General features: G+C 34.4%; 2 protein-coding genes across 2 annotated transcripts; both read right to left on the reverse strand.

Annotated features, from left to right (window-relative positions):
* Positions 1 to 22,691: 22,691 nt before the first annotated feature.
* LOC144997700 (protein REDUCED CHLOROPLAST COVERAGE 2-like) lies at positions 22,692 to 39,584 on the reverse strand. Its single transcript, XM_078957573.1, has 23 exons — positions 39,104 to 39,584; positions 35,861 to 35,922; positions 34,477 to 34,569; positions 30,444 to 30,516; positions 30,017 to 30,349; positions 29,395 to 29,459; positions 29,135 to 29,266; positions 28,929 to 28,970; positions 28,368 to 28,844; positions 28,114 to 28,271; positions 27,545 to 28,022; positions 26,587 to 26,649; positions 26,366 to 26,467; positions 26,001 to 26,288; positions 25,799 to 25,891; positions 25,610 to 25,711; positions 25,415 to 25,519; positions 25,172 to 25,305; positions 24,890 to 25,073; positions 24,694 to 24,825; positions 24,483 to 24,595; positions 24,314 to 24,389; positions 22,692 to 24,224 (listed from the first exon to the last, which is right to left on the reverse strand). Exons 1-23 carry the CDS (start codon positions 39,171 to 39,173, stop codon positions 22,995 to 22,997), a joined length of 4,605 nt encoding a protein of 1,534 aa, XP_078813699.1. The 5' UTR covers positions 39,174 to 39,584; the 3' UTR covers positions 22,692 to 22,994.
* Positions 39,585 to 56,974: 17,390 nt separating this feature from the next.
* Positions 56,975 to 59,171, reverse strand: LOC144997702 (uncharacterized). The gene is made up of 2 exons (XM_078957577.1): positions 59,031 to 59,171; positions 56,975 to 58,761 (listed from the first exon to the last, which is right to left on the reverse strand). The coding sequence occupies exon 2, from the start codon at positions 58,605 to 58,607 to the stop codon at positions 57,090 to 57,092; it is 1,518 nt and encodes a 505-aa protein (XP_078813703.1). The 5' UTR covers positions 58,608 to 58,761; positions 59,031 to 59,171; the 3' UTR covers positions 56,975 to 57,089.
* Positions 59,172 to 72,089: the final 12,918 nt, after the last annotated feature.

The following is a 72,089-nucleotide window of genomic DNA, read 5'->3' on the forward strand; positions in this document are numbered from 1 at the left end:
TTTTTTTACTTATGTGTCGGGCCTGGACAGGACTCAGATTGATGTGTTCATTTAAGTTCTATGTCGAACAAATCAGAAATTGGGAAACAAACTGTGGACAACGAGTATGACTTTATTCCATGTCTTTATCCACATGATATCTTGTAGAATAGAGGATTATATGATCACTTATATAATGGACGAATCAGTGTTCGACAGCGGTCTTTTGAGAGATACGATTGCTAATCGGATTTTAAGTCACAATTGATAATTATACTTATTAGACTTATCTAAGTGGGAGACTATTGGATTAGGTGTGTAAGTTCATAACTATAATTGCTATGTACTTGACCCGATAGTAGCATGGTCCATTTCGGGTTGCCTTCACCATAAAAATTTGATAGATGGATATTGAGTAATAGGTTATTTATGATTTATTAATATATTATAAGTATAATATATTAATAGAGGAGTCATATTATATAATTAGAATTGATCAAGAATTAATTTCGAATTAATTTAGTGATCAAAAGAAACTAATTAAATTAACATATATGAGTTGGGCTAATGATCCATGGTTTGGTTTGTGATGGGCTTATGGATTAATCCATGGAGCATTTATCCAAATCAAATGGATGGGTCATGGGCTAATGTGTGTGGATTAGGGTTAACCATGACCCTTGATATTCTACACACACACACACACACACACACACACACACACATATATATATATATATATATATATATATATAGAGAGAGAGAGAGAGAGAGGAGTAGGATCAAATGAGAACACCAAAAAGGTTGTGAATGCAAGAACAAAGTATATTCATTTGTGATTCCATGTATTCATTTGTGGAGAAATGATAAAATTTTTCGCCTTTAATTTCAATTTAAGAGAAAATGCATATTCATGTTGATTGTGTGTAAAAATTTATCATTTCTCCACAAATGAATACATGTAATCACAAATGAATATACTTATTCTCACGTTATCAACCTTTTAGGTGTTCTCATTTGATCATTTCCCTATATATATATATATATATATATATATATATATATATATATATATATATATATATTGTGCTAGGCCTAAAAACCACAACTACTTGCATTCCTAGCATGAAATCGGTTTTTAGAAGTCTCGATAGCTTCTCTAATAATCCATCTAGTTGTTACTTGGTGTTTTTGACTTGTTTGAGGCACAACACTTGGGGTGCTAAGTTCTCACAAGGACAAAGTCATTCTAGAAACATCTACAACACCAAAAGGTATGTCTACAACTTGTTTTATGATTCATATGACATTTTTATATGCTAGTTTATGCTTCATGCTTTGGAACCAATGTTGCATGCATAATTAGAGAAAACTTAGATCCAAAGCATTAGGGTTGTATGTGTATCATAGGAATGTTTTAGTACATAAAACCCAACAGTGGTATCAGATCATGGGTGTTTTCTATTCTATTGATGCAACTGTATAATTTTCAAAGCTGAAAAAACTACAAAACTGGAATCTGCTAGGGCCTATGAACTCGACGAGTAGGTGCCTTATGATGATGAACTAGTCGAGTTCATATGTCCACTCGACGAGTTGGTTCGTCAATGGGAAGAGTCTTCGAGTTTTTGGCCAGTTCTAGATTAGGAACATTACCATAAACTATTTTGGTTCATAAAATTTGTTTTTAATGATATGGTAATGTTATTCCCCATCCAATAACATGATATTTATCAAATTCTCAGATATCTACTTGATTATGTTTCATACTAGTTGTTTGTATAATTTGAGGTTATCATGTAATATGAATAAAATTAGGTCAAATTGGTAAAATGATCATCCTATCATAATTGGATTAGTTAATTTGATCTATAAGTGTTTCTTGAAGAGTTCCATAACGTGTCCTCAAGTTATGGAATGTGAAAAGTCACCATTCATGAAACATTAATTTTCATAAGTTATGAAATACCAAAAGTCATGTAAAGTTCATAACTTGTCCTCAAGTTATGGAATCGGAAAGATCTCATTTATGCAACTTTAAAATCCATAAGTTATGAATTTCAAAAGTTTTGACAAGTTACAAATCTTGCCCTCAAGTTTTGGAACTTGAAAAGTTACACTAATGAAACTTTAATTCCAAACCCTAGAATTTTAAAAGTTTAAAATTCAACCATTATGCTATTATAATATTAAAGATTAATACTTATATATATGCATAAGACAGGTCAGTCTTACCGTTAGTAGGCCTCATTCACGAAGCCGATCTATAAGGGGTATAAGGTTACTACCTATAAAATGGTGGTTTAATGGGTGTCCACTCTCACTCACCGCTTCCTTGACAGGTGGAGGGTCGTTAGCCGAACGGGTAGGATAGGACACTAATTCTCGTTAATAAGTATAATGAAAATACTTAAAGTAACTAAACCTTTACAAATTCACAATCTTAGTTACTTTATGAAAATTGTGAAAATGGTGTTATCCCATGAAATTGCACTTTGCACCTTGTTAAGTCGTTAATGGAGTGTGTGTGGTTAACCAGCACACTAATATGGGACTGAAAATGTGTTGCAAAGGGTAGATACATGTTAATCATGGATCAATGGAGTGTGTGTGGTTAACCGGCACATTGATTGGATGATTTGTAACATTAAGTGTACTAAGCTAATTTGCATCCTTATTCACACCTTATTTGTGATCCTCGATATCCCAGGCACAAACTTGAAGGACATAATCGAAATTTAAACATGCCATTGAAAATTTCAATGAATCTTAAAAGAATCTAGGAATTTCAATCCATTTAAAACCTAAATCTTCTTTTTCGATTTTCATGGTGGAAATTGGTAAATCATCATTTACCTACCTTCAAAATATCTTACAATTGGAATACGGCGTCCCTCTCCGAATTGTAAAATGTTTTGTTGGGTCCTAGCCTTAATATTTCATATTGGGTGTTATATTAAGGATCCTTATCTAATCTAAAACTTTGTCTTTCTTTTCAGATGTCTACTTCAAACAATGCTTCAAACCCAATCCCTTCTGGCTCTTTCTCCCTCGTGAACTTATGTGGGAGGGTCATCTTCGATGGAACAAATTTAAATGATTGGATTTGTAACATCCGAATGGCTATTCATTATGAGGACAAAGAATATGTCCTTGATAAAAAGCTAAAGGAGATTGATGAATCCACCGCTACTCCCGAACAAATTACCGAGTACAAGACCCATGAGAGGGACCTGACTAAAGTGATGTGTATTATGATTGCTACCATGACTGCTGAGCTACAGAAGTCATATGAGGACTTCTAGCCCTATGAAATGCATCAGGATTTGATGGAAAGGTTCCATCAAAGTGCAATGTAGAAAAGGTATGAAATCATAGCCTCCATGATTACTACCAAAATTAAGGATGGAGAATCCACCACGGCCCACTTGCAAAAGATGCAAATGTTTGTGGACCGTTTGCTGAAGTTGAGTGTCAATTTTGATGAAGAGTTGGCCATAGATATCATTCTACACTCTTTGCATCCTTGTTATGATCAGTTTCGTATGACCTATCATATGAACAAGGAGGAGGTCACTCTTAGAAAACTTCAAGGTCTTTTAAGGACTACTGAGAGTAATCTTAAAGGTAAATCTTTTGTGTCTACTCCTACTGTAAATTCTTCTATCTGGGCAATTAGACATGGGAAGGGAAAGAAGAGGAAGGCTAAGAGTACCAAGGGAAAATCCTGGGATGAATCCTTTTCTAGTGGGACCAAAGTTAGTTTTGTTGTACCCTCTCTAAATCCAAAGGAAGCAGAGTGCTTCCATTGTCATGAAAAGGGCACTGGAAGCGAAGATGTCCCAAATACTTGCAGGACATAAAGGATGGGAAGATCAAGACCACCTTTGCAGGTATTTATACTATTCTGTCTAATAACTCATCACATGCTAATTCTTGGGTCCTTGATACAGGATGTAGTTTTCACATTTGTTCTGATTTGCAGGGTTTAAAAGAAAGTAGGGATGTGGAGCATAGGAAGATGAACTTGATCATAGGGAATAGGAAAAAATTGTTTGCCACCAAGATTGGAGTTTATTCTTTATTGCTTAGTAATGGTTTAAAATTAGATTTGAAAAATTGTTGCTACTCGTCTGATATGGCGAGGAATATTATTTCCTTTCACAGTTTGTATGAGCAAGGATTTACATTTTCTTTTAATAATGAAACTGGTTATTTTAATGTTTATTTTAATAATGTACTTTATTTTTAAGCGTTGTCTTGTAATGGTCTATATGAAATTGTGATGGTTGTAGATAACTTAGGAAATAATGTGTCGCATATTGATTTGTCCAATGGTTTTGACAAAGCATCCTTATGGCAATATCATCTTAGACATACAAGAAGCGCATAGCCCAACTCCAAAAGGATGGAGTATTGGAGTCATTTGACTTAAAGTCAGATGACACTTGTGAATATTGTTTGCTAGGAAAGATGACTAAGTCACCTTTCACGGGTTTCATGTGATCAAACTCTGAATGGATAATCACACCGTAGCAAGTCAACACAAGAGCTAGGCCTTGGCTTATTGAATGATATAGTCATCTCTCTTTCTTTACTCACCAAATAATGTAGTTGTTTCTAAAATATTATCAATGAAGTGAATGAAGTTTGACTATCAAAAAGAAAACAATTAGAATGTTTTTTAGTATTCAAGCTTGATGACATTTACAAAATAGGTTGTACACATTTACCAAATGGTAACAAGGACTGATCATCCACATCATTTGAGCAAAATCGTTGTGAGAATGCAACCATAGGTGTCAAAGGTTCATAACATTTCCCTAGTCATGTCAATTCAACCCAAAAGGCCACAAATCCCAACCTTGACATGACTAAAGGCTTCAAAGGCTCATAACCTTTCCCTATAAATAAATAATTCCTAACTCCCAAATGCCTTGAGGTGGTGATCTCGGCTTGATTTAGATGATTAGGGCCGGAGTGCAATTCTCCGAGGACCGGCACTTAGAACAAAGTCCTAAAAGGGTAACTAACAAACCTTAGCTAAAAAGGACACCCTAACAAGGCAAACTGGACAACAAAAGTTAGTTTAGAAACAATGGTCTTTGACCCAAAGAAAAGTCCAATTCCAAGCTCCCAGCGCGATCTCCCAAGATAAACCCAAAGGACCCTAAGTAATTATGAGTCCTAGAGTCATAAGTTGGGAAAATCAAGTAACATGGCTAAATCACTTATCTAAACATCTTTTTATTAGGCAAAAGGATCTAACTATCTTGAGTCGACCCCCCCCCCCTCCAAGTTCGACATCAAACTAGGGGAAGAATCGCCTCAGTAAGGAAAAATAAGGGCACATGTTCACTAGAGGCCAACATGAACCACCTAGGATAGAAACAAAAGCATGGCATAAACAGAAATGACCATACTATCAGAAGACAAAAAAATGATGTTCTGACGGATAGCTCCCGGACTTAAAAGGGCCACATAGGGCCAAACAACACTTAACAATATTTTCTTTGAGACATCTTCTCTGAAAACCAAAAATTCAAACATTGTTTCACATTAACAAGAAAGGAAGAAGGGAGGATCACTTACCGAGAGTAGCGGAGGAAGACCCAACTTTGAAAGGGTCACCGTCAGGTGGGTTCTCCTCGGCATCAGGGTCACAGCACAACTTGCGAAGGCTCTCCAAGTCAAGCTTACCCAAAAAAGGAGGGAGGCAAAATCCTTTTCCATGAACGTCTTCACAGAAGCATGAATGTCCTGAGTCAATTCCACCACAACTCTTGAATCTTGCGGATCAATTTCCCAGAGGCCACATGTTCCTTCATTGCTTGCCTTCCACCCTCCAAACCAGCTGCGACACACACTTCCTTTATATGTCGAACCCTAATTGAGAACTTTATACTCTCAATGAACCAATCAACCACTCGAACAATACCCTCCTAAAGCAACCACGCCATATCACCCTCAACAATCTGCCTCCTCGATTCCTCGACAACCAGTTGTCTAGCATGTTGCTTCACCTGCTCTTCCAATAACCATTTCTCCTCTACCAGAGTCTCCACTCTCTTTTCCAAACGCTCCACTAACCCATCTAAGCACGTAACCTATTCCTCCACAGACTTTTTCTCCCCAGCCAAAAGATCATAATGCTCTTGAAATTTGCGCTTCTCCTCCTTCAACCCCAAAAAAATTGAACTTAACTCGTCCCGCTTGGCCCTACCAGAGGCAAGGTCTTCAGAATCTAAACTAACTAGACGAAGGAACCAATCGGTAGCCACCAAGTAAAGAGCAACCTGAGTTGCAACATAATGGAGACTATTGGACATATGAGAGTTGGAAAGTAGCTCCAAGGATTCAATGGTAGTAGGAGGGAATGTGTGATGTCCCCATTCATAAGCAATAGGATGTTACGTTAATAGGGACTCACAAGTGAACCCCAACTCAGGAACATTGATGACTGGGCCCGCTACAAGCAAAGAATAGGAACTTGAAACAGTTTCATCCTTCGCTAAAGTTGAAGTAAAAGCAGGACTAGTTTGGATTTTACCGTCAGAATCTTGCCCACAGACACCTTCCCCGGGACAGTAGTATCCTCCGACTCCTTCTTGGGTTTACGAGGTTACTGATGGGTTTTTAGCCATAAGAACATCCTATGTGCTCATACAAACCCTGATGCTTGGATCTAGGTTTCTCTATTGTACATGCAATTCATCCAAGACTACAAACCCTAGATCTAGTATATGATAATCAATATAACATATGAATTAGGGTTTAGATCATACCTTGATTGTTATGTAGCAATAACAATCTCAAATCCTCCTTGTAAAGACTTTAGAAAGCTTAGAGTCACAAATGTCACTCCTCTAATGGCTCACAAACACCAAGAGCAAGAGTGATATGTGCATATTTAGTGTGTATTAAGTATAGTTTTTTATTCATATATTAGCTAAATTATCGCATATTATGGACAAAAGGTACTTAAAAGTGTTAAATTATGTTTTTCAGTCCAAAGATGAAGCTCGGAAGCAAAAGGAAGCAGGAGAAGCGGTTAGGAGCTCGAGAATGGAATGAAGAAGAAAAACACTAAAAAAGGCACCTACTCGTCGAGTCAGATAGCCTACTCGATGAGTCCAGTCGAGGAATCAGAAGGATAATGACTCGGAATTCCAGATAGTTATCGCAATACGGGGAATATGAGAGGGACTCGACGAGTCACCACTTGACTCGATGAGTCGGATCGCTTATTTAAAGATAACTCCACAGATCGATTAGGGAGAGTTCTGGGACGATTCAGAAGTGTTTTGCTGCGATTAAGAAGCCAGAAGAACCCTAGAAGTCGACAAAGAAAGCTAGAATTCAATTCCGGAAGTAATTAAGGCACAATTTCATCATTCTACTTATTCTTTTGTTTTATCAATATGATTAAGCAACTTGACTTTGTTTGTTTGCTGTTATTTACTTTAATTATGAACTAAAACCTTTAGACTTCTGTTTGGGGATACAAAGTTGACAATATGGTTTGATTGATTGGTAGGATTAATTCCAAGTTGGTGAATTTTTTGTTATTTTAGCTTGCTAAAGAACCTTGTGTGTGAATAATAATTAATTTTCTGTTAATAGGAAGATAATTGATTAGCATAAACATCTATTGATTATCAACCTCATATGATATGTGACCACTATACTATATGTCTAGGATTAATGAATATGAAACTAGAATTAATAAGAAAATTGAGTAAATTCATGTGCAAGCTTGTAAGATGACCATCAAAGAGGATGAAGAATAAGGAGAGAGTAGGTTGCCCAAAACGTGTGGAAACCCTAGAGAATAATTTCACCACGTTTTTGGAGCTTAAGGGTCCTTTAAATAGTGAGGCTATTAGGGTTATCTAACACGGAAACCCTAATTTGGATGCTTAGGCCCTAAGCAACCCATTAACCCTTCTTTAACAAGCCTTGGATGATTTCTAATGGGTTTCCCATAGAATTCGTCCAACCTTATATTATAAGGTAATCCATAGCCTAAGTGCAATTATCTTATAATTACAATTCCAGTCCCTTAAGTTCAATTAATCTCTTTTAGCCACAAACTTAATTCTTATTAATTCTTGACTAATATTAATTAAACAATATGATTTCTCCTTTAATATATTATTCTCATAATATATTAATAAATCATATTTAATCCTTTTTCTCCATAATTCATCATACCAAGTTGCTTTGGTGAAGGCAACCCAAAAGGACCATGCACCATCGGGTCAAGTACATACCAAAATAGTTATGGACTTAAACACTAATGCAACAGTCTTCCACTTGGATAAGTCTAATAACTATTCTGCGTATGACTTCAGATCCTGATCTGCAATCATAACTTTCCAAAGCCGCTGTCAACTCTAATCTTATCAGAAGCATGTCCTTTAGATAAGGGATCATATATTCCTCCATTCTATATATCGTATAGATATAAGACATGAATTCTAATCATTCTTTCTATACTATTTCCCGACTTCCGATTTATGATGACTGACAATAGACTACAATTGAACACATCAATTTAGTCCCGGCTTGGCCAAGCGCTTAGGTGCCATCACTAAATCATTGAGGGCCCCAAAGATATCGTTTTTATCCTACTTTGGATAAAAGGAACGGATAAACTTTGACTCAATGCTTTCTTGCACTCACTTACCGAATTACACACAACAATATGTTTTATGACACCAAGTTACTGGTGCGTTTACATATTATCAATGTGCAACCGATTTGCAAGATACAACTCACACATCTCGGTTTCAAGAATATAAGATGTTATCGTCTCACCAATCACTCGTGATACAATTCATGAAGTGATCCAAGTGAGTGTGGGTTTAATCCATTGCTCAAATCGTATTCATAAGCACTCATAAACGTTGCAGCAAACATTTGCTTATGTCTAATACACTTTAGATAATCCACACACCAATTCATGAAAGTCTTTATTCATATCTACTTCCAACATATGAACGACTGTGCTCCGTTCGAATAATTTAACTGTTCTGAACCAATTAAATTATTCAGGAAGTCAAAACATGCAAAGTGAAACACAAGAATAATACTAATCCCATATGGCCTCAAACCTTTGAGTATAAATAAAAAACCTTTTATTTATCACCATCTCGATTACTCATTATTTGTTGTTTCGGTTAATCAACTTCTTACTTGAATTATAACTACACGTGCCCCATGCTCTTAACATGCACACAATGCTAACCTATGGTCCTTACTTTGTGAAATAGATCAAATGAACACATTTCCTATCATACTCATTTCACAACTCCTAATCCTTTTTCACAAGTGAAAGAATGTCAAATTCTTGTCACTTATAGTATATGTTAGATTCTAACATTTTATGCAATGATCCTTTTGTAATGTCACTGCACTAAAGTCAATGAAATTACAAAGTCCTCTATCGGAGATTGTTACAATACAATTCCTTAGATGTGATGTCTCTCACTCAAAGTACATTCCTTTGAACATCCTTTTGCATAAAATTTTCTAATCTAGACATTGATTCTCAATATCCAACTACCAATATGGAAACCTTTCCATACTTACCATATGACAACTCATTCTCAAAAGAATCTTATCTATTTATACTAATGTCGATATGCTCCATCCAATATCATACTTCCAACTACTCACAAGCGACCAATCCTTACCGAACTTTGGATTGTCCTTTGATAGTTGTTTAATTATCTTAGTCAAAACCGATCTTGTCCTTTTTCCTTCTAAATGCGCTAGACATTTGGAAAATTTTAGAATGGTCAAATATTATATCATTTGTAATCGATCCTTTACCCGAAGCGTATGGGATACGATGCATAATGTCTTACATAAAGATACAATACTTTATCAATCTTTTTGCCATAATATTTTATGTGTCACATTCTCACAAATCGAACTATGAAGAGGGATACCGTAATCATAATCAAAATTTAAGAACACACTATGTATCCTTGACTAAATTTATTAACATTCCACAACCTAAGCCTTTAGATTTGAAATGAAGCATAATGTTCTCTCCCTTAATTTTAGCAAAACAACTATTCAACTCTTACGACTTTGCAAAGGATAACTCTTGTTTTCTATAATTAATATTGCTAACTTGTTATACTTGTTTTAATAATCATACAGGCACAACATTTATGCTCCCACTATCATGATGATTATTATCAAATAAGCATAACTCTTATGCTCCCACTAGCTTTGACATGTATTCAGAAACAGCTTAACTTCCAGAAAAACAATATCTATTGAATTTCTTAAGTTCATATTTCTAATACTTAATGCTTTGATAATCTTTTATCTAGGTTTCTTAATCTCATACACCTTTATCCAAGATATCTCATATGTGTGTCTTAAACAATTCAGACTAATTGCCAAATCTCACAATTCGAATTATGGAAAGGGATACCGTAACCATAATCAAATTTGAGAATACAATTTTACAATCGCTATCTTCTTAAAATCTCTCTTAGTGAAAGCATTTCCTCACATCCATCTTCATGAAGGAGGAAATCTTATGACACTTAGATTTTAACGGTGTATGTGTTCCTATCCATGCGAATTGTCAAAACCAAAGTTTGCGACAAATCCAAACTCTTATGGACCAAACTTTCTTAATCTTGATCTCTTGCCTTATGGTAACATGGCTGCCCACCATGTCTTCCAAGTAGTTAAGCAGCTCACCCTTTCTTATCAATGTACTTTTCATTGATCAAGGTCCTTGACTTTTATGAATTCAAATGAGAACTCATAGGACTCACATGCATAATTAACTCAATTGGAACGGTACAGAAAACAAGATGATGTCAACACGATAGGTTGTAAACCTCAACTCGTGTGCTAGTGATGATCGATAAGGTTTATTTTGATTTATTCTTGAAACCTTTCAAGACCATTAAGACTCCCACTGACTCCTTGACATATACGATTCTCTTGTCAATAAGCATTTCTTGACAAACACATATTCAAGAGTTAGTGTAGCTTTTATCAAGACAAAACACTTCATAAAATTGGTCCTAGTTGTTCTTTGTCTTAACCAAGACATCACAACTTTCCAATTTCAAATGTGCAAGAATAAGAAAACCTTTTTTTTCAAATTCTACATTTGATGAATGTTATAAACCTTCTTAAGAATTGTCACTCAATGTCACAATCTTAACTTTAAGACTTGTTTTGGAACGAAGTATGATTGACTTCTTGATTTAACCATTTCTTCAATTCTTGATTTCTCTTCTCAGACATACAATTGTACTAAGACTCACTTAGAGGATCAATTGAGATATGGTTCTTAATCATTAAGACCTATCATAAAACATAACAAAAGGTACTCTCCCTTCTTCTTAGAATAGAGAAACTTTTATATTTCTGCCTACTTGATTTTTCTTATTCGTTTTGCTATTGATTCATACTTTTTCAATCAATTCAGAATTACACTTACTCTTATAAGTATAATCAAATTTACTAAACCTTTACTAAATCATGACGAATATCTTTGTTACTCTTGTGGTAGACTTGATCAACACACAACTTTGTGTACTCGATCTCCTAGTCCTTCACTTGACACTTTGTCAACAAATTAGTCTAATTTCCAAAATATGGAATTTCTCATTCATCATGCAACCAAGTTGCATGATTCCAAGTTTCTGTCCAATTGAAACTTGGGCGATGAGAAACTTTCCCTATTTGGTAAAATCTTGACCTTTCCACAAATAAGATAATTAAGAATCACATCCATTCGTTGTACAAATATGCAAACATCAATTTTTTCATAGAGATTTCATTGCAAGGAAATAAATAAATAAATAAATACGTCAAACAAAATTTATTTTATTCATAAAAGCAGCGGAAAACATTTGTCCTTACAATGCAAAATCAATTGATAGACTATGTAATCAAATATTCCTAACAACACTATCATAACTTTCTAAGCTCAAAATCTAATCTTCGAATCCATGTGATCAAGATCCATCTCTTCGTGATCAGACTCATCTTGCTTTTCCATCAGGCTTCCTCTCTTTTCAATGATCCTGCAAAACATTTAAATGCAATCTTATAACATTATGTATTCAGAATCAATGAATAGGAACTTGATGGAGTTAGATACTGGATTTTAACTGAAGCACAGCCATACTCTTTGACTGTCCCATCTTTTGGACTCTTCAGGATCTTAGGGCAGACTTGTATCCAACTCCCTTTCTCTTGGCAGAAAACGCGGGTTGGTTCTCCTAGAACATCCTCGGAAGCATGGTTGGTTGATTTTCCCAACAAATATGCTCCATTGCCTTGCCAAATCATTTCTGATTCAGCAGCAATGAGCATGTAAGTTAAGTCAATGAGGCTTGCGTCATGATCCATCATATTATACTTCCTTTTGAACTCATTATATGATTCAGGGAGTGACTGCAGAACCCAGTCCACAGCCAATTTATCAGGGAATGACGCACCCAACATTATCAACCTATCGATGTGTGATTTCATTCCTAGAACGTGGGCACACATGGGTTTACCATCTTCATGTTTCATTTCCAATAGGGCTTTAGTGACATTGAACCTTTCAATTCTTCGATCTTGTGGGTTAGGGAGAATAATTGGAGGAGGTGGAGGAAGTGAAATCAAACTAGTCCACTTTAATTCTTTACTCGAATAGCGGAATAGCTTATTTTCAGCAGGAACACCTTTTCCTTGAAATTTGGGAAGACCATGAATGTCATACTTTGACATCTACAAAACGGGAGAAAATAAATTCAAGTTAGTTGATTGATTGAGTCCTTAGTAAATCACCCAAATGATATACTAGGGCTAGGACCCAACACAATATTCCACAACTCGGGAGAGGGATGTCGTAACCCAAATTGCAGAACATTTGAAGGTAAGTGAATGACGATTCACTACTTTTCCACATTGAAAAATGAAAAACAGATTAAGTTTTAAATGTATTGAAAACTCCTAGATCCTTTGAGATTCATTGAACTTTTCAATGGCATGTTTAAATCTCGATATGTCCCTCTAGATTGTGACTGGGATACCGAGGATCACAAAGCGGGTGTGAATAACCATGCAAACTTACATGGTGCCCCCCCCCCCCCCACATGTTACAGTCACCTATTCGATGTGTCGGTTAACCACACACGCTCCACCGAACTATGACAAACATTGAGTGACCCTTTGCTACCTTTTCTTAGACCCATTTAGTGTGCCGGTTACCACACACGCTCCACTAACGTCTTCGCAAGGGCACAAAGTGTAATTTCATGGAATTACATCAATTCACTTTTGCCTAAAGTAACTAAGATTGGGAATTTTATGAAAGCATTTAGTTACTTTTATACTTCATTATACTTATAATGGAAGGTTTCTGTCCTATCTTACCCGTTCGGCTAACGACCCTCCACTAGTAAAGAGTGCGGTGGGTAAGAGTGGATACCCATTCAATCGCCATTATAAAGGCAATTTCCTTAAACACCCCTTATAGACCAGCTTCGTGAATGAGGCCTACTAACGGTAAGACTGACTTTTACTCATACATATATATAATGTTAGACTTTTAATGATATATATAGTATAGGGTGTATTTTACACTTTTAAAATACTAAGTGGTCTAATTTAAAAATTATACCTTTAAATTAATTAAATTGTCAACCAAAATTTTATGGATTTACTAAATCTCTTTTAATTATACACTTTAATTAATTAATAAAACCATAAGGGTGTGATTTGAACTTTTTCAAAACTATACTAGGGTTTTACAATTTAACATTTCTAAATTAAACTTTTAATCAACTTTTAAATTCCAAAACTTGAGGGAAAGTTTTGAAACATTTCAAAAATATTAGGGTTAAGAATTTAAATATTTCAATATCAAAACTTTTCAATCAAAAATTTAAATTCCAAGACTTTGAGGGCAAGTTTGAAACTTTTCAAAACACAAAGGATCAAATAGCAAATGATTTAAATTAAACAATTAATTTAATGATTATCTAAATTTGACCTAATTTCAATTTCTTGCAAAGTAAGTTACCCAATTAATACAAATAATCAAACTTTAATCAGATAAGGAAGTTACTATCTAATCAATTGGTAATTATCTTTTGTTTAATCAAGGCTATACTCAAAAATATGTTTAAAATCGGATTTTAATGACCCACAACAGTTAAGGCAAGTATCCATGACCAAAACAGCAAGAAATCCTTAAATCCCCTCTTTCTAACGCTCGAACTCGTCGAGTTCCTCTATGGACTCGCCGAGTTGAGGCCTACTCGCCGAGTCCACATTGGAACTCGCCGAGTTCATCAGGCAGGGGGGGCCAAAAATCGATTTTACAGCTTGAACAAACAAACAAGGCATCAATACAATAGAAACCAATCAAGGCTCTGATACCACTGATGGGCTTTTAGCTATAAGAACATCCTATGTGCTCATACAAACCCTAATGCTTGGATCCAGGTTTCTCTATTGCACATGCAATTCATCCAAGACTACAAACCCTAGATCTAGTATATGATAATCAATAAAACATATGATTTAGGTTTTAGATCATACCTTGATTGTTATGTAGCAATAACAATCTCAAATCCTCCTTGTAAAGACTTTAGAAAGCTTAGAGTCACAAATGTCACTCCTCTAATGGCTCACAAACACCAAGAGCAAGAGGATGAAGAATAAGGAGAGAGGAGGTTGCCCAAAACGTGTGGAAACCCTAGAGAATAAGTTCACCATGTTTTTGGAGCTTAAGGGTCCTTTAAATAGTGAGGCTATTAGGGTTATCTAACAAGGAAACCCTAATTTGGATGTTTAGGCCCTAAGAAACCCATGAACCCTTCTTTAACAAGCCTTGGACGATTTCTAATGGGTTTCCCATAGAATTCGTCCAACCTTATATTATAAGGTAATCCATAGCCTAATTGCAATTATCTTATAATTACAATTCCAGTCCCTTAAGTTCAATAAATCTCTTTTAGCCACAAACTTAATTCTTATTAATTATTGACTAATATTAATTAAACAATATGATTTCTCCTTTAATATATTGTTCTCATAATATATTAATAAATCATATTTAATCCTTTCTCTCCATAATTCATCCTATCAAGTTGCTTTGGTGAAGGCAACCCAAAAGGACCATGCACCATCGGGTCAAGTACATACCAAAATAGTTATGGACTTAGACACTAATCCAACAGTTACTCTTCATCTCTTTATCCATTCCCTTTGATTGTTTTGAATTGTCATCATCAAGAATGTCCATCGCCACGTCCGAATCCCCCAACAGGAAGTACATGTTTTGCTTCTTACGAAGACGCCTGCCAACAGTGCTGGTACGGGCACCTTCAATAAGTGGAGAGTTTAAGAAAGCCAATCGTCACTTGATAGTGGAACGTGTAACGTCCAAAATTTTCAACCAATTTAAACTTTTTCAAAAACAACCCATATCATTAATTCATTACAAAAAGGTTTTCAATTCAATTATTATCAGAGTATTTCCCAGAACCACATCATAAATACATAAAACACGAGGAGTGGTACGATCACGCCTTCGACTTGCCACAATCTTCTGAAGTACCTGAAACAATACGCTGAAAACTGTAAGCCCGAAAGCTTAGTGAGTTACCCCCAAAATACCAACCATGTATACCATACATATAACATATCATATCATAAACTGAACAACCATGCACTCCGGGTCTACTGTGTGACTGGTCCGCCGCACAGGGCCTTCAGTCCACCTGGTCCACCCGAGTCTAGCAACATACATCGAGTCTGCAGTGTGGTTGGTCTGCCCGCACCGGGCCTTCAACCCACCTGGTCCACTCTCTGAGTCTATAGTATGACTGGTCCGCCCGTTCAGGGCCTTCAGTCGGCCTGGTCTACTATCCGAGCCTCGACACGTCTGGTCCGCCCTCGTGGGGTCTACAGCCTATCCAGACCTCTCGCTGGGACTTCGGGATATCCGGTCCGCCCTGGGTATGTTGTCCTACAGCACAAAGCATGACTCGCCTCAACCCAACCCCAGTCAAACAACCATGTGCATATAAACATATAATCACATAGCAATTCATCACTAATCAACCGATCTAGCAGATCACATATATAGCACACTCTAAGCAGGATACCGACCTAACCGGTCACTAACATAGCATCATCCTATTTACCAGGATTCCGACCTTAACTAGGTCTCTAACATATACCATCCTAACTACTAGGATGCAAACATATACCAAAACAATAACATAACAACTACCCGGATTTTCATCCGATAAAGGGTCGGCCTTGGTGCCTTAGACCCTGTCGATATAGTGAGGATAACTCACCTCGCAACTGCTGACTTAAGAGATAAGATCACGCTGCTCCAACCTCTGACACGAACTTCACCACTGATCAATACCAAAAGACTGAACTCAATAAATACCAATAATTACCAAAATACCCTTGGAAGTCAACCGATCAACTCTTGGTTAAAGTCAAAGTCCTCAATCAAAGTCAACCTTCCTGCGTGACTCTACTCGCCGAGTCAAGCCGCTGACTCGTCGAGTCCCTATGCTCTGAAAACTCCCATATTGTGACTCAACTCGCCGAGTCACCCCAAGACTCACTGAGTCCAACAACTCTGAATCCCTTCACGCTCAACTCACCGAGTCATCCCTCAACTCGCCGATTCACCATTCAACCAGAAAAGGTTGCCGAGTCCAAGAACAGACTCGTCGAGTCCAAGGTAATATTCAACAGACTTGCCGATTTGTTCTTCTAACTCGTCGAGTTCCTGCCCATCTTCATACAACTCGTCGAGTCATCTCCCAAACTCATTGAGTCCATACGTAATATCTTCATTCAGATGATTTCATGCCATTTCATTGCTTCCATTATATAGATCTGGACTCCTAGGGCCAGATTCACACATAAAGTTTCCAACTTAACGTGCATCCAAGGCTCAACAAGCTCCAATCAAGCTATAAGGAGGTTTTGGGACAAAGATACTCTAAATCAAACCCCATGGCTGATGCTTTAAGCTTTCATAGCTCACTATTAACCTAGATCTGAAGTGGCAACTTCATATCTAATCTCTAAACCCGAAATGGGTTCCAATCAACCTAATACTTCCAAAACAACAACCAAGAATGGATCTAGAAGGAGAAAACTCAAGGTAACGACTTGTTACCTCATAAATGTGCCCAAGAAGGAGTAGATTTCGGATCTACAATGATCTCCCGACGCTAGCCTCTTGATCTTCTAACTTCCTCCTCTTAAATTCTTCTTCCAAGCTCAATCTTCAACAGTCGAGGCTCACACACACTAACTAGGGTTATTGGAACTCAAATGGGCAGTAAAGAGGCTGAGGGTGGCTATAATGTGCTTTATATATAGCACCAACCCCGGATTAGGGTTTTTCTCCTTTAGCACCAACTCGCCGAGTCCAGCTACCGACTCGCCGAGTCGACCTTCCATACTTACACTTAAAGCCCTGAACTTGTACTTCTGAACTTAGGGTGTTACAAAACGGATCCCCCATTCGCCGCCTCCCTTGACACCTTGTCTTCCAGATTAGGAGGTGAAGGATTGTCGTGAGAAACCCCCTCAATAGTTGTGTCGACCAACTTTGGGTCAACCAATGCATCGGGTCCTTGCGTTACAACATTGCAAGGACTAGCAAGTACAAGAGCACAATCAGTGCAACCTGAAAACAAAAAACAAATCACATACATCAGGGGATTGGTAGAACCTCCGACTTCACCCCATCAAGATACGTATACAAAAACATAAATGGGGTGCAACTGGTTGAGGCGTCATGTCGGTGAAAGTGGGGCAGGCGTTGAACCCCCGACTTCAGCACCTGCACCACGGTCATACTAGCACCGAGAGTTAAGGCGTCCAGTCAGTGAAAGTGGTTCTACGAGGATAGCCAAAACTGACAAATTTGTGTTTCACCCATAACCATTTGTCCTACCAATTCTTCTTATGGGCCTTCTGGTTTATGATAAACGCATGGATGCTCCGCCGCTGAGAGAACATATGCACACTATACTGAGTAGTGGAGTTGAAGAAGTACTTGAAAGCAAGAATTGAGGGAGCACATCCAATGTTTGATAAGACATCTCGAAACCAACTATCTTGTTGATAGAATTAGGAGTTAGATCGTCAACAGCGAAGCCATATTGGCGCATGATCTCATTGAAAAAATCGGTTGTCAGCAGCTAGAGAACCACCTCGAAGATTGCGACTAGGACTCCGACCTTCCATTTCGGCAGCCGAGAAATATGTGACCCCTTCGAGGATATTGTACCCCATGTTCAGGATGAAATCCAAATTGGGCCTGAAGGGACTCAAACGCCTTTGGCGTAGGCTCGATTCCGGTGTTCGAACTTACCATCGTTTACAAATAACAAGTACAAGACGAAAGAGAAAATAAACAAAGATAAAGAAGAGGCAGTTGAAGAGCAGGAGAGTGAAGAAAAGGAAATTTTCCCCGATTAGGGAAGCATTAAATGAGAGGATGGAAATTTGAATGGTTGCAATGATAAAACCGTTTGTGCAGCGGACTCCGTCAGATCAGTAGACGTCAGAGCCATCTTCGCTGAAGACGTGCCTTGATCTAAGCTACAACAACCCAGCTACCTAAGGCTAATTCTGACGTTGCTATCCTAGGGGACTTGTTCCCTCTAGGAATACGTTAAAGATAACGAGACAGTTATCTAAAAGACGATCTAGCTAACAGTCGTTACCCAGCATAAGTGTTAGGCATGTGCCCTCGCCCTCACAATCTCACACTTAGCCCCCGACACTCTAATGCCAAGGTCCAACTCAAAACAAGCAACCCCGGTCTATAACAATCCAAATAGTACCAACGGCTCCCTAGACCGATACTTATAGTGCTTAGAGCGCTATTCTTCGGTGGTTCTACGCCAATAGTAGATAACCGCTAGTGGTGAATGATCTGTCAATGGGACGCCACCACATCCTGACGGTCCAGACAAGACAAAAGTTATTGTCAGGGACATGCTCCCATGACGACGGGTATAAAAGAGATAAAAGCGATCCTTCTTCTTTAGAAAAAAGAATCGCCTCTTTCTCTATCTCAAGCTAAACCCTAATTCTCTCATATAAACATAAAGGTAATTATAACAAAAGCTTTCAAATCATATAAACTAAAGCTCGCTTGAAGCATTTAGGATACCTTGGGTTGGAACCACACACCATCACATAAAGGTAACAATTAAGACAACTCATTAGAATTAGCTTCGACTCATTCAAATCGAAATTATAAAGATTTGACGAGTTCTTGTTCAAATGTTGTTCAAAATAGATGTTGCAACTGCTTTTTACCTTGTTTGTTAGGACCATTGGGATCTACAAAAGTATAGAGGGTTAATAAATAGGAAATTCTTATTAGTAATGTGAGGAATTGATTGAGTGCAAACTTAGGGGTAGGTATGCCATCTTGGAAGAAGATGTGCCAACCTTAGAGAAGTTGCACCATTCCATGCACATGATGCACCATCTTAGTGCAAGGTATGCCACATATGTTCCTTGATGTGCCATGGTATCCCTTCATGTGCCACATATGTTGTGATGTTTACTATGATGCTCAAGATTTCCCACGGACGCTTAGAAGTTGAAGATGCTCAAGGATTATTGCATGAAGTTCCACCATGATGGTTGATGTGCCATGATGATTTTGATGTGTCACTCTTGCATCATGATGTTCCACTATGTATCATGATGCTCCAACATGTGTTTTGTTGATGCTCTTGCAATGCATATTGAGGATGAATCTTCCAGAAGCTACTTCATGGCGGATTGTGATTGGTTTCCACCATTCATGGGCATATGGGCCAATGGGCTTGGCCCATTAAGGTTTTAGATATGATCCTTTCACTTTAAATAGAGATTCATGTTGGTCATTTGAATGTGTCTTTTGTATCCTTAGTGAGTAAGTCGAATCTCTGTTGGTTGTACTTCTCATCTCTATTTGAGAACTCTATGTATAAAGCATACTCCCCTCCAACCTATGGGCGTAGGTCACCTTGACCGAACCACGTAAATATTGTGTCTTTGTGAGCTTTTGGTTTCGTGTGTTATCCACAGTACTTCCTAACAAGGGTCATCAGAACTTGGCAAGTGGCATCAGATTTGTTCTAAGTCTTGACAAGTAACTTCTGGTTTCTTTAACAGTTTTCTTATTGACTATTTCAACACAAATTTTGACGATGAACGCCCCTGGTTCAACCCTTACTTACCACTTGCTAACTGATCATCTATATCACGTAGATTGATTATCAATACAGTTATCATATTGGTAATTCTACTTACAAGGGTAGTGTCTACAATAGTTATGTTGGCTTGGTTGTTGGATTTCCGAAATGTTATATATTGAAAGGGTCCCCGACTGCCTTACCTATTCGTTCTTTATTTCATACTCAACGCATTATAGTGCAATTGATGAAAGATTTGGGGTGATATAATGGATGGGTTACATAAGGTTTGCAAGGTTTTATTTTTGACGCATCAACAACTACGATCAAGAAACTACACCAAAGCAAATCTTTTACCAACCTTAGAAAATTTCTAGTAATGTATATACCTACGACTTTACCAAAGGTTTCACATATAACCGATAATTCCTTAGGTTCTAAATTCATAGGGAAGCTTGTTTTGTAATATGGCATAAAATCTTATCAAGATCCAAGAAGTTTGAGTTGAGCTTTTGTTCGTGTGAATTTGCCTTGTCCACCCAAATCTTCTCAAATATTGCATTCATACTTTTGAATCTCTATTCCAATCCTTCATATTCGATTGATCATGCCCTACATGATCCATCAAAACACAACCCTCTAATCATTCATCTTCGATTGATCATGCGTACATGGTCCATCAAAACACAACCATAATTCCATCGGGTAACAATCCTCGAATTTAGATTGACTAGTAGGCAAATACAATCACCTTGAGTGAACCCCCTACCGAAGAATATGTCGGAAAAGCAATTCAACATTATATCATATGGTTCCTATGGTTCCTAATGGTTTCTTTAAGTAATATAAAGCACGAGTTGGCAACAATTTCAACAAGCCGAAATCGATTGCCACAAAACTTTCAACATGGTTGTTAAATTGGTTACCATATGAACCTTACTTAACCTTTTTGTGTCTAAATAATGGCATATACATCAACTCGTCGTCAAAAAAATCATTTTTACACGATCACTTACAAGAAATTGCATGTATGCACCAACCCATAGGGTTTGAGACATCTCATGTCTGGATCATTTTTCTTTGTCAAAAATTCTTTATATGGTCTCGAGCATGCACCACATGTTTGGTACCAATGTGTTTAGGATTCCATTGGCACCACTAATTTCATATGTAGCATTTGTGATCACACGCTATTTATTTATAGAAATGACAATGGCATGACGTACCTTATACTTTACGATGCCAACATTATTCTCACCACTTCCTCTATAACACTACAACACTCTCTCATGGTATTGCTAGCCCGAGAATTTCCTATAAAAGATCTTGGACCACTTACTTTCTTGGAATTTCCATCCAACATCATCAAAATTGTCTTCTTTTTTTTTCTATGTCAAACAAAGTACGTCGAAGAAATAACTAACAGTTCCGAATATCTACTTACAAACTGGAAACAAGCCTCATCGATACTCTTCCAAGTTAAACTCTCAAGCCAAATACCCGTTTCCCAATCCAATTTACTATCATAGTCTAGCTATCCCTCTACAACATCTCACATTTACAAGACCAAATATAACCTACGTCGTTCAACATATCCGGCTTCATATGAACATTCTCCACACGACTCACATGAATGCACTAAAACATATAATTCACTACATCCAAGGTACGCTCTACCTCGACTTACACCTCACCAAATCTCAATCAACGTATCTTCTCTCATATACATAAGATTGGGATGGTGTCCGAATACCAAACTTTTGACCTCCGATTATTACTATTTCTTGGTGACAACCTTATTTTGTGGTCCTCCAAAAGACAACCTACTTTATCTTGTCTAGAGTCGTGATGCTATCATTCTTGATTAGGTTCATGAAGCCTTAAATGCTAAGGAAAAGATGGAATAAATTGTTTCGGGTGGTTCATGAGCTAAGGGTTAGTGGTTTTTTTTTTTTTTTTTTTGGAAAGGAAACTCCCCTAACAAGGATTTTGGATCAGCTTTCATTCACATCCAATCCCCCGCTACAAACATAGTTATGTCTCATACTCTGGAGGAGTCACTACAAACAAACATCCACAACCAAAGGGGCTAGATACTGCCAGGAAATGTCTTTGTGATTTAGGTCACTTATCTTTTCCTTATACTCAATAGAACCTAGAAAATTTTTATTCTACATTTTACTAAATCATGAGTGAATCTTAACCCCTAAAATGATATGCTATAATTTGTGGCATCCACCAAGCACCATGGCATATAACATATGCTAGATTTTGTTCATTTAAGTCGACTAGCCATTTTTTTCGAAGCTACGGCCTATGAAGAATCGATATAGCAAGCCACGGTGAACACCACGTAAGTTTAAAATCCACTTTAATGGTCTAACGAAACATTATAAAAAAAAAATACAAAAATATAAAATAAAAATAAAAATATAGTTTAGTAGTATATTTAAGTCCACTTTAACGATGATAAAACATAATCAATAAACTATAAACCATATATCAATTAACCCAGTTAAGTTTCTTCACAAGAAAGTCAAAGAAATGCCTGAAAGAAAAAAGTTACACCACTCACCAATTTGAGAAAATGCAACTTCACTCAATCTACTAAAACAAATACTCAGACAACTTCTCTTCATCAACATTCTCCGCGAGTGCATGTGAAGGGGTAAAATCGTCTTTTTACATGCCCCGGACCCAATGAGAAGAATACTAATAGCATTAGTTTTTCTCAAACCAATGCCTCTGAGCTACATAAACCATTTCACTCAGGAAAAATAACGAGCTTCACACCGTTTCATCCGTTTCTGGTGACTCAGTAACAATTTCAGATTGAGTTCCGCCAACCGAGTCAACCGGGACCGACTTGTTATTTTCCTCACCACCATGAGTAATTACAGATGGAGATTCCACCGAGTCAACCGGGGACACAGGATAACCTGCAGGGAAACCGAAACCGTTTATCGCGATCGGGTAGCCTTCAGGTGAAACCAGGTAACCATGCGGGACCCACGGTTGACTCGGTATGAACTCAGCTGCATGCGGGTTCATGATTCGCGGGTCATGGAATGCGGGTTTAGTCCGTGGGACCCGGGAAAGGCGTGGACCGTATGGGACCCGTGCAGTTGCTGACTGATGTGGCGATCTACGTGTCGGGTTGACCGTCAGCATAGTGGGGATGATGACAGGTGGCGGTAATATTCCTCCTTGATCTTTTGAAGATGGACTAAACGGAGGTGCAGCTGCTGATAACTTCTTTGTCATCTCTTTTCCATCATTTCGTGTTTTTTCATCTTTTTCCAATTCCAAAGCTTCCAAACCTTCATTCTCTGGTTTCCCGGAATCGGAATCAGATTCCGGAATAGCTTCAGTTTCTTCCTTCTTTTCATCAATCGTTTTTTCCTTTTCCTTTTCCTGTTCTGAAGATGGAACAACTTCTTTCTCGGGTTTTTCGATGTTTTCGGTTTTGGTCGCCGGAGAAGGTTGCTCCGGCGACTTCTCCGCCACCGTTACCGCCTTGACGATGGTGCCAGGTGGAGCTAAGGCGACTTCTTTATACGAGAAGAGTTTTCCGGCTTCTTTGACACTGATGGAACGTATAGCCGGACTTAAAGGAGTTGATTTTGGGCTGAAGCTTGCGCTTTTAACGAACTTCTTGGCGGCAGTAGGTGGAGGTCCGGCGGAAGTACCGGATTCAACAGTGGTGGTTCTCGGGGATGTGAAATTAGCGGGTTTTGACCGATACTTTGTGTTTAGTTTTGCAAGATTTGGTTTTTTAAAAGTTGAAGATTTACGAGCTGCTTTAGAAATAGCTTCTTGCCATCCTTCATCTGAGTTTTCCACTTCTATAATATCATCAATCATTTGTTGTTCCTTTTCAATCAAATCTGGTTTTGCATCCTGTTGTTCAGATTTGATCTCTTTATGTGGAACAGGAGGTTTTGGTGATGATACTTCTTCTGTTAATGGAACCTCATTCACCATGGATTCCTCATTTTGTTCTGGCTTTACTTTAAGCTGCAAAATCGTAAAAAAAATAATAATAGTAATATTAATATTAATATGCTTTTTGTAAGACATGAAATTACAAGAGGGAAAAAAGATACCAGTTTTGCACGAGTTTGTTTCTTTTGGGCTTTCATATCTGCATCTGGGGCTATATAATCGAGTAAATCGGATACACTGATTCAAGAATTACAAAAACAAATGAAGAAACTCATTTAGACATTAGAATTAGTTCTAGACAGAAGGGTAAAACAGTAATTTAATCTCAACCTCAAATGGCCTTTGCTAGATATAGATGCATCAGGTTTTGGGGTACCATGGCGTGCAGCTTCTTGTTGTTCAAGAGCCTTGGATTCAAAGTATTCAAGCCATGCAGCTGCATCCTACAATATCTTACATGCTAAGTAAAAAAAAAAAAACTAAAAAAAATATCAATTTACTTATTTAGTGTTTTTATTGTATGTTTTAAGTTATAAAATACCTGAGTACGAAGATCTTCAAGTCCAAGTTTAGATTGAAGAATCTGCAGAGTAGTCTGTTCATGCTGAACACTCAAGGAGTATGCTTCCATTAAAGAGAGAGCAATTGCTATAGCATGATAGCTAGCAGCAGTCTGACAAAAAGATGAACATTAGTTAAAACATTAAGAGAGAGAGAGAGAGAGAGAGAGAGATTACTTGAATGTGATCAGCTCCAAGAAGCCTTTGATTACACTTGAGAGCTTCATGAAGGTATCTAAGGGCAACATGGACATTTCCTAAACCTTCTTCCATCATTGCAACATTGATATAAGTAGCAGCAGTATTCGGATGAGAAGGTCCACATGTTATATGTAAAAGATACAATGCACGATTCACATACCTTTAAAAAAAAAAACACACACACACACACACAGTTAGTTAAACATGATCAATCTTATAATTAAAAAAAAAAAAAAATGAAAGTAGAAAGAAATGTACTTTAGAGCTAGCTCTGTGTGTTGGAGTCTATAGTAGAAAACAGCTAAATCACCATAACTTTTCATTGTATCTGGATGATCAAGTCCAAGCTCCCTCTCATTAATATCCAAAGCTTTTTGCTGATAGATAGTAGCCTAAAGCATTCACATAGTTAATATCAAGCTTAATTAGATTTGTATATAACTATCTTTTTAAAAAAAAAAAAGGAAAAAGAAATGAGTTTAAATATACATATATATTTACCTGATTAAAGTCTCCAGTGTGATAGAGCACTACAGCCAAAAGACTATATGCTCCTGCAGTCATTCGATGGTAAGGACCACAGACATATACAAATTTTGCAAGTGCCTACATGAAATTTTGTTCAAATAACATAAAATATTAGAATACAATTACTATAAGTATAAAAAAATAGAGATTAATAATTTACTATGTTACCTTAGTTCCATAGTTAACAGCATCCTCCAGTTTTCCTTTATCCAAAGATGTTTTAGATGACTCCAAAAGTGTACGTCCATCAGCAGATGAACATGCAACATGCTGTAACAGAATATTTCACATGTTAAATTCTCCATAGTTAACAATAGGAAAAAGTAACTAAAAAAAAAGTCATATGTTTTATTTTACCTTATATATAGGAACCATGCTAATTATATCTGTTTTCATGAAAGGAGATTCAGAATCCATATCATAGTCTCTAGGAACAAGCTCAAGACCAACCTAATGACAAAAGTAAAAAAAAAAAAAAAAAAAAAGTAACAAAATTAATATTTCATGAAGAAAAAAAATGTTGTAAAGAGATTTTTAAACATTAAACATTTAAACTTACCTTGTGTGAAAGGCCTCGAAGAAGGGAAAACTTACGAAGATTTTCAGTGTGATATTCGGTTTTCCATTGAAATGAAAATCTCTTTGATAAAAAGCATTCAATCCACTTCCATTTGAAGTCATTGTTATTTCCTAACAATAGATTTAAGCATGATGCTATTGTCACAGATAAATCTGTAATATTGTCAACTGATGAAATAACTGATTGTAAGATATGTTTGTAAGCTCGAACAACCATTTCATGGATACAGAGTGATTGAACATGAGGAAGCTTGTCTGCAAGCTCAACCTAAAACAAATAATTTTATGTCATTGTTATTGACTTATTTCTAGCCAATAATAATAATAATAAAATAATAAAATTACCACTCGCCCTAAGGAGCACATTCGCAAACCCCTTGTGTGCATAAAATCAGTAAGAGTTCTTCCATCAACAGGTGAAAGTTCAAGTGAACCAAAATCAGCCACCTAATGAAATATCAAATGACACCTATCAATCATTTTTGGTAAAATAAAATAAGCGAATGATAATTGATAATTGATAATTGATATTCTTCTCATAAATTTAATAATGTAAATCAACTAACCAACTTTGGGAGAGCAGTATCTTCATAGTACTTATGTGCCATTTGAATTAACTCATCAGGTGACTACAAAAATAAATGAAAATTTCAAATTAGACCAAAACAATAAAGAGATTTTAACTTGCATCAAGCAAGTTTGTATTAGGAAAGGACCATTTTTGTAATTTTTTAAAACATGCAGACCGTTTTTGTGAAAAAATATTAACATTGACCTTTTCTATAAACTACAGGGGCCGTTTTTGCAATTTATTTTCTATGTAGGGACCAAACGTAACTTTTGTAAATTTGTTATTAGGAAGGGCATTTATGAATTTTTTTTTAAACATATGATGCACCAATCCTGTAAATATAATTCTGCAAAGGGACCTATTCGGTAAATTACATGGACCGTTCTTGTAATTTATTTTCTATGTAGGGACCAAACATGTCAACCCTGCAAAAATGCCAATATACAAAAGGTAAAAGGATTGAAAATGTCGATGTTTAAATTTAAGGGGGTAAAAGTTAAAACTAACACTTTACAACGTACAGGGGTGGAAAGTGGCATTTGACAAAGTAACAAAGTGAGAAGTGTGAACACACGAAAATATAGGGACCAAATCTTCCAACATAAAAAATTTTGTGACCAAAGTTTGAAATAAGAAAGTTTTGAGGCCAAAGTTTAAGGTCATTCGTGGCCAAAGTCTAAAATAACAAACTTTTGTGGCCAAAGTCTAAAACAATAAAACTATACTATTCATAAGCTCTTTTGTTTTAATATACATAACAATTCAACCTTAATAACAAAACGATAAACCATTATACATTTTGTTTGTTTGACCAAAAAGAAAACCAATTTTCCTAGTTACCATGTTTCGAAAGGCTAAAAGATATAAAAGCACAATGTAGTTTCTTCGTTTTACCAATTTACCCTTTTGAATTATTATTATTTTTCCTAGAATAAAACAGAAAGTAAACCAACCTTAAGGTGGAGACCAGTATCTGATTCTTTAAGGCGCAAATAGGCTTCTTCAGTAAGCAGTTTTCTCCACATTATTTCCTTTTCTTCTTCATCCACCTTTTTCATCTCTTCAATATCATCTGATTTATTGTTTGTTGTAATTTCCTGTTCAATTTTGTTGCTTTTATCATCAGATTTTTTCTTAATTTCCTTCAGTAATCCCTTTCCTAAACCCTTAACAGCTGATTTTGGTTCTACTTTAGCTTTAGATTCTGATTTTCCAGAAGCTTGGTTTTGTAAATGTTGCATCCAGCATGCTCCAAGTTCCCATCTGATAGATTTTAAGTTTCTAGAATCTTCTTCTTCTTCCTGCATTTTCTGCAGACTTTCCTCCATTACTTTCCTCACCAAAAGCTTTGCAGATTGCAAATCTTCAACATCTGCACCCTGAACTCTTTGTATTGGTGTAGATGATGACTTGTGTAATAGCATTCTCAAACTGAAAAATAATGAAAAAAGAAATTAGCAAAACCAAAAATCAAATCAAACGTAATTTCATTTTTTTTTAAAAGAAGCATTTTTTGACATACCTATTGACATTCAAAGCATTAGCACCTCCTTCAGGTTGATCCTCAATTTCAATGTCTTGAGGAATCGATTTTTCATCAAAATTTTCTTCAGCTTCAACTTTAACAACAGCTGTATATCCACAGTGTCTAACAACCACTATGCCTAGAGTAGAAGTATCCTTCATGAATCATGACAACAATAGCATTAATCAGAACAAAAAAATGTCAAAAAAACAATTTCTAGAATATATAATTGAAGGGTTAAATGCACTAACATGAACTGTAGTGCTCTCATCTGCTGTTATGCCTTTAAGCAAGTTTCTTTTAGAATCCAGCTTTGTGTTTGCATCTGAGAGATCTTTTGTAACCCTAATAACCAAATCTCCAACTTTCTCCTCATGTAAAACTGATTTGGTAGAACTTTTTGAGGAAAAATTGCTACTTTCAGCAAGATTTTTAATGGCAGAAACTGCTTTTAACACTGAAATGTCGACAAATAGGGAGTGAAGTAGAAAAGCTTTCCTATCTCTAACTTGTCTTTCTTCTTGAGTTTTACAAGGCATTGCTGCTAGAATTGAAAACTCTTTTGCCCATTGTCTATCGTCATATTTACCATCTCGCCCTTGTCCACCACCATTCCCTCCCCAATTTTCATCTTCTACAGGAAGTGGTGGAAAAAGTGAGGGATTATCAGCAACAATTGGAGGAACAATCCATGTGTTTGCTCTAAAACCATATGGGAGATTTCCAAACTGAGACAAGAATACAAGATAAAGATATTTTCACAATGGAAACTTGCTTAAAGTTTTGGTGGCAAAAGCGTAAATGTGACTTACTTTGTTGTGGTCAATGAATGCTTTCATGAGAGCTTTGTATGCCTGCAATTTAAGACATTGAATCAACTTTATAGCAATGAGAGCTTTGTAGTCTTAAATCTTAATACACCTCTCTATAATAGCTTAATTTAAGCCATTGAAGCCAAAATATGCAAACAATGAATGAATCATGGTGACACATGTCAAACAAGTAAGATATTACTTACACCATTAAAGATTCGGCTTATTTGCTGCAGTAGACCAACTAAAGAATGAGTTAAAAGAATACGTTTTCCAGCTGGATAGAACCCTTTCTTAGAAGCAACAATTGTCATTGGTTTTCCACTAGAAATTCTTACCTGAAAAAGGGAAGTAGATATCAGTGGAATTCACTTTAGTGGTTCATATAGGCATTATGAGCTTTAACATGTCTAGAGAACATTGGTATCTATATTTAGTGAGAGCAAGTATACAATGAAATGCTCACATCAATTTGGAAGAAATCATCGTTTGTTTTATCTTCAAGGAAGGGTCTAGTAGATCTCCTAATGTCTGCAAAACAAGTATGTTAGATATAAACTCTTTGAGTTTGATAAAATAAGATCAAGAATAGTTCATCCATCACAAAGGAAATATATACAATTTGAGATCTGAGCCAAGTAAGTTACTCACTAGTTTCAGTTCATTATGTAATGCCATGTTTGACTTTATGCAAATTTAGGAAAAAAATGACTATATAAACATTAACATTCGTTCAAGAAATTATATGACTTTTTCATTCTTTTCTTAAACCTTCAGATGTGTGCATCTCTTTTGGTACACTAATGACATAAAGAATTAATTTTAACGTGAAAAATGCGTTCATTAGACGTTAATAGACTGATCAAATCAATATAAAGCGTCAAAAATCAAAATCAAACCAATGCATATCTTTTTATGGAAGAAATGGAGCGGGTAAACAGAGACCAGCTAATTTTAAAGAAGAAAGTAACTAGAAATTAGCTTTGATGACATAATAGAAGAGAAATAGGAGAAAATATAGATAATTTTGCAGAAAGGGGAAGAGAAAAACATTTACTATTTAGCTTGAATGAAAAAATAGGACATACATTGGATGGGTGGTGTGAGATGAGAGAACGAGAAGAAGTCGTAGAACTGCCCAAGCCTCGGCGGCGGGTAAATCTCCGCCATGGGGTCACGGTCACCCTTGTCAGACTGATCGGAACTGATGGAAACTTCCGTCTCCGGCGATTTGGCCCCACTACTCGACTTCTTATCCTGACTAATCTCTCCATCACTGGAATCTGGTCTGTTAGTTGTCGCTCGACTGGAGGTGGAGGCGGCATTCTTCGGAGTAGACGAACCACCGAAAGCGGTGGTGCAGGCGACGATATCCAGCAATCGTCTGATGTGTGCGATGGCGAGATCTTCGGTGTAATCCTCTGCAAAGTATTTTTGATGGTATTTCCATTTTAACCCCTTAAAGTTTAAAAGAGTTGACAATTAAGCCCAAAGTAATTTGAGTTAAGTGTTTACCTTCAACGACTGTTAAGTGACATGGTTTTAGAGAGGCTGTTTCAACAGTATCTTTTAGCCTGGGTCCACGCACCTATTAAAAAATCAGAATTTTATTTATATGAAAATACAACAATAATAAAATTTTTGTATTTTTTTCACCTTGTTAAGATAATATTTTGATAAAAAAAAATAATGATATTACTTTAAGTTACATCAAATTGTAATTAGGATTAATTTAAATCTAACAAGCATTTAAGACCACTGAATATGAATATGTAAGAGCAAACAAATTATCCTTTTAAGAACAAAGCATATTGTGAGGTTCCATATATTATGGTATGATGTGTGTTCAGTCATACTACATAAACTACATAAGGTTGAGCAAGACTTTGAAATTTCCAACCCAAACCGGCATCGATTATATTAATATAAACCGGTATTCGATATTTTAAAATCATAAAATTCAGGATTTATTGTCAACATAACTTCTAGTACCAGAAATTATTGATAACATGAATTCAATGTGGTTTGAGTTTTTATTCATATCGGTACTCAGGATTCTCGGGTACCAAAATAAATGAAACTATTTCAAAAAAAAATGTAACGTGAACCCATGCAAAACAACTCTATTTTCCGATATTTGAAGTATTTAAAGCTCTTGCTAATTAAAGATAAATAAATGTACATGCTAAAGATTAAATCATCTTATATAAAATGATAAACCAAATGGTTTCTAGCTCAATGGTATCAGGTGTTGTTTTTTCTCCTTATGGTTGAGGGTTCAAATCTCATCATGAATATAAATAAATTTAAAGAATAGTTTATAAGTATGTTAAATTTATCATTAATTTATTATTAGGTTTAAGTTCAAAACCTCGAACATAACAGTATTAAAGCTTTGTTTTATAGGAATAAACTAGGTTATTATATAATATCATAAAGTTATCACAATATATAGTGTTTAATGAGATCCTTAAAATAATTTATCAAATTAGTTTAATTAAAAGCTATTTGAGATAGCTTATTTATTTGAGATAGCTTATTGATAAAAACTCATAAGATTTTTTCCATTAGTTTTTAAAATATAGATTTATTTGTTAGCTTCTAATTATATATCAAAATGGTTTTTATATCATTTTACACTTGTCATCTATCTATTGGCTAGTTTAACTAAATATTATTACTATATCACCTATCAAGTTAGTTTATCTAGCAAAAACTAGTCTTTCTGTTAGCTATCAAACAAAATATTAACTATATCGATTTTTATAAAGTTTTTGTTAAAAAAAAAATGCCTTTTCATAGATGTGATGTATATTTCTATAAAATTAAAATCTAAAATAAAAAATAAAATAAGATAAAAAAAAACATTAAAATTTTATTACGATGTTTTTCAAATCTATATTAAATTCTGACATTTAAATTTTAAAATAGATTATTAATCTCATATATAATTGTTACAAATTTTGTAATATATAACTATAATAGATTCACTCTATATAATAAAAAGAAAAACTTAGAATTCTAAAACACTTTTGTTCATAATCCAAAAACAAAGAGAACCTTTATTTATATATATATATATATATATATATATATATATATATATATATATATATATATATATATATATATATATATATATATATATATATATATATATATATATATAAAAAATAAAACGATGGAATAGTATCATAAAATAAAATTACCAAACTTTTATTTAGACAATATAATTAGTTTTTTTAAACCATAAGAACCAATTTTGCAATTGTCTTTTTTAAATGATTATAAAATACGATAAAATTAGAAGTACATTTAGCATGAGGTAGCATCGATGTGGTTGTGGTTGGCTTTTGTTTGAAATTGGTAGAATTGACAAAATTGTGAATCTGAAACAATTTTTTATGCTTAGCACATATGATCTCATAGAAGCTTTTGATATGCAAGTGAGAGAAAGACAAATAAAACCAAAAGATATCCAACTTAAAACGGACATAACTTTCGATTCATAAAGAATTCGAGGTGTGTGATATATCGACGGAAATGATTGGTGGGTCGGAGCTCTTAATGGGTAGACAAAGTTATAATGTCTTACAATCAACCCTCAAATTTCACTTTTTAGGCCCCAAAATCTTAATTTTCCCTAATTTTCGCACGATTTCCGTTTTTTTACTTTATTTAGTTTTAACGATAAAATATTCGTTTTCATTATTTTTTGAAATTAGTTTTCTTATTTAGGAGGTTATTTAATAGAATTTATTGTTGATTTTAGTCTTTCAAATTTGGTCATGCCTACCAAATTTAGTATTTTCCTTTATAAAGGGTCATTTGTAAACCGTTATTATTGTTTCGTTCCGCATCACAATAAATAAAAAATAAATGGTCTTAAAAAATAAAAAATAAATAAAAACCCTTATATTATAGATGTTCTAAGATTATCATTTTGATAATAGATTTTTATTATTTAATGTTAATGAAAATTTGATATAGCAAAATAAAAAAACTTTCAAGAGCAGTTAATATTAAGGATGCTTTTATAGATAGGAGTGTACGAAAAAAATAAAAAACCGAATAAACGTAACTGAAAATAAAACTTTTTTGAAAAACTAAAAGCTTGATTTTTGGTTTTTTGTTTTTAGAAAAATTAATTCTTTTCGAGATTCAATTTGATTATCATATGTGTCCCTAAATAATCAAAAGTAATGTTATATATAAGTTTAATTGATTGAGTATATTAAAAACTAAAATAATTGGCATGGTCCTTATTGAAAGATAAATAATAAATATCTTTTTTTACACATTTTTGTATTTATTTTGTTAGATTATTATAGCCAAGGATATGTTCTTTTTTTCCCAAAATCAATCATCCAAACCATAAATCGACAAATATAACTGCAGTTTCGTATTGCGGAATCGTGGCTTTGTTTACGGTTTCGTGGCCGATCAGCTCGTTATATTTAAACTCTAAAAATTTGACCACATTTAACATTAAAAATTTACGAAAATTCTCTATGATGATAAGAGATCGGGGTTCTAATTAACAATGCTTTAAGTAATCTTATATATCACTTTCTTGATTGTTTTTTTATCACGTAGGTTGAAATGTAATAGTATTTTTTATGACTTTTGTCCAAAATTGAAAAAAAAAAAAAATAAATAAAAATAATAATTCAGATACTACGGCCATCTACGATCATATAAGTTTTAATTTGTAAAATGTATTAATGACATGTACATTCGCAAGTGGTCATGCCATCAACAATTTCGCTCATCTTTCGTTATGTGAGGTGTCGTTCTTATATGTTATCCTATAATCATGTAGTAGTATTTTTTTATTATGAATTTGCAGTTTAAATATCATATTACAAAAAAATGTTGAAATAGCAAGTGAATTGAGACGAAAACGCATGCCATCTGCGCTTTGGTGTATGGAACGAAATGCAATTGAATTTTTTTTATATAGCAAATATGAAAACGAAGATGCTCGACAATTCCGGAGATGGCTCGACAAAACAGAAAGTGTGTTTGACTGATATGTGGTTTTGATGGCTAGTGTTGAAAAACACTTATTATTTTCTCTTATTATAGAGAATAATTAAGAAAAATGGCTTAGAATTGTCATTTTCTCTTATTATTTTTGTTAAGCTTTATAAACATGATTAATAAATAAACCGAAAAAATATGAAAATAAAAAACAAAAAGTCCAACCATAAAAACATTAATCTTTGATTGAAAAACCAAAATTTAATCTCAACTTAAAAATAATCCGACAGGTTATTGTTGTGTGCGGAGAAAAACTATTACATATCAACCATTTTCTAAAATAAAAGTCCGAACCTTTTGATTTTGTTTTAATTTAGTCAAAATTGATCCCCTAATTAAAGATGTTTAAGATCAAACATTACTTAATTTATGCGCCGTTAAAAATAAAAAATAAATAAATAAATAAATAAACCTTAATTTATGAAAATATTAGGTAAGAAAACCTAATTATATGTCAAAAAGGGTGTGCAATTGGGGGCGAAAATTAAGTGCTGATTTATGGTACCTCATGTGACAAGGAGTAACTGGTCAAGTGGCATGCCTCCACGTGGACCGCTAAAAGCTTCCTAACATCTAAGATCTTGTCCGTAGATATTCCCTGTTGTCAATGAAACGAAATTAGAAAAATAAAGAAGGTAATATAATTTTTTATTTTTATAGATTTGATAATTGAGTTTATTTTATTTTATTTTTATATTTATCCCTTCATTTTATTAAACTGTACATACTCAGTCTTTTTAACCGATTATTCTAGGTTAGCCAGTACAAATGATTTAATAAAATAATATATTTTTTACTTTGTATATATTTAGTACTTAATATTTTTGTACACATTTAATCTTTATTTATTTATTTTTGCAAAATAATTTATTTTTGTTTTTGTACTCATTCAATACTTATGAATTATTTCTTTAGTTTTCTCACATCTTATGTGGAACAATCATTAACGAGATGTTTTAGGTTTTTTATGTTTATGTTCATCGTGATCTCGACTATTTGGTTGCTTAGATCATGTGTTTTGAATATCATAACTTTTCATATTATCTCAGATTTTAACGATCTTTATATCTATGTGTTTGTATTTTTGTCTACTACAACTTTCGTTTATATTTCTCCCGTTAAAAGTAATATATATTTTTTACTTACGATATTTATATCCATACGTTTTTGATGAATGCATGTATGAATGTTTTTTATATAAAATGGTAAGTAAAAAATTATTATATTTTAACGGGAGTAATCTTAACGAAAGTTATAGCAGACTTAAAAAACGAACATGTGGATATAAAGATCGTTAAAATCGGATATCGTATGAAGAATGTACGACGTTCGGAACACAAAACCTAGGTCAAACCACAAGACCTATGCAACAAAGCAGTCGAGGAAGCGGTGAACATAAGCATCAACACCCCCAAACACCTCATCAATGATAGTCTCACGTAAGATGTTGTGAGAAAAACCCTAAATAAAACATTCATAAGTACTGAATCGGTACAAAAACAAAAAGAGACTTATTTTGACACCAAATATATATATATATATATATATATATATATATATATATATATATATATATATATATATATATATATATATTAAAGACTAAATGTGTACAAAAATATTAAGGATTAAATGTATCCAAAATTATAAATATATCACCATAATAAGTCATTTTTCTCGGCTAACCTGGAGTAACCGATCATAAGGACTGGATGTGTACAGTTTAACAAGTTAAAGAGGTAAATGTGGACCAAAAAAAATCAGTGATCAAATATATACAAATTAAAAAACATATTACTCTTTTAAGTCATTATTTCGAAAAATAATGTCATCCCTACAAAACATTTCCTACACCCATCCACACTAGATATTTTCGCTATAATGTTTACCTTTAGCGTCACTTGGGATTCTTCCGGCGTCTCTATACCTATTTCTATAACCGTTGGTAATACTATTAAAATGAAAAAAAATAATACAAATATTAGAAAATACTCAAAATAGTATAGACATTAACAATATATATATATATATGGCAAATAACATAAAAGCCCTTAAATTTTAAAAAATATAAGTTTACCCTTGGACATGTTTTAAGTGCAACAAAATCAGATATTTTGTTTAATTTTTATATTTAGTATCATTTATCCAGTTTTCAGGTTACCTATCAGTTTCATGATGCCAGTAAAGTCCTTAAGTTATAAAAATGTTCGGATTTATCCTTGAGTTTTCAAAAATATTCGATTTTCTGTTACTTGATTATTATTATTATTATTATTATTATTGTTGTTGTTGTTGTTGTTGTTGTTGTTGTTATTATTATTATTATTATTATTGTCTTTCTTATTATTATGTATTTTTAATATGTTTTCAAAATGTATAAAACTACTTTATACATATACTTTTAAATGTATAAAAATATTTTTATAGATATAAATACATTTCTAAAAATATATGTATTTGTGTTTAACATTTATATAATTTGAAGCCTATGTATTCCTTTGAAATAAATTTATATATTAAAAATATATTTATTTGTTTATAATAGGTATAAATATATATTTATTTCATATAAAACCCTATACACACAAAATATAAAAATGCCTATTTATAAGGTTTATATTTTATCAAAGATATATTTATATTTATTTGTACATATTACAAAGTATATATATATATATATATATATATATATATATATATATATATATATATATATATATATATATATAATACATATAAACAAATTTCTTTTTATTCATCCAACACACAAAAAAAGGTTCTTGGTTTTTGCATACTAACTATAAATCTGTATTTATTTCATATTTATATGTATACGATAGTTTTTATACTATATATATATATATATATATATATATATATATATATATATATATATATATATTAAATACAAATAATTTGTTAATGTATAAATATGTTTTCAAATGTATAAATACAATTTTATTTGTATTTAATAGATATAAATATGTATTTATTTTGTATAAAAAGTATCGTATATGAATGTGGAATAAATACATATTTATATTGAGTAAGCAAACACCATTTTTTTCTTTGGTTGACGATTCACCCAACAAATTATGAAATGTTTCGTTTGTTTGTGTTTTACCATATAAATATGTATAAATACGTATTGTATATATATAAATATGAAATAAATATATATTTATACTTAGTATTATGTACAAATATATATATAATTATATCTTTTATACAATATAAACCTTATAAACATATATATTTTTATATTTCTATGTATATATATATATATATATATATATATATATATATATATATATATATATAGTAAATATAAATAAATATATTTTAAATATATAAATATATTTTTAAAGACATACATTGACTTCAAATGTATATAAATACTATATATAAGTAAATATATTTTTAAATATGTTTTTAAATCTATAAAATTATTTTTATATATTTAAAAACATATTAAACTTATAATAATAATAATAATAATAATAATAATAATAATAATAATAATGAAAATATAATAATAATCAAACTAATAGTAAATCTGAACATTTTTTAAAACTTAGGAGAAATCCAAATATTTTTGAAAATTTAAGGACTTTATTATCATCAGGTAACCGGTAGGTAACATGAAAACTGACTAAAATTGTATAAATGAATAAGTTAAACAAAACATCTGGTTTTAGTTAGCCTAAAAACACGTTCAATGATAAATTTGATATATATATATATATATATATATATATATATATATATATATATATATATATATATATATATATATATATAAACATTAATAATATTGTGTTAAATGCTGTTAAAAATACAATCTAACACCGTTTAACTAAATACACTTTTGCTTGCACACAAGATTATTGATTGTGCAAGAATGTTAATTATCAAGAATTATTTGAAAATGGCATAACCTACATGCATAATAATAAAGACAAGAAAACATTAATCATGCATCTTTTACCTTACATGGTAATCTTCTAACTAGTTCACGTATATATAATGTAGGCATGTTTTATGGCGGCTTACACAATATTTGAACTAACATTTTGAGGATGCATATTATTAAAATTATAAAATAAGAAAGTATGTTTCACCATTGAGCAAGTTCATCAATATGTACCACAGAATGTAAACCACAATGTCCCAAGCACAATAAAAATGATATTTATGCTTTAATATGATGTATTTGTTTTGGATTTTAAGTTTCTTACGGCTAAAACACCCATATCTAGACATAATCTAAAATCACTTATATATATATATATATATATATATATATATATATATATATATATATATATATATATATATATATATATATATATATATATATATATATAATGAGTATAAAAATTCATATAGAAAACCTAAAACACGCCTCTACGATTATATAAAAGATTGTATTACTTAGAATTTCATTTATTTTAACTGCAGATTAAATTGTGCATAATATATACCATGTTATTGTGGTTGCTTAGAGCATCCATAATGTATATACTATATAGTATAATGCAATGGTTAAAAGAATGGTTTTGTGATGCCATTGATTTTCAATGAATATGAATTCTAATGGCTAGATAACGATTGAATGAGAAAAAAAAAAACATTTTTAGTTTTAAATGATTACAAATAAATGATTCATTATAAAAATATGTTCCATTAAACTTTTAGTGCAATGTAAAAACTAGTAAGGCTATATGAAAAATGAAATGATTATATGATAATTAGTTAACTACACAAGTTCAATGTACTGGGGTTACTATTAGATTAATATCATCTAACTAAGAATGTTCGTTTTCGATTCGTTGCACTAATTTGAAAATTGAAATGCATATATATGTATGCTCATTTGCCACATTAATATGCGAATGATGATATTCATAATCGATGTAATTTTTCAGAAAACTACACTCTAATTCCAATCTATGGCTATCAAACAACAAGTCAATATCGGTCATTGTTCTTTCCTTCATGAATTAACGTCATTTACTTCTAAAAAGAATTCTTTGAATGCATTTCATCTTCAAACTTATCCTAACATGAATTTCAAGAAACAGACACTAAAAAAGCTACACACACAAAGAAAAAGAGACTACCCATCGTACCTTTCTCTTCCTTCTTCTTCTTCTCGCCCTTAGCCTTATGAGGTTTTCCTTTGGCAGCTTTCGGAGCCATGTTAAAAACCAATCAAGTTCACACAATGACCAAAATTCGGATTAAATTCGTTAAACATTCATAAAATCCATCACCCACATCCCTAAAATGAGTATAATTCAATCTCAGCAACTTTCAGCAATCAAGAAACCAAAATTCAATGAAGAGAATGAGAATATGATAGATTTCAAATGGAGGAAAGCGATACTTGAGAGAATAGTTAAGAAGAGAGTGAAGTAGGTTGAGTAAATGCGATAGTAAGAGGTGTATGTGGGATTGGTATTTGGTGGGAGAGATTTGCCGATGAGGAAATGAAATTAGGATTTAGGAGATGGCGGAGGTAGGATAGGATAAGGTAAAGCGGTTTTATACTGGTTCGCTCCTTTTAGAAGATGCAGTACAGGGCTCATTTACAAGTTACAAGTGAAGATGGCTGGCGATTTTAGGCCTCTAGTTTTAGTCTCATTTGTTGATGATAAATTAACATATATAATTTAATTAAGTGTAAGTTACGTTTTGATCTATGTGGTATATATTTTCTTCCGGTTTGTTCATAATTTTGAAAATTTGTCGCCACTATCCTCTTGATTGGTAATCTATCAGTTTTGGTCCCTACTTGAGTTACCACCAAGGCCCTTCTCTTAAATACTTATTAAATGACAAAAATGTCAATGCTTAGTATTTTCTGATTTTGTATTATTATTATTATTATTATTATTATTATTGGCCTCACTCTTGATCATTTTCCATTATACACCGCCACCATTTTCATCATTTTTCACACTATCATATACCACCACCAACAACATCATTTTCACAACCTATAACTCAAAACTAGATCTCGCTAAAATGTAAAACTGGAATGGACCAAACCTAGAATCTATAAATCAGAATTATAACGAAAGTATTACAGAATATCGAATCATAAAATTGTTAATGAGTGTGTAAAGTCACGCCTTTAGAATCCCATGAACTGATAAAGTGCATGAAAACATTTAATCTACAACTATAAACTAAAATTTAGTGAGTTCTTCAAAATATCACACACAGTACATATGACATCCCTAATTTTCACGATCTGAAAAGACCTTTTATTTATGCTTATTTTAAAACAAAGTATTCTTTATAAGTGCAAAATTTGTCTCATAAAAAAGTATTTCCGAAGAAATATTTTTCATTAATTATTAAAACTTGGGATGTCATAACTGATACAAAACATAAGCATAAACATAGTCATTACAAGCCTTACATTAACGTATTATACTATTGGCCTAAACTTATCGAATCTTTCAGTGGATTGTACGTTTGTACCGTTACCTATAATACAAAATAACTTAGTGTGTTAGGTTTGGGAGCTTGATGAACACATCGTGTTTTCAACCTACAATATTGTAATTATATATTTTTCACAATAAGCAAATAACTCGATTACTCATTCCCATTATTTTCACTCCTTGATCCTATGATGATGATGATATCGTTGGACCTATCCTAAAGGATTTATGTTAGTAGACAACACTACTGCGGGGAATCCGCAACAATAAGTGTCAATAAGGCAACCTTGAGGGCGATAGAGTAATCGAATGAAAATTTTTCATTTTTTCCCTGAAAAGTATGATCATTAACACCTACAAGTGGCAAATCTGCTAGTGCTCCACCAGACTATTAGAATAGTCAGTGGTCGTCATTTATACTATGTTAGATTACTGGTCGTGATAATACAAATAGTACAAGGCATGGCCTTTCACCATTATTTTATTTTCTTAAAACCCTTCACTACCCAATACAAATTTAAATAAGATAACATAATTTATATAGTAAAGTCATAGCATATTATTCCATATAACACATATATTGTCACACCCTCGGCCATCGGCGGAAATGCCAAGGTGTGTGACGTAAATCACTGATCCCGGTTATTAAAAATACATTGAGTAGTACAAATACAATATTCTATTATTACCAAAATAGAAATTACATTGACAATGACTATTGCTAAACCGCGACACACACCTAACAATTTGGCGTTTACAAAAGATATACTACAATAACATAAATTCTTCTATGCAAAATCTTCCGATCTGCCAATAAATCTAAGAATATATACATTAAGATACATCAAAAAAAATTGTTGGTGTATTCTACAGGTTTTGACATTGTTATAACCAAAAGTGTTTTATAAGATTTATTTGCTTGACCAGCTTTTATAAATATATACTTTTCAATCAAAAGCATAAAATAATCGAATTATAAAAATACATTTGGACTTATTTCAGAAATATCGTTTGCTCAAATCCAAAAGTATAAAATCTGGCAAAATACATATAAGTAAGCCAGACTTATATCAAATTCTATGGTTCTCAGGACCAAAATGCAATTTTATATATGGATTTTTAATACCAACTAATGTAAAATAAGATGTATCGCCCTTTGTGAAAACATAAAACATACAAATAATTTTATAGTTTATATGTAAAACTCATAGATCTTGAGTTTATAAAAACTTATAAGGTTGTGTCATAGTGTTTATTAAATGTCATCTTACTTAATTTGGGAACCGATATCTAAACAATGGAGCAAACTCCTCCCAAATAAATATAGCATTTTCGTACAAAAACAAAGGGTTTATATAAATAAATTATTATGTGTAAGTTAATAAACCTCATCCAATTGTGTTATGATATTAAATAAGTGTTATATGATTTAATTTCTAGTATTGATATCTTTCATTTTGAATCACAAACTATCCCACTATAGTCCTTTTCTACTAGTATAAGTGAACAAAAACCTTGTATAAACCCAATATCGATTCTATACTGTAACTAAACAAATATGGGATCTATAATAAGCTCATAACCAAACTGCGACACCTCTGCACCAACATTAAAAAGGGGCGTGCTAAAATTCCACAACACAAACATGGGAGTGCTAAAAGTTCCACACCAACGCTTTATCAAATTCGTGGAGTAATAGTGTAGAAACGTCAACACCAAACTCACATCGTCAAACGATGGTTGTAGCTAGCAACAAGTGGGCGAGATGCCAACCCATATAGATAAGCATCGTCGATTGAAAATTGTAAAAGAGGGGTCGTATGAACTCACATTTATAATATATTAGATTGTAGCTAGCAACATGTAGGGACAATTTTGATCAAACATTGCAACTAGAGAGGCTGTTTTACATTCTGAAACAAAAGATGGGCTGTTTTTGTTATTTATTTAACCAAAAGGGACTGGTTTTGTAATAAGTTAAATTAAAAGAGTTGGTTTGGTCTTTTAAATGAAAGGATGGGGTAGATTTAATTTAAATATACAAATAAAGAGGCTGGTTTTGCCTAATGACACATACAATGGAGACACCGGTCCTCTTCTAATCGGAAAAGAAGAAGATGAACGTAAACAAACAGAAAATGGTCCTGCAAACATAAACCAGAGGGAAGGATCTTTGATCCTTGACTGATTGAAGGAGAATAAGGAAACATAAATGGAAGGTAGCGATAGGGGAGCTCTGGTGGTCTGGAAGATCGTAAGGAGAGAGAAGGACCATCAACCACCTTCTCTGGCGAGCGTTTTCCTTTGTTTATTTACTTTGTCACCGACAACAACACAGGAGGGGAGGAGGAGCTAAACAATACTGTCGATCTTTTGGGAGGGGTGATTTGGCAACTCCAATCGATGGGAAGAATGAGGGAGGGAGAGAGGGAGTCAACCTTTCGTCGATGATTTGCAAACGAAAGGAACCGTAGGTGATCACCGACATCTATAGTGGTGAGGGAGGCTGCTCTAACAGCTTTCTTGTTGTTTCTTCTTTCTAATATGGTAGTACACACACAAAAGAAAATTTGTAGCAGGGAGTGTTTTTGGGGTGTTACGGGTGTAGTATCATGACAGGAGAGGGCGGAGGGAATACCACAACTGACTGCTCTCTGGTTTCCTTTTCTTCGTTGGGGTAGTAAGAAACTAGATAAGGCAGTTTATGGTCTAAAACAAGCACCACGAGCATGGTATGCAACTCTTACATCATTTTTGAAACAATCTAAATTTAAACAAGGATCTGTTGATCCCACACTATTTCGAAAGAAAGTGGGGAATCATCTTATGCTTGTTCAAATTTATGTTGATGGTATTATTTTTGGCTCGACTGACCCTGCTTTGTCTAGAGAATTTGAAAACTTGATGAAAAGCAAGTTTGAAATGAGCATGATGGGAAAAATCAATAATTTCCTTGGATTGAATATTCGTCAAAACAAAAAAGGGATTTTCATCAATCAGGAAAAATATACGAAAAATCTGCCTGAAAAGTTTGGATTGACGAATAGCACAAAGCTTCGTGTACCAATGGCAATGGGCATAAAGCTAACACCATCGTTAGACAAACGTGCTGTTGATATAACGTTATATAGGAGCATGATAGGTTCGTTACTTTATCTTACAGCAAGTCGACCTGATATCATGTTTTCTGTGTGTAATTGTGTTAGGTATCAGTATAATCTACGCGAACCACATCTTACTGCTGTGAAGAATATTTTTTGTTATCTTAAAGGCACTATTTCGCTATGATTGTGGTATCCTTCGAAAACAGGATTCTTCGTTCAAGCATACTTAGATGCCGACTTGGGTGGTTGTAATCTTGATCGAAAAAACATAAGTAGTGGATGTCAATTTCTTGATGGCAAACTAGTTAGTTGGCAGTCAAAAAAGCAAACATGTGTGTCGATTTCCACGGCTGAAGCAAAATATGTGGCTGCTGCTGCATGCACTTCGCAAATAATATGGATTCAAATTCAATTACGTGATTATGCAAATAATATGAAAACGATTCCATTATATTGTGATTCTCAAAGTGCAATAAGAATTTTTCATAATCCTATGTAGCATTCGAAGACTAAACACATAGCTCTTCGTTATCATTTCATTAATGATCACGTGAAGGATGGAAATGTTGAAGTACATTTCGTGAAAACAACTGGTCAGTTATGTAACGACCCAAAATTCAAGACCAAAAATTTCTTTTAATAAAACATTACTTTAAGCAAAGTCATCATTCCAAAACATAATCAGAGTATTAATTTTCAAAACACATGTTCGTTATCAGAGTAAAACATTCTCAGGTTGTCTAATCAATGGTGTGTGCCATGCGATCACCCCGAGCTCTTCCCTCCACTACCGGAAGTACCTGAAACCAAAACTGAAAATCATAAGCACGAAGCTTAGTGAGTTCCCCACCCTACCACATACCATGCATAACCACATACTGCACATATTGGGCCACACCCGCTATCTTGGGCCTCACCCCTTGCCTCGAGCCTCGCCCACTATAACGGCCCTGCCGCTCCAGGCCCCGCCTGGCTTCGAGCCCCGCTCGGATACATATATGTTTCACTTAGGCCTCGCCTGTCACAGGGCCCCGCCTGCCAACAAATAATAACACATAAACATATCACAACACATAAGCTAAACTCATACGACTGATCCTGTCCTAAGGCCTCGCCTATCCGGGGCCTCGCCCTTGTCCTGCTACTGATGAGTCATGGAACCCCGTCCACGCTCCTACTGGTAGTGAGATACGGGCCCAACCCACTCTCACACCTTCCCTAACTTGGGCCTCGCCCCTGTTCTGCTACTAATGAGATGTGGAACACCATCCACACTCTGCTATTGGTAAGATACGAGACCTCGCCCACACTCACCTCCCTACCAGGCACATACATGTATCACACGGACAACAAGTATAAACTATCATATAAACAAATCCTTGGGCACCCTCTTGCTATTAATGAACCTCGTCCTGAATATCATACTAGCATACTGTGCCTATGGCTAACCCCCGAGCCTTCTACTCATAACTACATGGGCCGACATTGTGGCCTTAGACTCATTCACACAAAGGGAAACTCACCTGCACTAGCTGAACTTGCTGATGATCTCACTAGCTGCTGCCCGGCAACTCTCTGAACTCCTGCTCCCCTTGCTCCCCGAACTACCAATATCAATGCCACACTGAGTCTAACTGACCCCCGAGAGACAACCAAGTCAACTCTGGTCAAAGTCAAAGTCCTGGTCAAAGTCAACCTTCCAGGTCAACCCTACTCGCCGAGTCACCCTACTAACTCGCCGAGTTCATATGTTCAGAGTCCTTCCTTTCGCGTCTCGACTCGCCGAGTCTACCGATTTCCGATTCCTAACCTGTCCAACTCACCGAGTCTCCACTCGAATCACTGATTCGAGTCTCAATTCGAAGGGTTTGGGGTTTCGCGACCTGACTCGCCGAGTCCAAGAGCAGACTCGCCGAGTACAAGGCAATCTTCATCTGACTCGACGAGCTGTTCATCCCACTCGTCGAGTTGCTCCTAATCTTCATGCTACTCGTCGAGTCCACTCAAAGGACTCGCCGAGCCCATTCAGATCTCCTTACATGCAGAGGACTTTTGAGTCATGCATGGACTCCAATCTATAGATCTACCCTTCCCAAGCCTATTCCTCACGTAAAGTTGCAAACTTTACGTGTAGAGAAGGAGATCTAGGCAAAATACACCATAAACTAGGGTTTAAGGCAAAGAGGCTCCATAATCAACTCAAGGGCAGATAATTTATGCTTCTCAAGACCATAATATACTTAGATCCGAAGTAGCAACTTCAGATCTGGCTTCTAACCCAAATGGATACCATTATGGCTAAAAATCCCCAACACCCACACATAGATCTAAGTGCAAAAGAGTCCAAGAACTAGTTTATTACCTCCAAATGCTCAGAAATATTCTCACAATCCCATATCTATAGTCCTTTCTTGCACCTCCAAGTTCCTTCTTCCTTCTCCAAGCTTTAATGCACCCTCAAGGCAACAAATGGCTCAAACAATGGATATGGCGGCTAGGGTTTGGTGTTCTGGGTTAGAGAGGCAGTAAAGGAACCCTAAGGAGGAGAAATAGGTGCTTAAATAGGCTCCAAGTCCCGAATTTAGGGTTTTCCTCGCACAGACCAGACTCGCCAAGTCCCCTTGGCCGACTCATCGAGTTGGTCACTTACTCCTCGACCCAGTTCTCGCTCGGACTCGCCGAGTCGCCCCTTAAAATTAGGGTTTTCTTTCCTTTCTTGGCCTTCCAGACTTTGGGTGTTACAAGTTAGCTGATATTTTCACGTAATCTTTGGATGAAAAGTCTCTAATGCGAATAATAGAAGGTCTTGGAATGATCGATGGAAATTCTGTTCCATGCGAAAAAGACGAATAATAAGCGGAAAAAAAATGCGTCAGAGGCGATGAACAAAGTCATTTAGCATTCAGTGGTTACTGTTCATAGTCAACGCTTCGACCACTTCGAATTCGCGTGATTGTCACTGATCTTCAGCGTTGAGTCAGTGGTTACTGTTCATATTCGATGCTTCGAACGTTTCGAATTCGTACATTTGTTACTCTTCAAAGAATGCCAAATATTCGTTTGTTTGCAACAAATCAAAAACACAAAAAGATTTTCTTTTGTTTTATCTTTATATTTTCGAAAAATTAAAAATCCAAAAAGATTTTGTTTTGTTTTGTCTTTAAATTTTCGAAAAATCAAAAATCCAAAAAGATTTTCATTTTTTTTGTCTTAATTTTCGAAAAATTCAAAAACAACAAAAATATTTTTAACCTCTTCTGAGAATTATGTTACAAACTTTGCTGATGATTTGGAAGGGAAAAAGCAGGCAGTATTGGGGAAAGGTAAAATTTTTTTCGTATGCATCAATATCTTTTTCATTATTCGAATTAGTTAGGTTGTCCCTAGAAGCATGCTGCTGCATGTCGACCAAAGCCTCCATGACTCAATGTGTGTGTATGAAAGCCTTAATGAAAATTTTCATACGAAAATTTCTTACCAATCAGGCTTATATTCACATTAGTCTCTGAGCTACCTTACTCTTCTCACAATGAGTTAAGAGTTTCCTGTTTGGTCCAAAACATAACATAGGTACTTTTCGTGTCTTACACCAATCTTTTTCATCAAAACATTCTTACACAATCACACACAAAGACATATGTTCGAGAGGTCTCTGATCAAACCCATCGAGACCTAGATATATAAAAATTACGTGTTAATGATCTGACATCATGAGTCTGTGATGAAAGTGAAACCCAAACATCTTGAAACTTAATGAATTGATGGGGAACATTGTTCCAGATATTGACGAAACTTTTGTTTCTGTACCAAAATTCAAAACTCCAAATCATACTCATTTCGAATGCGTGGTCTTAATCAAAGATTCGAAACCCATGATGTTTGTTACCCAACAAGATCCAGAACACAATTTTTTTTCATGAATATCATTTCAGTGTGAGTTTCATTCGAATATCCTTGTCATGATCACATTTTTCAAAGAAAACTTGTCACTGACTACACTGGTCAAACAAGTAATTTTTGTTACAATTTATCACCTTATGTTTAGGTTGACATGTAACGAAATTTTAAACCAACCCAAGAATTACTTTTAAAAGAAGCCCTTTGATGCTTATCAAAAAGTAGTCGATTGTACTTCACGAGAACATACACAAGCTGTTGATCATCTCTCTTGATGATAACCTTTGCCCGGGGTTTAATTGCCTTTGTGACAAATTGCATTTTTGACATCACTACATTCTAATTTTTTTTAATTGTTTCTTGTCTAACCTTTTTTTTGGCACACTATACACAGGAAATCCTTGAGGTTCTGAGTAATACCAACTCAGGCTGATGATTTCGAACATCTGGCATATGACTTCGCTTTTCATCCCAAAAGTGAAAGAGCCTTGCCTCCATTCGAAGGGTTCTAACGGTTACTATTCAATAAAGGGGATAGTGACACGCTGTGTAACCGTGACGTATGGTATTCAACCTGGTTTTCTAGGAGATGTGACAGACACTTTTTAACGCATGGCTAACTTTCCGCAGAACTGGTCCGATTTTCAAGGTGCCACGTCGGATCTCATTAAATGCATCCCACTTCAAATTCAAATCATCCAGCGTTACATATAAAAGGGGTTTCTGGAGTACATTCTACGTTTACGCGATCAAACACTCCAAAATTCCCAAAATTCTCTGTTCTTCATCTTCTTCAAACCCTAAAAATGGCGACTACTTCTCATGTTGATGCTTCCACCGAAGATACATCCTCAGTACCAATTATGAAGATTCAATCTACCAATTATTATGTAAATGGTGAACTTTCGCAGTGTCCGGAGGAAATCAAGATGCTAATTGTTGTGTTAAAACACTCTGTTTTATCAAAAGCAATGTTTAAATCTTTTTTTGTTCCGTTATCCTGGCTTTCTCAAGCAGGATCTACAGCTACATACAATAAATCCACTGATTCAATTACCTTTCATTTAATCAATGATAAAAAGGTTAGGCTTTCCAAGAAACTGTTTTGCCAGATTCTTGAAATTCCAAATACACCTCCGTTTGTTGAATTTCAATTCTCTCAGATCATTCATATGTTTAATGAAATGGGATATCAACCCCCATTGTCAAAGATCAGTGACTTTAAGAAGTCTGGTCTTCTAAAACTATGGAATTTTTTGTTTGGAATATTTTTGCATTGTTTAACCGGAAGAACAGTTGGCTTGGATAAAGGAAGGATAGAGATATATGCCATGGTGGCTGGTCTGTATTATGATCTTCCTGCCAATTATTCCACACAGTTATGGCAGGAGTTCCAGAAAGGGGTAGAACACATGAATTTTGTTCATGGCATTTCGTGTGCTCGGTACTGGAGTCTCATTTTGCAACATTTCTACAAAAGGAAGGTATTCTAGTCTCTAATGAAGAAGAAAAGGTTACTTTTCAGTCTTACCATTTTCCAAAGGAGGTTGTTGATGATGCTGACGAATTTTCAAGTGTTGATCGGATTCCCGATGCAATGCTTAAAAGCGTGGATTCTTCGAATCCTGTCTTGCAGGCATATTTGAAAACATTCGATTCTTCTATTCCTACGGGAATCTTATTACCACGCGAAGAAAAGAAGACCAAGAAGTCGAAGACAGCTGAGCCTACCTCACCTGAGAAGAAAGCGAAGGGCTCAACACCATCCAAATCTACAAAGATGAAGCCAGAAAATGTTGCTATAACAGTCGAAGCAACACAAGTGATTATGCCAATAGTGGAAGAGTCACAAGAAAACGTGGTTATTCCTTCGAAAACAGGGATGTTTCGAAGAATAAAGATGAAATCCAAGCATAAACGCAAGTCTTCATCTCAGAAACTGCTTCGTAAACCTAAACTTTCTCATCAAGAAGTATTGTTTCGTGAGGTTCCTGTTCCTGTTCTCCCGCATCCAAGAAATGAGCAACAGAAGACATGGCGAAACATTTATCCCAACCAAAGAAGAAGAAGACGAAGAAGGATCAGAAGATTGTTACATCAAGTGAGTCTACAGAAGAGGATGAACGAGTACCAGAAACTCCGGAAATCACCTCTATTCATACAAGTTCAATTCCAGAGACCACTGTCATAATCACCCCTGAAGTTTCGATTGCCAAGTTAATTTTTGAGGAGGTAAGAACTTTAGGCTTGGGTGAAAATGTTTCGAAGGATGCAGACCAAGGTCCATTCATCTCTACTCCTTTTGAATCATTCATTTCTGTTACACCAACATCAACCATTCCTCTTACTTCAACTACTATCTCTCCAACCTTTGAACACATCCTTAATCAACCAATCACTTCCATGTTCTCTTCTCAATCAACTGATACCCCCAAACCAAATTCACCCACTGAAACAGATCATGAAGGGTTTAGAGGAAAATTCGAAGATTTGGAATTTCATGATGAAGAATAAGATTTCCCTGATCATATGCTCATGACCATGAAACAATACAAAATTTTGAATCAAAAGTTGAACTCCATTATTCAATCCCAAGCTGATCTTGGAGGGGGTTCATCAATTTCCAGTTTGGAGGTTGATTCAATGTTGAAGTTGTGTGAGTCTAGAATAATTTCTAAAGTATCATGTATGTTAAAGGCCTCGGAGACAGTGCTTATGGTGAAGGTTGATTACTTAGATCAAACAAATGAGCTTCATCTTAAAAATCAAAGATCTGATTTTCTGGGAGAAGTGAAAGATCTACGAAATGTAACAAAAGAACGACATGTTCTTTATGTTCAGGAGGTTAAGAAAGTGAGGGAGGATGTGAATTTGAAAATCCAAGAGCTTCATGAAGAAATAAACAAAGAAATTTTATATGTTCAACATGATTATGCATCCTTACATCAGAAGGTCGATATCATATGTGATGCTGCGACTAAATTTGTCAAGATGTACGAAGGTTTGAGTCCACAAATTGCTCAAATGTCCAAGTCTGAAACTAAAAATTTTGAAGGAGTGATGAAGTTGTTGAAAGAGTTGAAGGAGATATCCACAAAACCAGTTTCGTCTCCCTTGATCACTCCTGAATTTTTGTCACAAAAATTTGTACAGTTCGAAGCTATTCTAAACAAGCAACTTGCTCCACTCTTTCGCATATCTAGTCTTCTTCCCACAACAACTGCCCTTCCTATTTTTACACGGGTGCAAGGGGGAGAAAGGAAGTCCAAAGAAGAAGAAGCGAAAGTTGTGGGCAAGGTATTTTCTTCGAACATCCCATCAACAAAGCCAGTGTTTGTATCTGCTTAACCAGTAACTTCAACAATTGTTACAACATTGCCAATTACACGAACAATTTCGAAAGGAATTGTTATTGGTAAACCTTTGGAATCTGGTAGGAATGGTTCGATGCTAAAAGACTTAACTGAAAAATCTGCTTCGAAAGACAAAGGCAAATCAATTTTAATTGAAAAATCCAAAGAAGAAAAGAAGGCTGAAGCTGAAGCTGAACTCGAGAGAATGAGGCTTGTTCAAAGCATCATGACTTAGAGGGCTGGAGATCCGAAGGGCATGAATAAAGGTGATCCAGCTAAGCATTACAATTATGAAACAATCGAATCCTTGGTTGCCTTTAACGACATGTACTCTTTTGATAAGAAGCCAAAACAGAGTTATGTGGTTACAAACACTGATGCTTGCCAGTTGGATGTCCCTGTTAATGAGATGATGTTCAACATGCCTCAATTCAAAGCAGAAGGGAATTTCAAAGAAAAGAATGAAGGAACCCAGATGAAGATTCGATTTCATGCAGTTCTAGGTAAAGCACCTGGGGAAGTCTGGTCACTAATCAAGATTAAAAAGGTGATTAGCATGAAGAAAGATGTGGTCTTCGAAAATATTGTTCAAAATGTAAAATACATTGTGGCCAGGGCAAATGGTAAAACATGCGAATTCACCATTGATGACTTTCCTCTGATGAACTTGTATGATCTTATACAAGTTGCATTGCTTCTTAAAGACAAATCTATCACTTATTTGCAAAATACCGATCCTGAAAAATTTCAAACTTGGAGTTGCTCACATCAAAATTTTCATTGAAAATTATTATGAGTGTCTTGCACTAACTGATGTAGAGCTGGCAACTGCGAAGGGAATGGAAGTTAAAGTTCCAATGGCTCCTTCATTGACTCAGACTGAGTTAAAGAAGTTTGCAGATGGAGAAATATGTTTAAAGCCATTTGGAATTGTTTTTGCTGGGAAGAATAAAGCTGGAAAAGCGAAGAGATTTTTGTTTCAAGCCAGCGAAGTGGAGAGATATTCAACATCTCAATATACGAACTTAATTGTTCGTATGAACCACTATAAAAAGAATAATGAAGACGATAAGAAGGAATTGAAGAAGATTATTTCTTGGTACACTGAAGTTCGAAGAGTTTTGCTATACTCCATCACTCTACTTACAAACTGAAGACTTCGACTTTAATTACAAAGGGGGAGATTGTTAGGGTCGAAATGTTGTAATTGTCGAAGTTTGTATTTAGGGTCTTCGAACATTTCTGTAATTGTATTTTACTAGGGCATAATATTCGAAGCATAATGTTTTAGTCCTTAGTATATTTTTTGTATGCTTTCCTTTCCTATAAATAGGAGAAGTTACTAGTGTCTTAGTAACGAAGTCTTTACAGAATTTTCATTGTACTCTGTAAACTTTGAAAAAGCGTAATAGAGTCAAACAAATAATATTTACATCGGTGTTCAAATCTTGCATACTTACTTTAAATTAACTCTATAATTCATTCAATACTTGATTCTTTGATTCATCATGTAAAATCCCAGAAATAGCTACCCCAAGCGAAACTAACAAAACAAAAAAAATTAGTTATAATATAGATTAACATAAATAATTTAAAACTTTCAACGTAAACAAAAAATACATGTTCTAGACATCCAAATTCTCAGCAAAAAAAACCAATCTTGTGGCACCCCGATCATATATTTCTTTTCCCAAAAAACCTTCACACAAAATGTATGTCAAACGTACTCTAACTGCATCGGTGTCGTCAACTTCTACGAATGGTTGGTTTAAAATAAAACTTTTCAGGTCGTCAATTTTCACCGAACTATTTGTATAGTTCGGAAATAGCCGCTCACGCAATAAACATCTTTTTTTACTAGTAACTATTTTTTCTGACACTTTTTCCCGATGTTTTTCGGATACTCCCCAAAATTGAAGCCGGTTATCAAACAAAACTCTTCCGACCCATATATCATTTTCGTATCTCCTACTCTAAAATATAACCGTTTTATTCCATCTTTAAATAAAACAACGGCCGACCGTATCTGATGAAGGAACATTTTGTGGAATAACAATATATCCCCTTATAAACGAGGGACGTCCAACAAGTAACCAAATACGGTATCTCTAAATATATCACGTCTGACACCATCTAACACTTCAAATACTTCCCATAGATTACACCCAAATCCTTTTAAGTTTACAATTCCTTTCATATTGAAATTATTATAATAATGTTGCACAAAACACAATAACATATTAGATAAGTAAACAAATATTTCATTTTAAAATATATGATTATTAAGTGCAATAATAACATAAACAATAATAACAATGCAAATACAAATATTTAATAAATAATTTATATAAATTTTTAACTTTCAAATTATATAAAATAACATATAAAATATTTTCTACTAAAACAACAAATATATACAAATTTTCAAGCTATACGACAAATATACAAACGACTATTGTACACATATTATAAAATTTGCTAACCATACTATACAATTTTTTATACTTCACCAACAAATATATATAAATTTTCAACTTATACAACAAATATATATATACAAAAGACTATTTTATACATACTGTAAACATTATTTTAAGCATTTTTCAATTTATAAAGCAATTACACGATAAGAATATACAATTTTTCAAGTTATACAACAACTATACAAACGACAAATAACATATTCTAACCATGCTATATCAATTTATCATCTTAAACCACTAACCAAAACATATTGTAAACATTATTCTAACAATTTATTTAACTAACAAATTAAAAAAAAAATAGAATATTCTAACCATTTTACTAAATGCACAACCACCCGATGCACACTCTACACAGTCTCTACTTGTACATTAATACAACCACTAACAAAATAACATTTAAACTTCAAGTTTACTAATAACAAATATTAAAACTATCAAATACAACAAAATTACCCTATCATAAATAATATAATTTCATTTTATTTTACACTAACTAATACAATAAATAATAAAATAATAAAGACATATTCTAAATAAATATTAATTAAAACATAAAAAGAGTTAAAATCTAATCATATTTGCGGGATTGTTGAAATAATCCTCCATTTTCTTTAAAATATCGTCAAAGGAATCCCAGAGAGAGAGAGAGAGAGAGAGAGAGAGAGAGAGAGAGAGAGTTTCTGTACTGAAGAGTGAAAAATAAAGAAAAAAAACATTTTATAAAGTTTTCACCGGAAAATCGTAGATGCATAGTGCAAATCGCAGATGGAAAGCCAAAATCGCAGATGGGGCTTTTCAATCTGCGAATTTAAAGATTATTTTTGTAATTTTTATTTTTTTTAGGCTAAATTTGTAAATTAATTAATAAATTTGGCTAATTTTGTCATTTTCTCTAAAAACTATCCTTAAAGATGCTCATAGAAAATATATAACAATAACATGTCGTGCACCGTGTCATATCAAGTACGTTAAGTTCGCCGAATAGATGGTCACATAGTAGGCATTGAATGTGGCATGTTTCCAAACTTAATAGAGTGTTTGGGTGTTCATCTAAAAATGATTTTTTAACTTATTGACTTCTTGAAAAGTCAATAAGTTAAAAAAAATTGTTTGTATATCTGATAAAGATTTTTAAAACATTTTTTTGTTTACCCTTTGAAAAAGAGTTTTTAAGAAGTAAAAATTTGTGACTTTTTGAAATTTGAAATGAATTATAACATATTATCATTAAAAACAAACAAAGGTCATTTTTAAACTAAATATTTTTTAATTTATTGGCTTTTTTCATTAAAAAGTTAATACAAATATTTTTTAAAAACTCATATTCCCATCTTGATGTCAATAAATCTTTTTGAATAAAAACTATTTTTAACTTCAAAATAAAATATCAAACACTTTCTAACGCTAAAGTAGTTTTTTAGGGTGCAAATTTTCTATACATGTTATAAGACAAGTTGGTTATTATCATGGTTAAAATTTTAAGTATGTTCCCTTATCCGATAGAAAGACAATTATGTTGCCATTTTACATACTTTGTCCAATTTTATAATTGTTTTATTGTTTATATTACACAACACACATCACACGCGTTGGTGTTAAGGTTATTTTCATCGGTGATAATGAAAGGGCATTTATGTCTTTTTTTCATAGACGAAAGATCAAGAGTGAATCTTTTCCATTTGTTTGGATGTGAAAAAAAAATCACAATTTTTGTCCAATCGACATAATTGTATCTCTTTAACAGCGACATCATTCAAACTATAATCTTTCATGTAAGAATGTTATTTTATAATAATAAATTTAATCAAATACAAAATATGTAGTTAAATAAATTATACATAAATATATTTCATTCCATTTAAAATATTAAACATATATATTTTAAATGGTCAAAAGTTTATTTGTTATTAAAAAAAATAAAAACAAATTCCGTAAAATTTAAAATAGTCATGATAGAAACATCCACTAATTGAATCTTGAAAAATAACTTAATTGTAAAAATATTAGTGTTGACAATTATGTAAATAAAAATAGTTTATAATTTTAATATATCATTTTATTATTGAAAGAATAAAAAAAAACACCACCCCTAGGCATGCGCGGAGCTTTATAAGGGCGAGGGGTTTTGGCTCCTCGTGATTTTTTTTGTTACATATAGCCTATATATTTTCATTTTATTTATATTAGACCAAAAAAATATAAAATTTTGATGTTTTTGCTTACTGATTTTTATACATATTATATTTTCGGCCCTCAAATCATATGTTGAAGCTCGGTTCCTACCTTGAGAAAAAAAATTAGCAAAAAGATAAAGAATCATGTTTCAATCAATCCATTTCTTTATAGTAAACAAACAGAAAAGAATGATTCTGTTTCGTTCTTTCTTCTATCACGACCTACCATTACACCAACAACCACCTTACAGTTTGGATTTGCTTAAATTGGGTTCTCTTAGCTGGAAGTTAATGATGTGCTACCAAATGAAAATGATCTATCTACAATTCTACATACATTAATTAAAGACTGGTTTACAAAAAAACTAATTAAATAAATATATAACAATAACATGTCATATCCCTTGTCACATCAAGTTGACCAATACATGATCCACGTAGTAGGCATTCAACTAACCAGTTTTTTTAGGTTGCAAATTTTCTATATTTTATAAAAGACAAGTTGGTTGCTATTATGGTTTAAAAAAAATGGACTATATTGGCTTATCTTATTTAACAGAAAAATAAGTATGTTACTATTTACTTTATATAATAAAAAGTGAAGATTCAACAAACGGTAATGTCCTTCATTATAGGATATTTACCATAACAATTTTAGATTTTAGCACATTCAGTCCCTACAGTTTTTTCATTTACATAAAAGGTCCTTATAAAGTTTCTTTTTTTTTTTTTACGAAAAAACAATCTATATGGTTAAAATTTTGTTCTGTTAGCAGGTTTCATCCATGTATAAAAAATAAATTACAAAAATTATCCACGTAATTTACGTAAAATATCTTTGTGTATTTTTTTTATAGAAACAATCTATGTTTAAAATATTTACAAAAATATTCCTTTTAATTTACAGAAAATATGTAATTTTGTTTACAGAAATGGTCCTATGTTAGTAAATTACAAAAATAGTTTCTACGTAAAAGAAAATTTTCAGGTTTAGTCCCTACACTTTCCTACATGGGCATATTTGATCCCCCAAACATTGCATACAAAACCATAAAACGATTAATAGTGGTATTTTCTTTTTGTGTAACTAGATTATAGATTATAGTAAGCAAAAGATTATAGATTATAGTAAGCAAAACCTCGTATGCGTCCCCGCAAAGCGGGGAGAGCAATTTCTAGTTTGACATAAGTTGTTTTTTTTTTTTTTTTTTTTTTTTTTTTTTTTTAATCTATTATTGTTTATATTTGACAAGTTGGTGTTAAACACCTTTTGTATACACAAGAAATCAAGTGAGAGACTTTTCCCAACTTTTTAGGCGTGACAAATTTTTTTTTTTTTTTTTTTCTAATGACATATGTCCCAATCTAATGAACGTCAAACACAATATAACATGTATTATTTTTTTTTTTCTAATGACATATATCCCAGTCTAATGAACGTCAAACACAATATAACATGTAATGTTGTGACCATGATTATGTAATGTTGTGACCATGATTACAAAAGCTACATTATAATTGTAAGAAATGGAAAGGCAAAAATGCAACCAACTTCATTTCACAATCGATTTTCATCCAAAATGATTGTACAAATGCTACAAAAAAAAAACCTATACAACATTAAAAAAAATATATATATAGTAAATAACTTACTTGAAGAACAAACCCCTCCTCTTTTTCTTCCCTAGCTTCCTATCAACAGCCCGTTTTATAAACAACCTCATCGTTAACACAATCGTATCTCTTGAACAACTCACATCATTCAAATTATCATCCACACGTAAATAATGCTCAACATCACTACTACTAAGTATCGAAAACTCCAATGGCATTTCCCCTGGTAAACTAACAACCATATTTGCTGCATACTTTTCATCCACCACAACACTTCCATTATTAATCTTTATCACATACCCACTTTTCTTAATTTCCATCATCCCATTTTCCCACGTGTCACTAGACTCTTTCCAAATCAACAACTTAAAATTCGCATGACCTAAATTGAATATTTTCTCAATCTCACGAAGCATATCCGGGTGACACGTGATTTTTTTATTGTCATTTGCAAAACATTTTACAAGTTCACCCTTTCGTTGTTTGTTATCGAGTGGTTGAACTTCTACAGCAAGATATGTGTCCACGTCATCAGCTGTTACTGTATATGTCGGTTGTTTTGCTCCTTCTATGTAGTTTACAGATCCATCTTGTAAATGGCGAACCCATTCGAATCCGCAATGAGTAGTCCCGTTTCTTGAGTAACCACTTGCTTGGATTTCGTTTCCGGGAAACGATTCGCCTAATATCTGTAGCCCTTCGATTGTTGGAAGTGGTTTGTTCGGGTCTTGTTCTTCGTTTTCGTCGCTGAAATTTTCGTCGTCTGAATCATCATCGGCTTCGAGTTGTGAGGAAGAAGAAGGTTCTTCGAGAATTGATGGGAGGTAATGCGAGTTCACTACTTCTTCTTCTTCCTCTTCTTCTTGTTGCTCGTTGGTTTGTCTCTCGATATGAACTGGTTCTTGTGATGGAGAAAAGTTTGAGTGTGAGTGTGTGTTTGTGTGTGTCCATGGTGAATGTGAAGAAGAATCGTCTCTTCTATGAGGATGTAACGTTAATGGCTGATATTGTGGATTTCTAAGCTTTTCGTCTGCTATGGCGAGGCGTTCTTTGTTATGTTTGAAGAGAATTCTTAGGTTGCTAATAATGGAGTATGCGTCAAGAGATGGGGGGTGAAGAGAAAGATCTGAAAGAAGAGGGGCTAAAGATGAAATAAATATTGACCTTTCTTCTTCAGCGATTCCCAGAGCATATCCCAGGCGTATGTTCTCTTCGGTTATTTCTTGTCTGTAAGATCTGGCATTTGAGGTGGATTCAAAAAGGTCTTGTTGTTGCTGATCGAAGGCTTTGTGCATTGAAGCAATTCGTTTTTCGAGAACATGTTTCTCGTTTTGAATTTGAGCTTCTTTGACTGTGTATTCCGCTAGGTGTTTCCTCAACTGTAAGATTTCTGTTTCTTGTTCTTCGATTTGTTGAAGAATGTCGTCTTCTTTGATTGGTTTTCTGTTGGGTTGATTGTTGGAGGCATTGTAGTGATTGAATCTCCCACTTACAGTTAACGCAGAGAAGCTGTTTGATAAATTGCTTCTGAGAAAGTAGTCATCTTCTCCCATAACTCTCTTGATCAGCCCCAATTCCTTCGATTTTGTAACGATTTCATGAAATCAATTGAAGAATTTTACTCATAAACCCTGATGTCGTCGTTGATAAACCCTAGATTCAGAGAGATCGGCGAAGAGAAACTCGCCCCCTCTTCTCTACCACTCTCTGTTCAATCAAATTCAATTCGAACTAATTAACAAACCATGAATCGACATATACGAATATACACATTCCCTTCAATTAATCAGAAATTTTCGTGGTTGACTGAATTTTATTAAGAAATAAGAACACACTAACTGAATCAACGATCAATCACTTCAAGACTAATCTGAATTATCATTTCCTTACACAAACATATACATGTGGTCATCAATTTATCTCTCTTGCAAAACACAGAAGAAAACAGGAGCAGAATTAGCAGGATAGATAGATACCTTGTACTTTCGATTAATTTACGAGGTAAAAACCATTGATGGAATTCTTGTTTGTCATCAAGAAAAGTCTACGCCACAGAATTATGCAGAGAAGAGAGAGATTGATTGAGAGAGAGTTTGTTGCAGGACTTTAAGCCGGTCATGCATTAATGAGAAGATGTGCTGTTCGAAGTGTTTATATAGCGAGTTTAAAATATGGCGGGTCGGGTCGGGGATGGTCTTCGGTTACGCGGTCATGTTGAATAATTAATAATATACGCCAAAAAAACAAGCCGCCGGGATATTATATTTTATTTAGTTTTAGGTTTCTATGTGATTACAATTATTATAAATATTAAATTTACATAATATTTAGATATTGACAATTTCACATTGTGTTTTTTTAAACGAACTTATTAAATTTATAATTTTTTTTTTACAAATTTAATTAATCGATTGTTTTGCTTTAATTGTTTTATGTTTATTATTTGTTGTTTAGCAAAAAGTTGATAAAAGCTTTTATGTATGATTATAATTGGTAACTATTTGAGTTAAATTGAATTTTTATGTAGATCTGTACTTTTTTTTTTTTTTTTTTTTTAATTTTTAATTTTTTTTCTTCTATAGAAGAATTATGATTTTGTGAAATGGGTTTTCAAAGTTGTTCAAGTGGTTTATCATTCTAGAATGATGTAAGCAAGACAAGGTTGTTCATGGTAACATTTCTTAAAGGATATTACTGGTATTGCTTACTCCACGTTGTGAACTACTTGAGCGATCTTGGAAAACCATTGGAGAAAATCGTGATGTTTTGAAAGAATAAAATAAAAATAAATAAGAGGAAATGGGTATAGATCTATGTAAGGGTTCATTTTAATCCAAATGTTTGTCGATTATTATCATATAAAAAAGACAACTTTTTGCCTAGTTAGTAAATGGGAAATCTCCGAAAAAGTTCAAATATTTTACTCTAATTTACGAAAAAGTTTCAAACTAAAATTTGTTTTTGAAAAAATCCTAATTACCGGTAAAAATGAAGATTTGACCCTATTTCCCCGGTTTACCGGTTTCATTACTTAACAGGTTTTAAAAAAGTCCCATTATTTTACCATAATTTATGAATAAGTCCTAAATTTTTGTAAAATAATAGGACTTTAATGAAAATAATGGTAAAATAATGGGACTTTAATATTTTCGAGTAAGTAATGAAACCGGTAAACTAAGAAAATAGGGTCAACTTGTCATTTTTACCGGTTTTGGGACTTTTTCATAAACGAATTTTAGTTTGAGATTTTTTTGTAAATTAAGGTAAAATATTAGGATTTTTCCGGAGATTTCCCTTAGTAAATTGAGAAACATGAAGAACCTCAAGCAAATTGCTTGATTGATTAAATTTACAACAAAATTGTAAACTTAATAACTTGAAAAAAATAGTATCAGAATCAAAATTTTATTTAAACTTAATTACATTTATACAATTTATCTTTACAATTATTACAAAACATCATTGCTCTTAAGTTTCATTTAAGGATCGAAAAAAAAAGCAGGAACATTTGGAAAGGTCATTGCTCCCTAGTTTCATTTAAGGAAAGAAAGTAAGAGAAAGGAAAATAAGATTCAAGTTAATTTTCCCTATAAACTATCCTTCCAAATCGAAAGGAACCATAGAGAAAGAAAAAGAAGATCAATTCCTTTTTTTTTTCTCTTGTTTTTTTTCTACAGTGAACTCGAGAGCGGAGACATCAGTCAACAATCACGTTTTTTCTTAATTTTCTTATATTATATACTAGTAATGCAGATTCTACAACTCATGAAATATGTAAAAGTTGTGGCAATAAATGGATCGTCAATTGGGCGATTTTTATTTAAGGAGTACATCCAAATTTATTTAGCAATTGGGAAGAACCAGGTTCATACAACTTACTTATACATGGTGTGAAGTTATAAGGCATCTTTCCTTTTCTTTATAGGCAAAAAAAATATGTGATATACATAATTATGTTGTGCTTCAAAGATGGAGGTTTTTTAAATGGAAGTTGATTTGTATAAAATAGTATTTTTACTATATACAACAATTTATATTTTAGAAAATTGTTAACATGCAAAAAAAACATGAAAATAAGTGATACTGGGGAATGATTTATTGGGTTACTTTTTTTTTGAACAAGAAACTAATCTATTGGGTTACATCTTTTATAAAAAGAAAACTGATTGGTTCATAATAATTTTTCTTCGTCCAAAACAATTTATGTTCTACAAAGTTGTAAAATACAACATTCTAAAGCACAAATTGTTATTTATAGATTAAAACTCTTTGTACAAATCAACTTCATTTACAAAATCTTACCTAGTAAAACTATGTAATAATTGGTGTTTATTCATGATTCAATTAATGTAAAAGGAAGTACAATTTCTTATGATGGTGGTAGATGGATTTTTCAGTACATAGTACGAATTCAATGCTTGTATGTTAAAAGTAAAATGTAGGTATTGTGTTAAGCAAAATGACTTAAAATGGTAACGAAGTTTCCAAAATGTTCAAAAAATACTATTGTTGTTTTTTTAGTATAAAAATGTCATTAAAATATACTTTTTGTACATAGAATACCAACAAAATACACATGTGTTCAAATAAAACTTTATGGTAGCCGGTTATCTCGGGTAAATTGAAAATGACTTAAAAGGGTAACGAAATTTCCAAAATGTTCAAAAAATTATTATTGTTATTTTTAGTACAAATATCATTGAAGTATACCATTTGTATATAAAATACCAACGAAAATACATATTTAGTATAAAAAATACCATTAAAGTTTCTAAAACATTCAAAAAATGCATTGTTATTTTTTCAGAGCACTTTTTGTTAACGTCGTTGTCTTCGGATTATTTAGAACATCGTCACCGAAGATCATGCACTGTCATATCAGTTCACACATTTGCGCACTCTCTACTTTGGCTCCAAATAGGCATCAACTCAGCCACATGACGCTGAGAGTTCCCAACTATTCATCAGTTACTGGTCCCGATAAATTAAAAGCAACACATACTTTTTGTAGCCATATTTCGGAATTCTCATGACATAAGGTCACAATCGCTTCTCTCTTTAGCCAATTTTCATGTCGGAGAAGCATGGACATATAGAAATCATACATACATGCACAATACTGATCATGTTAAGCATCATCCTTCAGCAACCTTTTGTAGTGCCGAAAAATCTACAACTATTCCTTTGTCGATTTTTTTTGTGTCTCTTGTGTGTCGCAACAATAAGGAACGGCTGACCCTGATGTATAATATGTATGTGTGTGTGTATACACACACACGTTTAAAGTTTGAGGCACATAATGTGATCAGGAAGTACTACAAAAAAAAGCCAAAATAACTACGGAAAGTTACCATGGAACGTCTTTTCGTTGTCATTCTGCAACGGATCATACTATAGAATGTCATTCCATAGCTAATTTGCAACCACATTTTCTACGAAATTAATTTTATGTAGCAAACATGAGAATTGCTATGGAAACTGTTACCGACTTGAAACCGGTTGGTATATTGCTACCGATATTTCTATGGAAAAACCATTCGTAGTAAATTTGCAATGAAATTTTTTACAAAAATACTTCAATTGTAATTCTTCAATGGAATTAAATATTGTGGTTAATCTGCAATGGAATAAAATTTCATAGTTGTTTTGCTATGGAAGTAGCATTCATAGCTATTTACCTACGAAATTGTGCTACAAAATTTTATTTTCATTGCTTGTTTTTCTATGGAAAAAAAGTCTAGCTTAGTTGTTAGGAATTTTGTTACGAAATTAAATTTCATAGAAAATTTGCTAAGGAATTCAAATTCATAGCCATTTAGCTATGGAAATTTGCAACGTGAATAAAAATTGTGGAAGTTTGCCTATGGAGCTAATATCTGTTGCAACTTTTGTTATGAATTTTGTTAGGAATTGATTTTTAGTAAAGTATTTTACATTATAATATCATATTATGGAATTTGTTTGTATAAAGCAGGCCTTCCAACTCCCATATTCGCAAACCCACAAGACAAAGAAGAGAAATTAAGGCAAATCGATGTTGTCGTCTTCAAGCAGTAATGTGAGACTGTGTGGATGTGGAGATCCAGTTGGAATATGGACGACATGAACGCTAAAGAATCCTGTTCAGAGGTTCCTTGGCTGCACAAACTACAATGATGAAGACAAAAATGGTGGGTTTTTGCGTTGGATTGACCCATAACTCTCGAACAAGTGGTATAGAGAGAAGATGTACAAATTGAGAGATCAAGTCAATGGTGAACATTTAGGATGCCCCTGAAACTCTTGGTCAATTTTCATGTCAATGTAGTCCTGCCTCAAGTTGTAATTCAAGATACTGAAGAACATGGTAATGGCCCGCGAGTTGAAGGTGTTCAAGTTGGAATTATCAAGTTGATGATGGTATGTTTGGTTTGTTTCTTTTTCGGGATGTTGTATGCTTAATTTTCCTATATATGTAATTAAAATAGTAGATACTGGAATGAAAATGGAGGATTTGTTATTATGATCAATGGAATTGGTAAGTTATGGATTGTGTTACGGAAACGTGGCAACGAACTTTGTTAGAAAATCATGTCTACGTAATTTTCTATGGAATCTACTATAGAATCTAGACCACGGATTTAGCTATGGAATCAAGACTACATATTTAGCTAGGGAGTCATCATCATGGATTTAGTTAGGGAGTTATCACCATGAGTTTTGCTAGGGAGTCATCACCACGGATTTTGATATAGATTCATCACCATGGAATTTTCTATAACAATATGCCTACGAAAGTTGTTATGGATCCACATCAATGGAATTTCGATGGAACTAATGTTGGATTAGGTGTTTAAGCCCATAACTATAATTGATATGTACTTGACCCGATAGTAGCATGGCCCTTTTGGGTTGCCTTCACCATAGCCTGGACAAAATGAGTTTTGGATAAAGAGGTTATTTAAATGGTTTATTAATATATTATAAGAATAATATGTTAACTGAGAAATCATATTATTTAATTAGTATTGATCATAAATTAATTTGAAATTAATTTAGTGATCAAAAGGGACTGATTAATAGTACAGGGACTGATATTGCAGATCATTGATAGTTGCAATATTAAGCTGGTGGACTCCCTTGTAAAGGGTTGGAAGAAATCTATAGGAGGCCTTATAGAAATTGTCCAAGGCCTTCTAGAAAGGGGGTTCATGGACTGCTTGGAGCCTAAGTCAAGAATTAGGGTTTCCACCTAGAAATTTAGCAGCCACAAGTATTTAAAGACCCAATGACCTCTCAATTTTAGGCACTGCTTCCAAGGGAAACACTAGCTGAAATTATGCTCTCCTTCTCCTCTTTCCTTTCTTGTGGTGATTGTGACTCCATTAGAGGTGCAATGTTTGAGGTAATAAGCTCTTGAAGGTCAAGATCAAGGAAAGGATTACTTGTTACTACTAGCTAACAAGAAAGGTATTCTTATAACCCTAGTTTATTTATTGAATTCGAAAATTTTATGCTAGTTTAGGGTTTTTGCTTTGGAAAATTAGTTTGCATGTATAACTTAAGAAAAACCTAGTTCCAAAGCAAATAGGGTTGCATGTGCACCATAGAAATGTTGTAATGCTCAAAACCCATCAGTGGTATCAGAGATTAGGATGTTTTTCTGTTATATTTGATGCAATTGTATTTTGTTCAAAGCTAATCAAAATCTTTTTTTGGTTTCTACCAGATGAACTCGATGAGTTGGATGAACTCGACGAGTCCATGCCCTGACTCAACGAGATGGTTCGTCAGATGGCAGATTTTTCGGATTTCAAGCCTAAATTAGATAAGCATCATTGCCTTAAATTGTTTTAATTGTTAAAATTCGAACTTTCTATTATGGTAATGAATATCCTCATCTAATTAAAAGATAATGGTCAATTTTAAGATAATCTCCAAAATTATGTGATTAGTTTAATTATTTAAAATTTGATCTAGAAGTTTTGAAAAGTTTCAAAACTTTCCCTCAAGTTTTGGAATTTATAATTTGATTAAAAATTTTAATTTTGAAATATTACATTCTAAAACCCTAGTATTTTAAAAGTTTAAAATACAACCCTTATACTATTATAATATTAAAAGATTGATGAGTTGAAAACTCTTTTAAGATTGCTTAACAAGTAAATCAGAAAGTAAACAATAGCATGAACACACAATGAAACAAACAAGTGCTGAATGATTAAAACTGCAACACCTTAGAAGAGCTTGACAGAACTTTTACTTTAGAGGTGTGCTAGGGTTACAATACAATCAAAATTATAATCAAGAATCGTACCAATAATGATGCATGCATGCATCATATATACTAAACCCGAATTACAAAAACACGGTTGTACAAGCCCATACCGTGACATTAATGGACCTAGTAAACAAGCCCAATGATGCAACTCCTAGACTCAACAATCTCCCCCTTTGCGTCAATTAAGGCGAGAGATCATTTTGGTTGAGTGAGAATGGATTTATTCAAAGTCTTGAATAGCTTCGTATGATGGCGAGAAGAGTTTTTGAAGAGAATATACCACCGAAGCATATCCGAACTTTTTTTCTTATCAGCTTCACTGTTTTGACTACACCTGTGAATGATATCAAGAGCATGCTACAGACAGATAGTGGAGAACAGGTGTTTTTCATCAAGATCGAACAAGCATTTTTGGCCTTTGGATATGGTAAACATGATTGTGTTATATGTTGGGTCAATCCTACTCATCCACATCTTGTTAATGTTGTTTGCCTTCCTAATTGGTTTGATTGTGGGCTTCTTCCTTAAGGTAGAGGCGATCTCTTGATCAATCTTGGCAACCTCATGAATGTAGCACACCAATATTTGTTTGATGTGATCGATGATAGGCTCGTACTGCTGTTGATCAAGAAGCAGAATGTTGTTCAGGAGGATCCAGTCATGTGGGTTTAGGTTCGGTAGATCAGCAAGAGAGATCATATAGACTGAGCTGTCAGAGCCTTGGGTCACATTAGACTTCACATTTATAAAATTCTTTGCAGAAGTATGTTTCAATACCTTGATCGATGTGATCTTCTATGCGCTCCAAGTCAAGTATTGTGTGACAACCATATATTTTCAAAAAGCAGTGTAACACTCAAAAGACAAATACAACGAAAACTATTTAGAAACAACGAAATTAACCTAAAAAATAAAGTGTTTAAATATCTAAGTTGGGATACATCAAATGTTAGATATCGTGCCAAGGTTTCCAAAAACATAAAGAGCGTTCAAAACCGGGTTATATTGAAGAAATTATTACCACTCGTATATTTACGACACACTGTTAAAACGCTATTTAACGTAAGAAGTGAAATTTCAATAAAATGCATTTTAGCCTTAAGTATCTAAACAAAAGATGTAGAGTTCGTTAGATTGTAAACATACATAAAAAGACCGCCCAAATTGGACCTCGTATGAAGAAGTTGCGAATTTCCTAAGTTTCGTAACAATAGTAGAGGGCTAAAAACTCGAATTGAAGATCGAGGGTTATTTAGCTATCGCCACCTAAACGAAAGTTGAAGGCCTCCACAATAGGAGTAAAATGATAAAAAGACAAACGAAAACCGACGTCGAATAAAGAAACTATAAATTTTTAACGGACTTTAGCCGTCCCAGCCTATTAAAAATATATCATTAAAAATAAAGTAAAAACTAGCCGACGGAGTCTAAATAGAGCATAATCTCACCTACGCGTGGATATAAAGAACGTGAAAAACGGAGCCCGTACGCGAAAGTTATAGAATTCAGAAGATGGGAGACTGGATTATGCCCAACGTAATCCAAGATTACGCCCAGCGTACTAGACCCAGTGTCAAGTCCCATCGGATCGAGTACTCTACGCTAGCTAGACCTGAGTCGTAAGCTGTGACGTATTTTTACGCCCTGCGTAACCGAAGTACGCCTCGCATAACGCGTACGCCCAGCGTACTCCGGTGGTACGCCCCGCGTACGCGATCCTCCAGCACTATAAATAGAGGGTTTGAGCTACGGGTTTTTGCACAATTTCTCAAACTCCCAATCAACCTCTCATACTTTCATGCTCCAGAGACCATCCCGACGCCCTCGATTTCCGTACCCAAGCCCCCGACGAAAGATCTACGCTTCCGAGATCCCCGAAGAGCCCGAAGACGTAGCTTTCCGCGGTCAAAGTTCTGCTCAACTCTAGCCTCTCTCTCTTCAAACCAAACGAGTGAGTTCATACCCCTACCTTTCAATTCTTTTTCATGTTTTAGGGGGGGAATACAAGTACATTACAAGTCAATGTATCATTTTATAAACATAAATGTAATATCTATCATATAGAGTATCGATACAAATATCTTTATGTATAAAGGGCTAGTACATCACCAAGTTATTTTCACCAGATAGAACATACTTTCTGAAAAACTATAATGGGTATAGTTAGTAGGTCAATCGTACATTTTACATATACATCTTGAAAAACGAAATACTTTCAAAAGAAGTAAAGTCAGTCTTATTGTAAATCTATTTATACTAAGCAATGTGAGATATTCAAACTTCAACGTACTCTTATGTATGCATTTCAAGCCCTGTATTATATACTATAATCTTTTGGAGGGAGAGCGTGATACTTGTGTATAGATCTATACAGGATTGACAACCCCGCACCTAAACTGTTAGCTACAGTTAGATCGACAGGTCTGGGGTGACAAATGTCATAACACTACAACACCTGAAGAATGTTGTTACAGGCAGTCAGTGTCAATAGCATGGTTATAAAACTCACATGAAAGTATAAAAACAAGCTTGATTTACGAGATTCATATATGCATTCAGTTTTCTACATTATTTTGAGCACAAAGATTATCTTTATCATTCAATAACGAAAAATTACTAACGCACTCCAACTTTAAGAACTTATCAAACTATTTATAGAAAATATTGGATTTTCTGAAAACTTCGTTCATTGATTTGCTACCAAAAGGACATACTTTTTCCATACAAAACACTCATGAACTCACCAACTTAATTGTTGACACTTTTTCGAAACCACTTGTATTTCTCAAGAAATCAGTAATACAGGTAACCATCAACTTTTGAAGAAGGAACGCTAAGGACGTTTATTATTAAACATTTACATCATCATATTGTAATATTCTTTTGGAAATATGTATAACGCAACAATATACGTTTTTATTATATATATGATGGTTGTGTACTTTCTTTACGATATTCAATTGTTATGGTACTACGTGAAGTCATCCACCCCCGAATGTTTCCGCCATTCTGGTTTGGGGGTGTGACAAATTGGTATCAGAGCATTGTTTATAATGAGCTAAGTATATCGAACCACATAAGATATACAAACTATAAATGCAACGGGAACCAAAAACCCTCTGACAAAACATTTTCATAAAAATATATTTTCTTTTAAAATATATACATTTTTACTCGCATGTATCAGTCTCGTATCATGAAAAGTTTTCTAAAAAGTATTAGGGCAAGTTGCGACACTACGATTGGGCCTCGGAGTATGTAATCAAATCAAGAATAAATATAGCCTGATCGACTATATTTATCCTGGATTTGACCAATGTACGTCGAGGAATGGTCGTAGTGGACAACAAGCCAAAAACTTATAAAAATTATTTTAGATTCGCTAATTTGAAATACTAAAAGACTATTGTCATAAATAATAGTACAATGAAAAACTTGCACTCCGTAAGATACAGTTAAACATAGGATGTCGTTAATTAGAAATTTTTTTTCTTATAAAATTCTCATACCCCTATCCCAGTACAGACAAATGGCCGGATTTCCTTTACCGGGAGACCCCTACTACCCAAACCAAGGTAACGGCGGCTGGATAGAAGAAGACCCAGATGAAATCGAGGAGGAAGTCGAAGAAGAATTCGAAGTCGAAGAGGAGTTCGAAGTCGACGAGGAGGTCGAGGAAATTACTAGTGGGACAGACTCCGAACCGGAAGTGATCGACCCTCCTGCTCCTCATCCTCCCGAAGTCAGACCATATCACCCAGGACCCATCCCTATCTGGGGAAGCCATCTCTACTACTGGAGCCGCCAACTAGGTGCATGCCCTCCTTTAGGCATGTGTCGAGATTTTTACAATGTCAGTGGGGGAGGCTCATTTGATCGAGCACTTCCTGTTATTGTGGGCACCATCGCTACCTAGAACTACCATGCGGACCAGCAAGCAGCCAGAGTTTGCGAGATCAATGCTACAACTCAGGGTAACGCCGCAGACATCTGTCGTCTGGAAGGACTACACGAAAATACCCAAATCTACATAGGGACGCTTCAGAATCAAATGGTGAACGCACTAGCAGAAATAAGAGAAATGAAGGAACAACAAGCAGATCTTGAAAGGCGCCTGATGGGAGTCAAGCATTCGGATGCCGGATCTAGCTCCAAACGTGCAACACACCGCAAGTAGAACTTGCTCAGCTTCAACAATTTTGATATAGAATAGGACCTCGGATAAAGTTTTTCCCTTATTTCCTTTGTATCTGTAAACGGAGCCCTCTAGATAGGTGAAATTTTCCTAAAACTAGAAGCATAATGTAACACACCTTAGGTGTGACATATATATAAATATGAAGTACTTCTTTATATACCTATCGAAACTTAGGGGATTAACCAAATTGTTGTAGCTACTTTGAAACCAAAAACTAAAGTCAAAACAAATTACAAGATACAACTAACCTTCTAGTACACGATTGTCGAAACATTAGCAACTTATAGTATTAATTCTTATTTTCTCTACCAGAACATGCCTCCTCGTAGATCAGCACGCAGAAACTCAACTCCAGCACCACCTCCACCACCCCCTCGGACTATGGATGCAGATATGTTCCAAACTGCTGTAACAGCCGCTGTAACCGCGGCGATGGCTCAAATGAGCAACAATGGGTAAGGAGGAGGAATAAACAGCTTTACAAATGGCCCAATCCAAGGCCGTTCCGGGGTATGCACTTACAAAGACTTCACCAACGGAAACCCTATTCCCTTTTATGGGACTGGGGGAGTATTGGCTCTATCCCAATGGATAGAGAAAACGGAAGCCGTATTCGAAATTTGCTCATGCCATGAAGAAAGCAAAGTAAAATTTGCTGCTCTTACTTTCGCTGAACGCGCACTAACGTGGTGGAACGGCCACGCGAAGACACTAACCCTAGTGGTGGCGAACTCCATGGGTTGGGAAAATCTGAAACGAATGCTCCTATGGGAATACTGCCCAAGAGGCGAGATTCAGAAGCTTGAACAGGAACTGTGGGGCCTTTCGATGGTAGGCTCGGACATCGCAGGCTACACCAACAGATTCAGTGATTTGATAACACTTTGTCCAGGGATGTTGATTCTGGAAAGCCAAAAAGTAGAGAGGTACATCTGGGGACTATCACCCCAACTTCGAGGAAGTGTGTTAGCTTCCAAACCCATGACCTTCGACAGTGCCAAGGAACTGGCGCAATCTCTCGTTGATCATGGCGTCTGCCAAGGAGTCACGGCTATCGTAGCTGAACCAACCAAAGGGAACAACAACAACGATAACAATGCCAACAACAACAGCAAGAAGAAATTCTGGAACAAGAGAAAGGGGCAAACCTCGCAAGAACCTTCAAAGAAACCAATGGTAGCGGTTCATGCTGCTACTGCTCCCGCCACAACTCCTGCTACCCCGGCACCAACAAAACAATATGTAGGGAACCTGCCCAAGTGCAACAAATGCAACTACCATCACCACGTTAATTTCCGCGAGATGCACTGTAAGAACTGCGACAGGAAAGGGCACACTGCCCGTTTCTGTAAAGCACCAGCGCGACCAGTCACTCAAGTTCCTGGTACTGGGATAAGCCAAGCATGTTATGGGTGTGGAGAAACTGGGCACTTCAAGAGGGACTGCCCCAAGACAAGGAATGTTGGTGGTGTTGGGAGAGTGCTGGCGATAGGTCAAAATGAAGCAATAATTGATCCAACAGTGGTTACGGGTACGTTTCTCCTCGACAACATTTATGCATGCATACTCTTTGACTGCTGTGCGGAGAGAAGTTTTGTGAGTCATAAATTCAAACACCTACTTAACCAAAGACCCCAACCACTCAATTAAATATTCATTGTAGAAATGGCTAATGGTAAAACGGAAAGCACAAGTGATATGTACGTAGGGTGCACATTAAATTTAAACGAACACTTATTTCAAATCGACCTTATGCCCATTTCGATAAGAAGTTTTGATGTAATCATCGGTATGGACTGGCTGAGTCTTCACCATGCCGATATTCTTTGTCACGAAAAGGCCGTTCGTCTCAATTTGCCCAACGGTGAAACTCTTATCATATATGGAGACAAACCTAGTTCAAATTTGCAAATCATCTCCTGTGTCAAAGCACGAAAATATATTCGCAAGGAATACCATGCCTTTCTAGCCCACGTAGTAGACCAGAAACAAGAACCAAAGAACATTAAAGACATTCCGGAAGTCTGCAACTTCCCAGACATTTTCCCAGAAGATCTTCCAGGAATTCCACCAGAACGTCAAGTCGAGTTTAGAATCGACTTAATCCCCGAAGCTACTCCAGTAGCAAATTCGCCTTACCGTTTAGCCCCAGTCGAGATGCAGGAACTGTCCAGTCAATTAAACGAGCTGCTAAGCAAGGGCTTCATCAGACCGAGCTTCTCACCATGGGGAGCACCGGTCCTATTCGTGAAAAAGAAGGATGGATCTTTTCGCATGTGCATCGATTACCGGGAGCTGAACAAACTCACAATCAAGAACCGATATCCCCTTCCATGCATAGACGATCTGTTCGACCAACTACAGGGAGCGAGCTACTTCTCAAAAATCGACCTAAGATCTGGTTATCACCAACTGTGAGTACTGGAAGGAGACATCCCTAAAACGGCTTTCTGAACATGCTATGGTCACTACGAGTTTGTAGTAATGCCCTTTGGATTGACAAATGCTCCAGCGGTGTTCATGGACTTGATGAACCGAGTATGTCGTCCCTTCCTGGATAAATTTGTGATTGTGTTC

This window comes from Lactuca saligna, chromosome 5 (assembly GCF_052625555.1).
Source record: "Lactuca saligna cultivar CGN05327 chromosome 5, ASM5262555v1, whole genome shotgun sequence".
Taxonomy (NCBI): domain Eukaryota; kingdom Viridiplantae; phylum Streptophyta; class Magnoliopsida; order Asterales; family Asteraceae; genus Lactuca; species Lactuca saligna.

Excerpts from the sequence above, each read along its gene's own strand:
- LOC144997700 (XM_078957573.1), bottom strand. The coding sequence starts at position 39,173 with ATGGCTCCGAAAGCTGCCAAAGGAAAACCTCATAAGGCTAAGGGCGAG. Across the intron at positions 28,023-28,113 it reads AATGCTTTGAATGTCAATAG|TTTGAGAATGCTATTACACA; the intron begins GTATGTCAAAAA and ends ATTATTTTTCAG. Across the intron at positions 25,306-25,414 it reads ACACTGGAGACTTTAATCAG|GCTACTATCTATCAGCAAAA; the intron begins GTAAATATATAT and ends TGAATGCTTTAG.
- LOC144997702 (XM_078957577.1), bottom strand. The coding sequence starts at position 58,607 with ATGGGAGAAGATGACTACTTTCTCAGAAGCAATTTATCAAACAGCTTC.